The following is a 72,089-nucleotide window of genomic DNA, read 5'->3' on the forward strand; positions in this document are numbered from 1 at the left end:
GCCCAACATAAATACCTTGCAATGGTTCTCAACAGCTCCTTAATCCACCCGCAGCACAGAGCCCTCCTCTTTGGCATCTCACAGGCTTCCAGAGTTTTCATGTTAATTGCAGAGATTACTTCCTACATCAGAACAAGGGACATTCTTCTATCCCATACTTAGACGATTTTCTAATAGTGGCAGTGAGTCTGCAGAGTTCAGACTCTGACCCGCCAGTTAGAGATAATTTGTTCTTCTATCTTAATAAAATTGGGGAAAAACATAAACTTAAAAAAGACAAATTTCATACCATCCAGCAGATATATTTTTTGGAGCATACTTCTTGACTCTTTCAAATAGATGTCTTTCCTTCCTTGGGAAAAAGTTCAACCTCTGCTAGACAGGGTTTCATACCTTTTCCTAAGCCATACGACATCTTTCAGCAAGGATATGTCGGTCCTTGGCCTTCTGTCATCTTGTATTCCAGCTGTGATGTGGTCGCAAACTCAGATCCGGGGCACTTTAACTGAGCATCCTAAAAAGCGGGACAAAAGCAGGATCTCGTTGGATCATCCCCTTCGCCTGTCATCTATAGCCAGACTAACTCTCCGGTGGTGGATAAAAAGCAAAAATCTCAATAAAGGGGTTTTGTGTATAACATCTCAAACAGTCAACATAACCACGGATGCAAGCCCCTGGGGTTGAGGAAGCCCACTGCGACTCATTCTTACTCCACGATCAGTGTGACCATCATTCCTTTATGATGTCTTCCAACTTCAAGGAGCTACCAGCAGTTTTTCAGGAGCTGAAAAATGGCATATCTATAGTCTAGAGACAGAATATGAAAATGTATTCCAACAATACAATAGAGTATTTATACCATCAAGAGGGTATAAGATCGAACCCGCTGATGGATTTATCCACCAGAATATTTTCTCTGGCAGATCTCCACTTATTGTCCCTTTCAGCAGTCCACCTAGGACAGACATGGGCAAACTACGGCCCGCGGGCCACATACGGCCCGTTAGGCTTTTTAATCCGGCCCGCCGAACTTGTCCAAATTATAGTAAAAACCTCCTTTTTTTTCCCCTTTCCCTGCAATGCCCACGTTTTCCCAATAGATGGCGCACTCAAAACACATTGACCGTTGTTAATGTGGCGCGTATTTCTCTTTATTTCACTTTAATTTTCACTTCGTTTCACGTCACCATTAAGCCCTTCTGTGAAAATGAGCGGACCAAAGAGAAGGAAAGTGGACAGCGAATGCCGAGTGTTTAATAAGGAGTGGACAACAAAATACTTCTTCACTGAAGTGCGATCAACGGCTGTATGTCTGATATGCCAAGAAGATGTTGCGGTTTTCAAAGAGTACAATATCAGCCTTCACTTTGCCACGAAGCATGCAAACTATGCTAGCAAGCAGTCAACACAAGAAAGGGCGGCTACTGCTCAGAGGTTGGCAGCTAATTTACAGAGTCAACAGAACTTTTTTCACCGACAAACTGCAATTCAAGAGTCAAGTACCAAGGCAAGTTATTTGCTGGCATTCAAATTAGGCGAGTTTTTGAAAGAGTGCATGGTAGAGACAGCAGGTCTCTTGTGTCCGGAGAGCAAAGCCAAGTTTGAAAAAATCAGTTTAGCACGCAGGACAGTGACTCGCCGCGTGGAACTGATTGACGAAGATATAGTCAGCGAGTTAAACAAAAAGGCGGAGTCCTTTAAGTTATATTCACTAGCACTGGATGAAAGTAACGACATAAAAGACACTGCTCAGCTCCTAATTTTTATCCGAGGGATTAACGACAGTTTTGAGATAACGGAGGAGCTTTTGAGCATGGAATCACTGAAAGGGAAAACGCGAGGAGAGGACTTATATGAACAGGTGTCTGCTGTCATCGAGAGAATGAAGCTACCTTGGAGTAAACTTGCCAATGTCACCACGGATGGATCGCCAAATTTAACTGGAAAAAACATCGGGCTGCTGAAAAGAATCCAGGATAAAGTGAAAGAAGAAAACCCTGACCAGGATGTTATTTTACTTCACTGCATCATTCATCAGGAGTCTCTGTGTAAGTCTGTATTGCAGCTTAATCACGTCGTGGATCCAGTTGTAAAACTTGTTAACTTCATACGAGCAAGGGGACTTAATCATCGTCAGTTCATTACGTTCCTGGAAGAAACTAATGCGGATCACCAGGACCTACTTTACCACTCTCGCGTCCGCTGGTTAAGTTTGGGGAAAGTGTTTCAACGAGTCTGGGAGCTCAAAGACGAGATTCGCTCATTTTTTAATTTAATGGGGAAATCCGAAGAATTCCCCGAGCTGAGCGACACAAACTGGCTTTGTGACTTTGCGTTTGCTGTGGACATATTTTCACACATGAATGAGCTGAACGTGAAGCTACAGGGGAAAGATCAGTTTGCGCACGACATGTACACAAATGTGAGAGCCTTCAAATCCAAGCTGGTTTTATTCTCCAGGCAAATGTCAAACAAATCTTTCGCACATTTCCCCACACTAGCCGTGCAGAAAGAGGCCGCCCGAAATGCGAAGAAATACTGCAAATCACTGGACGATCTGCACAGAGAATTTTGCCGTCGGTTCTGTGATTTTGAAAAAATTGACAAGTCACTTCAACTGGTGTCCTGTCCCCTGTCACAAGACCCCGAATCAGCACCGCAGGAGCTGCAATTGGAACTGATCGATCTTCAGTCTGACTCCGTCTCAAAGGAGAAGTTCAAGTCTCTTAAACTGAATGACTTTTACGCTTCACTTAACGAGACCGCGTTTCCAAACCTCCGGAGGATGGCGCAAAAGATGCTGGTGTTGTTTGGCTCGACCTACGTGTGTGAGCAGACGTTTAGCGTCATGAAAATCAACAAAGCCCATCACAGATCCAAGTTAACTGACCAACACCTCAGATCTGTCCTGAGAATTGCCACAACAAAACTAACTCCAGACTTTGATGCACTGGCAAAAAAGGGAGACCAACAACACTGTTCCCACTGAAATGGTGAGTTTTTCTGCTGTGTTATGAAAAAATGCATATGGAAAGTTTGGAAGTGCGTCTTTTAATTAAGAGCAATGCGCATTTACGCACAGCAGCGGTACAGTAGCTTAATTAACACGCCGCACATCGCTCTTAATTTAAATTTTCAGCTGCAGGTAGGATATTTAATACAGCCTATGTCTGTGTGCTTGGCAACGATACACGTGTACTGTTTGTGCGTGAAGGCGAGGGTGTCCGTGGCGAGTTTGTAGAGCGCGCGGTCAGGACAATCCATCCATGATTTTGCGGAGTTTAACACAAGTAGATATTATTGAGCTTGAGTATTTCGTTGTGTAATAATATGTTTTGAATGTTGAAAGTGATTCCATTTTTCAATAAATGTTGATTTCTTTAACTTTGCACCTTCGATTGAAACTTATTAAAAACAGACGCAATCTTGATAAATCACAGTGCGTATGTTATTTTAATCTATTTACATTTCCTCCTCCCAGTATCTGCGAAATAGTATGTAAATGCCATATCTTGCATATTCCTTGAGACAAATTTATTAACTGATAAGGGCTATTTTTCACATTTGAAAGACAGTTAATAAATTGGGTTGTAGTGTTCTTACTGTGCTATGAGGTTTGCACACACTACATTTAATGCTTTAGTATATCCGGCCCAAACACTCCCTCCAAATGCTCCTGGCCCGGCCCCTCTGTCAAATTTTAGAACCCATTGTGGCCCGCGAGTCAAAAAGTTTGCCCACCCCTGACCTAGGGGAAATGGACGATTAGCTGGCAGATTTTCTAAGCAAAAACAGGTTACTTCAGTCAGAGTGGTCCCTAAACGCAGAGATCTTTCAGATGATAGTATCCAGATGGGGAGCTCCCTCAATAGATTTCAATAGATTGCTACCAGGGGGAACAGGAAAGTCAGGAGATTCTTTTCCCTAGACCCCATGGATTACCCAGCGGCAATAGATGCACTCGCCCAATGCTGGAGTCAGGAACAGGGTTATGCCTTCCCTCCCCTATGTCTGCTACCGAGGATATTAAAGAAAATCAGGAAGGACAGGGCTTCAGTCACTCTAATTCCTCCCTTCTGGCCGAAGAGACCATGGCTTACCTGGTTGAGGTGAATATCCTCAGATCAGCCGTGGATTCTCCTAGTTAAATCAGATCTCCTGTCACAGGGCCCAGTAGTTCACCCCCAACATATTCAAGCTACACCTAACAGCTTGGAAACCGAAAGGTTGATTCTTAGAGAGAGAGAGAGGATTCTCTAAGTCAGTCATTTCTAAATTACTACCTAGCATAAAGTAGGTTATCTCAAATATCTACTTAAGTGTTTGGAGAACATTTAGCAATTCCACAGGTATAGATCAAGATCCCCTAGCCTGACCAGATATCCCTTTAATTTTGGATTTTCTCCACACAGGGCTGAATAAGAAACTTAAATCAAGCATCTTGAAAGTCAAGATCTCAGTTCCTTTTTCTAATTTTATGTTGGCTGAACACCCCTGGGTCAGGACGTTCCTGATAGCTTCTTCTAGATCTTCATTCCCTCCATGGGATCTAAATGTCCTCACCACCATGACAGGTTCTCCTTTTGAGCCCCTAGACTCTTTACCTATTAAAACTCTTACACTCAAAATGACATTCCTAATAGATGTTACCACTGCCCGTAGAGTAAGCCCTCTCTGCCTTCCCTCCATACACTTTAGTGTAAAAACAACGGCAAGTTGAAAAATGACAGAAAACTGGGATAAATAAGTCGCACTTTGTGCAACTCTGAAGTCCATTTGTATGTGTCAGACAAAGTGATGCAGGGGCTTCATAAATATGTCGTCAGACCGGAACATCACATTTTTTAATGTATTTACGCCAGAAAACTGTTGTATTGATCAATCCACCCCAATGATAATGGTGAGATTTTGATTGTGTCATGTTTATTTTACATTACTACAGCTTGTAGTCTAAATTCAGTATTTGCTTTGAAGAAGAAATATGTTTAAAGCTGAACCAAATGTATTTTTATTGGCATAATTTTATATTTTTCTTAATTTCTTTAATTGCAGTTCAAAGCTAATTGTGAATTATACAGCTAAAGTAATGTTGACTCTATAATATGTAAGGAAGTTTAAACACATGCTCAGAAGACAGGAGGGTTCATTGGTCAATAGCATTGCAAAGCCCATGTTCTGTCTGATTACCCACATGACCTGCTCAATATCGGTGCCGGAACCCTCAGTTACCCTGCCTACCTGAATTCTACAACAATTTATTGCAATTCTTGATTTATGTTGCTTATTATCTCTTTGTATTTCAATAAATGTGTTCTTCAACACTTCTTCTTAGCTAGTTTTTAATACACAAGTCCTAGGTTAAAGACAATGCCAAAAATAATTAACAGGTTAAAATCGCTGACTGGTAATACCACTCCTTGTTGAAGTTAAATGTAGCGTATTTTTTATAGAATACATTTCATATAATATCAATTTACAATGTAGCTATGTATTGCAATTTTTTTTTTCCTGTAGTAACTACATGGAAGTGGTGCCAGCCTAGGCCGGTCTTCCCTGGAATGCCCTGTGTCGGGTGTGTATATAACAGATATATGTATAAATATGAAGTATTTAAATATCTACTGAAATATGAGTCTTCCCATGTATTAATCTTTCAGTTTCACATGTATCAGTGCTAGTTAAAAAACAAAAAGAGATTCCATCAAGTTGCTCTTGTGCTGAGTCTGTGATATGGACATTTTGCTACTAAGATGAGTCCAGTTGTTTTTTGACAGAATTTCGGCAATAATGTCTGTGTAATGACAGAATCCTTCCTCCTGGGCACAATCCTGCAAATGACAGGAACAATATTATTATCGCTCTTATAAATATAAAGATATCACAGTGACTTAGAGCATTTACCATTGGAAATGTTCATGTATACTTTACTCATTAATAGTGTGGGAATGTGTCATAGAATATGTAGTAGTTGCACCGGATCCGTCACCATTGAGTAGTTTGATCGCCGCCTTCTCAGTTTTTTTTAGGTAGTGTGAGCAACACTGCAACCATTTCTGCAGCCCTTTCTAGAGGATTGCACTTTACATTTGATGGAGCACGTTCCTAGTTTGTCAGGAAATTCATATCAGCAATTTATTATGCTAGATTATAAATAACTTCTTAGGGTATGTTCACACGCTTAACAAAAAACTGCTGTAAAATACAGAGCTGTTTTCAAGGGAAAACAGCCTCTGATTTTAAGCAGTTTTTTTTATGCATCAAGCATTTTTTGATGCATTTTTTACGACTGTTTTTGAAGCTGCACTTATTTTTTACGGGGTGTTTTTTTACACTCCGTTTTTAAAAACGGCCGCGTAAAAAACACATCGTTGGAACGGAACGCCATTTTTCCCATTGAAGTCAATGGGCAGATGTTTGGAAGCATTCAGCCCCTGTATTTTCACCGTTTTTTTTTCGGGGCGTTTACAGTGAACATACCCTTACAGTCAAGGAACCCATGAACTGAACCCTAACGCTGATGTGAACGAGGCCTCAACATAAAATTACTCCACTTTTTTTTTACACCAGGGTGTGTGTGGAGACTAGAGATGCAACTTTTTTCCCCTCACTTACAACTATTTTTTGTGTTTTTTTAAAAAAAAAGATTAATTTTATAAATGTTACTAACTCCTAGCCAAGCTGTAAGCCACATCCACTTTGCACTCTACTTTTAGATATTGACGTGCATGGTGCAAATGCCATTCAATTTTGGCTCACATGGTTAATAAATATGTTGCACAGCAGATATGACAGTATTTTGGAGTAAAATGCACCAAAAACGGCACAAATACATTGATAAATGTGGGCCATAGTCTGTCATATTTACTTCTCCTTATTGAGCCCTAATAATAAGAAAAAAATTGTATGAAAAAATACTTTATCGCTATACATGGTTTTTCTGTTGGTCTTTGTGTATTATCCGTGTGTGCGGATTTGGAATTAACATGAGTATACTGATAACTTATCACCTTGCATTATGTCTGATTATTTCCCAAACTCAAGGTTAACAATCACATGTATTTGATTTTTGCCTTGTTTCAATGTTAATGTACCCTTCAAGCGACGCAACGTTTGTAATGAACGGCTGCCATGCTGCTCGTACCTTGTAATCTTGTCACAGAGGGCAAATCACTTTTGTATTTTAAGTCTGAATGTCACTTTTCCTTCATACGGATCATGAGGGTTCTCATTTATAATGTTGCTCCCATTAACTTTGCACACAATTTCCATTTCCTTGTTGAACTTAACATTAGAAAGTTTCACCGCCACTAATGGGTTAGTGTAGTTTGGCTGAAAAAAAACAGAAAGTAAATTTTTTTTCGTTTTAGAGAGAAATAAAGAAATCTGAAGAAAATGGTTTTAACTATAGGAACGCAATACCTGAGCCTTCCTTCCATAATATGGGAAGTACTGCATACCAAAGGATCCATGTGGTGGAAAATACTCTACAGGCCCAAGATCATCTTCAACCTAGGTGGGGTAAGCATATATATTGTGATTCCAGAAACTAAAAGTCCTTAAAAATGTAGTAATTGTATAAACTAGGTTGTAAGTAATGTACACAATCATATGATAGTAGTAGGTAGGTAGTATGACTGTTGCTGTAAACAATGGATATGATATTGATTTTGACTAATCCTTTCATTTCTACATTTCTACATGTCCGACTCCATATGACTGGGAAAAGCTAAACCAACGCGTCTGTCTTCTTGACAACATGAAAAAAATCTTCATTTAAAGGAAGACAAAACTCACAACAAAATAAACCCAAATCCCAGAAATGTCTCCCATGATCTCATCCTTTGTTTGATTTTGTTTTGTCTTGTATTGAAATTAAAACGGAGAAATATAGTGTATAAAGAAATATTCTGTTTGTGTCCCAGGAGATCAGCCGTTTCCCCTTCTCAAATATAAATTTTAAAAGCCCCCCTTCCTGCACATGTACTCTGCCTACCAACCCAAAATAGAAGAGATCAGATGGAAGTTAACACTTGGGTTTTCTGCAACATTTATAAAAGGCTTCTTCAGGGACAAGCAAAAAATCCTGCACACTGTAGGTAAGGTTTCCCAATGTATCACTAGAGTATGCTATCACTTACTGATCATCGAAGTCCAACTTGCAGAACCCCCACCGATGCTTAGTTTTCCTGGATTAGAAAAACATGACTGCATTCTTCCAGAAACAGCGTCTCACCTGTCCATGGGTCGTTTCTGGTACTGCATCTTAGCTCCATTGATGTAAATGGGGCTGAGCTGCAATACCACACAGAGCATATGGACAGGTGTGCCACTTTTTTTGTTGTAAAGCAGTCATTTGTTTGTAATCTTGGACAACCCCTTTAAGCACTGTGGCCCATTACACTGTTGTCTTGCATAGTGACCCTACTGGTCACCCACTGTTCAGGTAACTGCAAAAGAACCCGCAGCCACTGGGCACGAGTTAGACCGACAGAATGTAATGGCATATTTGAGTGATATGCCATAGTATTCTGTGATGGTAATACCCCTTTAAGGAAAGTTAGAATATTATGTTCATTCCTCTAAACTTTTTAAGGCTACATTCACACAACAGTGAAAAAAATGGGCATTAAAAACTGATCAACTTTCAGTATTTCATGGCCGTTTTGCATCAGTGTGTCTCTTAATTTTCATCCATTTCCAGTCTGTCTGTCCATTTTTAATGGCCGTTTGACATCCGTTTTGCATTCATTTTTCATGGCCTTTTAAAAAAACCTGTCAGGCTTTTTTTGTCCCAACCCCCTGAAAACACCCAAAGGAAGGTCACATGTTCACCTAGACATTATTTACAGCCCCGCTGAAGATGATACCACACAGCCCCCTGTATAGGATGCCACACAGCCTCCCTGTATATGGTGCCACACACCTCCCTGTATATGATGCCACACAGCCTCCCTGTATATGGTGCCACACACCTCCCTGTATATGATGCCACACACCTCCCTGTATATGATGCCACACACCTCCCTATATATGATGCCACAAAGCCTCCCTGTAGATGATGCCACACACACCTCTCTGGAGAAAGCACCACCCCCCTCCCTGTAGTCATTTTCCAGGACTGTCTCTGTAAATTCTGGACAGTCCCGGAAAATTTGCTACAGTTGACAACTATGTACAATGCCCCCTGTACTAGCGCCACACTACCCTTGTAGTGAGCGCAACAATGTCGAACATTTATTAATAAACTTCCGGCTGAATGCGTCATCGCGTCGCCTTCGCAGGAACCCGAGAAGACTGGAGACCACACCTGAAGAAGTCACTGCATTGGTGAGTGTGTAGGGAATTCAGTGTCATCGCGCCACTGATAGCCATCAAGGAAACCAATAGTTCCCTTGCCTCTTGAATCCCCATGTCACAGATCCGTTTTTAACGGTTGTTACATGTATTGACGGCTGTTAAAAACGGATCCATTGACTTCCATGGGGGCCGTCTGACCGTGAAAACAGCCAAAAATAGGACATGTTCTATTTTTTGACGGCCAATATTCACGAGCCATTAAAAAAGCGGCCGTGTGAATACACCCATAGCCGTCAGACGGCCGTTTTTAACTGTTGTGTGAATGTAGCCTAAATTGATTTCACAGCATTATTATGCAAAAACATACAAGTAAACACCTGTAATTGTATAAAACAAAAGTAAGTGTAAATTGAACAAACCGTTGAGGAGCAATGTAGAGTAGGGGCTGTCTTATTGTCAGGGATGAAATTTATGATCTGAAAGTAAAGAAGAGTTAAATAGTGCTACAATTATCTAAATGAATTCCCTTCCATACCTAGGAATGTGCTATCTAGAACTGTACCTAGGAGGGGGCTGTCGAGGCATGTGCCCCGGATGCTGGGTACCAGGGGAGCTGCAAACAAGTCACTTTGCCTTGGCCAGTGAAGGAAAGTCTAGCTACCTCTCTGATCTAGAGACTTTTTTATGGACAAATTGTAAATACAAAATTATCCCCTTAAGGATGCAGACTAGTTTGGGCTTTAACCCCTTAATGACCGCCGATAGGCCTTTTCACGGCGGTCATTAGTGGGCTTTATTCTGATGCAATAGCCTTTTCACAGCGCTGTATAAGAATAAATAAACAGAGCAGGGAGCCGTTAAATCTTAAAATATTAGTATCGATCTCACCCGTTTAACCCCTCAGATGCGGCGCTCAATAGCGAGCTCCGAATCTGAGTGGTTTTGGAGAGAGGGAGGGAGCTCCCTCTCATCCCACCGACACCCGGCAATAAGATTGCCGAGTGTCTGTGTCTCCGATGGCAGCCGGGGGCCTAATAAAGGCCCCAGGTCTGCCTGTAGTAAATGCCTGCTAGGTCATGCCTCTGGCCAAGGCCCTAGCAGATGTCTGTCCGTTTTACACGGACAGGCATAATACACTGCAATACAAAAGTATTGCAGTGTAATATGCGATCATCCAATCGCTTTTATAATAAAGTCCCCTAGTGGAACTAGTAAACAAAAAGTTTAATAAAGGTAATAAAAAAAAATGTGAAAAAAAATCAAAAACCCAGTTTTTCCCCTTACAAAGTGCTTTACTATTAAAAAAACCCAAAATAAAGCAAAAAAGTTACACATCCGTAATGATCCCGACTATAAAGCTATTGCATTATTTAACCCGCACGGGGAACGCCGTAAAAAATAAAATGAAAAACTATGGAAAAATTGCTGGTTTCTGTGAATCCTGACTTAAAAAAAAATGTGATAAAAAGTGATCAAAAAGTCGCATCTACTCCAAAATGATACCAATAAAAACTACAAGTCGTGCCGCAAAAAAAAAGCCCTCATACAACCGCATCGTCGAAAAAATAAAAAAGTTATGGCTCTTCAAATATGGAGACACAAAAACAAATAATTTTGAAAAAAAAGTGTTTTTACTGTGTAAGTAGTAAAACAAACAAAATCTATACAAATTTGGTGTCGTTGCAATCGTAACAACCCGTTGAATAAAGTTATTGTGTTATTTATACCACAAGGTAAACTGCGTAGATTTAGGGTGCAAAAAAGAGTGGCAAAATGTCCGATTTTTTTCTATCCCCCCCCCCGAAAAAGTTAATAAAAGTTAATCAATAAATAATATGTACCCCAAAATGGTGCTATTAAAAAACACAACTTGTCCCGCAAAAAATAAGACCTTATATAGCTATGTCGATGCAAAAATAAAAAGTTATAGCTCTTCAAAGTGCCGATGGAAAAACGTAAAAAATGGCTTGGTCATTAGGGCCCAGAATGCAAGCAGGGGGAAGGGGTTAAAGGCATTCTCCAACGAGACCAACAACAACAACAGTGGTTTGAAAATGTGAAATAAAGCAACTTACTAATATACTGTTATTTTTAAAATTGCACGGATCATCCGACTGCAGCTGCGGTCACATGATCCCAGAAGTTTGTAGGCTTACCGTTAAGTTGTGACACTTCACAATCTCGAGTTGGAGGGAGATTCTTTCACCTCCCTGTATGTCGGCACGTGACCAGTGATGTGATGATAAAGCTTCCTATCTGGCGCACTTCATTAGCTAAGCCAGCCCCTTCATCACGTCACTGGTGACATGCCGACACACAGGGAGGGGGAAGAAGCTCCCTGCTACACACAACTTACCTGGAAGCCTCTGAATTTTGAGCAATTTCTGCGGTTTTAAAAATAACATTATATTAGTAAGTTTCTTTATTTCACATTTTGACACCACTTCATGGTTTTTTTGTCGTTGGACAACCCAGATACAGCAATTTTTCATATATTTTTTTTAATTTTTGCATTTTTTTAACTTTCTTTTGAAGTAGCCAGATGAGAGCTTGTAGCGGAATTGTTTTTTTTTTTATTGATTTCTATGGGAAAAAACGCAGGAATTCAGAGTCCATAGTTGACATGCTGCATAAATAAAATTACGCACTGCAGGTCAACTTCTGGATGGAATTTTTCCGCAGCGTATAGATGACATTTGTTAAATTACACCCACTTTGCTGCTACTGTATTTAGCTGTGTATTTTCTGTCCGCAATTCCGAACGGAAAATACGCAGCTATTCTGTTACATGTGGACAAGCCCTAAGTCCACATTAGTTTTGGACTAGGCCTTAGAGCTGATGACAAAACAATGTATGAGGCACCATCTATACTCCATGTATCATTGATTTAGATGAAACAGTCATTTTGTTGTATGAACGAGTTTTTATTAGTATGTGGGATTTTTTTTTATACCAGGAACGAGCAAAACAAGCTTAATTCACTATTGATCGTGCGTGATAATTCCGTCTCAAATTAAGCCAAAAACTGGCGCATTAGCCACACAACACATTTATGAAATGTTTTAGTTACTTTTGCGACTCACTAGACAAGTGTTTAGAAATAGAGATATGTCAAAGTGAATGGTAATTTGCGCCAGATTTTTTCTGGTGTGCGCCATAATTTTAATGCAAATTAATGGTATAAATTAAACCACCGCAGAGGTGGCATAATGAAGAGAAATGTGCCATAATGTTAACCCCTTCCCGTCGTAAACCATTTTCAGATTTTCATAGTGCCATTTATTGTGCCATATAATGTACTATGAAACGGGAAAAAAATTATTTGTGGGGTAGAAAATGAAAAAAAAACAGTGATCCCTCCATTGTTTTTTGCGCTTCGTTTTAACGGAATTCACTGTGCAATTAAAACAACATGTTACCTTTATTCTGTGGGTCAATACGATTACTGGGATACCAAATATATATAGTTTTGTGTCGCCAAAGTCTGAGAGCCATAACTTTTTTATTTTTCCGTCGATTAAGTGGTATGCGGGCTTATTTTTTGCTGGATAAGCTGCGAGGTTTTGATCACTTTTTATTCCATTTTTTTGTGGGAGTTGTGGTGACCAAAAAATAGCGATTCTGGCGTAAATGTTTTTTTTTGCGACATACACCGTGTGGCTTAAATAATGAGATATTGTAAATATTTCAGACTTTTACGGATGCAGCGATACCAATTATGTTTATTTTCTTTATTTTTTTACAATGCTTTAGGGGGAAAATGGGAAAAAAAAACCTTTATCTTACTAATTTTTACTTTTTTTTATTAGTCATCCTAGGGGATTTCAACCAGTGATCACTTGCACTATGTACTGCAATACTAAGGTATTGCAGTATATCGTCTTTCTGACAGGCTTCTATTAAGCCCTGACAGGGGCATGGCTTAATAGAAGCACAAAGATGGCAGACCTGGGGGCCTTCGTTAGGCCCCCAGGCTGCCATAGAAACCATTGCCGCCCCACGATTGCATTGTGGGGGGCACAATGAGCTGCTAGAGGTGGTCACCCCCTCTTTCTAAGGATTTAAATGCAGAGGTCGCTATTGACTGCGGCATTTAATGGGTTAAACGAGCGGGATCGCACTCGAGCGTGATCTTGCTCGTTACTGTGAAGTGTCGGCTGTAACATAGAGCCGACACCCGCATCGTATGGAGCGGCCTGACTCCGTGAGCCCCCTCCATACCTCCCCTACCTGGCTATGACGTAGCCATATGTCAAATGTCGGGAAGGGGTTAAATTTGGTGCATCTGCAGCTTAATTTATCTAGTTTTATGCTGTTTTGGTTTTAGACAGTATGGATATGTGCACACGAGAACTGGCTTTTACGTCTGAAAAGACAGACTGTTTTCAGGAGAAAACAGCTGCGTCGTTTCAGACATAAAAGCTCCTCCTCACATTTTGCGAGGCGTCTTTGACGGCCCAACATTTGAGCTGTTCTTCATTGACTTCAATGAAGAATGGCTCAAATTACGTTTCAAAGAAGTGTCCTGCAATTCTTTGACAAGGCAGTCGTTTTACGACGCGTAAATGACAGGTCGTCGGCACAGTACGTCGGCAAACTACGACGCGTAAATGACAGGTCGTCGGCACAGTACGTCGGCAAACCCATTCAAATGAATGGGCAGATGTTTGGCGACATATTGGAGGTGTATTTTCAGGCGTAAATCGAGGCATAATACGCCTAGTTTACGCCTGAAAATAGGTCGTGTGAACCCAGCCTATTAGTAAATCTGCCACCCTGTGTTATGCCTATTGCAGGGTCTGAGGGTGTAAGACATGACACAGAGATTCAAAAAGCACCAGAGATTCATGCACGGGGCCGCCTTAGGCCTACACTAGGCATAACACAGTGTCAGTTTTGCATGGAGTGTTCCTTTAAGGACTTATTCACACAGTGCAATTTTGATACCAGATTTCTTCATGTATTTTTTAAACCAAGACCAGAAACGGAACCTAAACAGAAAAAAATAAATAAAGGCCTTAGGCCCTGTTCACACTGAGTTTTTTGCAGGCAGAAAATTCTGCCTGGAAAAATCAGCTCCGGTTTTTTTTTTTTAAGTGGTTTTGCACCACAGGCATTTTATTGTTCAATATTTTTATTCATTTTTCAATAAAACAAATGAAAAACAAAAAAAAATGTGGAAAAAACAGTCACCTCAACGACCAACATGTCATCTTAGCGACACAAATAAGATAGCATAGTGACAAAAAGTAAGGATGCATTACTATGACAGAGAAGAGAACCAATACATCGTCATAAGCAAATCCACATTTCAAGCATGTAAATCTCGTAGTATGATTCATTATATCTTCATGAACATCAATAAGCTGGAAATACATGAAAAAATAAGTATATGCGTAACTTTTCTGTAAATAAAATTATAATGTAATAGTAGAAAAGGAAAGGAAGGGGAGAAGAGAAAGGGAGGCAGAAGGAGGTTACAATTAAATGGATAAGTAATGTTTCCATGGAGCCGAAGTTTTTTCAAATTGATCCTGTTTATCTAGGAGTTGACTGTGAAGTTGATCATTGATTATTACCCATGACATTTTATTTTTAACTAATTCCATAGGGATCTTGATTGTGGGCCAAGATCTAGCAATAGCCAGTTTGGCTGCCAACAGAACATATCGAATCAATCTTTTGAGGTGTCCTGACATCAGGGGCAATGAGCCATTAAGTAAGGCAATAGAAATATCTTTATTAAATACAGATGTGAAGCTGTTAGCTAAGGTGTTGGCAAGGAGGCTACAGCAGGTGATCCCAGGAATCATTCACCCAGATCAGAACGGTTTTATTCCGGGTCGAAGTACTAGTAATTGTCTGCATAGACTGTACACTAATATGCAAATGGGAAAGGGGGAGCTCCGCTCCATCCTGTCTTTAGACGCTATCAAGGCGTTTGACAGGGTGGAGTGGCGGTTCCTATGGAGAGTAATGACAAGGTTTGGCATAGGGGATACATTTATAAATTGGGTTAAAATAATGTATTCTGCCCCATTGGCCAGGGTAAATGTAAATGGTGAACTATCTGAACCAATTATGTTTTCTCGGGGAACACGGCAGGGCTGCCCCCTCTCTCCGCTTCTATTTGCTATTTTTATAGAACCATTAGCCATGTTGATTAGGGGCGATAAAGAGATTAAGGGAAGGGGATAAAATGGTTCTGTATGCTGATGATATTTTATTATGCTTGAAAGAAACCCCAACTTCCGTTCATAGAACGATGCAGGTACTGGAGACCTATGGTAGATTTTCGGGTCTTAGAATCAATTGGTCCAAATCATTTCTTCTCCCATTGGATCAGGAACAGGACTCCCCTTTTGGAGATCTTACTATCCTAAGATTGGGCCAGGTATTTGAATATCTGGGTATAACCGTCTCAGGAGTTGTTGAGAGATTTAGTGCCTTGAATACGCTACCAGTGATCAAGAAGGTCAGATCAAAAATAGCGGTATCGCAGAAACTTCCCTTATCCAGGGCTGATAGGATTGGTCTGGTTAAAATGGTGGTGCTTCCACAGGTCTTATATGTACTGACCGCAACACCAGTGTGGATAGACAACAATACATTTAAGATGTTGGAATCTTTAATGAATTGATTTGGGGAAGAAAACGTGTTAGGATGAAACAGGTTTATTTGGGCAAGAATACGTCTGAAGGGCGATTATCCTTTCCTTACTTCCGGGGGTACCTTGTGGCCGCCGGATTGATTCTTCTGATTCAATGGGAGAAGGACCCAACCCTCAGGAGGTTGCTTGATTCAGTGGGAAAGAAAGCTGGGAATATTTTTGAGTTATTGGAGACAGGCCTACTGGAGATGGAACCACTGAATAAATGGCCCCTGAGTCTGATGTTGTCCCGTTCATGGCGAGCACTGAGAGAGATGTTAGGTTTTAAAGGAATTCTCAAGTTTACTCCAATTTGGGTAATTATAATTTTAGAGAATTTGGGACAATTCCGGATATAAATTTCTGGAAAAATAGAGGGATTATTTTTATCTCACAGATTATTATGGATAAACAAATAGTCACTTTTGATAACTTGAAAGAATGGTATCGTATTGAAGAGAAGTATTTATTTCGATATTACCAGATTCAGCACGCATGTAAGCAAATTGATGTAGCACGGATTCAATTGGAATCTCACATGATAATTGACTATTTATTAGTAGTTTCACAAAGGAAAAAAATCACTTTCACATATTTACCGCTCTATTATGAGCACATTTGGAAAGCAAATTCACTTTAGAGCACAAGCCAAATGGGAAAGAGATCTAGGACCAAAGGATGAATCTCACTGGGATCATTGTTATTGGAGTATTAGCACGGTCTCTCTCAGTGCCACCCATAGGATGGTTCAATTCAATATAACGCATAGATTGTATTATACGCCTATATCCCTACAGTCAATGAATTTGAAGGCAAACTCTTTCTGCCTACGTTGCCAACACCCCCAGGCGGCCTTTTTGCATTTAATTTGGGCTTGCCCTGGAATAGCCCAATTTTGGAGGGAGATCTGCTCGGAGATCAGCGGTTCTTATGGACTGGTTGTCCCATTAGAGGTTGAGTACCTGATTTTGGGCAATTTAAGCGATTTGCAGATGTCAAAGGACAAAAGAGCTTTATTGCGGAAATTGCTCTTCTTGGCCCGTCTTCTGATTGCTAGACTGTGGGGGTCTAGCTCTCACCCAACACTGCAAAACTGGCTGGGTTTGGTTGGTAAAATTAAGAAATATGAAAAGGTATGGTATGGCAATGCCAACAACATCGCTAAATGGGAACGTACCTGGCTATAGGCTAGGGTAAGTTCTCAGAGTAACAAGTAAGATGGAGTTAAAAGGCATATTTTTATTTATTATGAGTTTTTTTTTCCTTTTTTTATTTTTTTTTATTTTCCTTCATTTCCCTCCCCCCTCCCTCCGACCTCCTCTCCCACAGTATCATCCACTTCTCTTCAGAACGCCCAGCTTCTGCCAGATCACGCTGTGACGTCACTCACAGGTCCTGCATCGTGTCAGACGAGCGAGGACACATCGGCACCAGAGGCTACAGTTGATTCTGCAGCAGCATCAGCGTTTGCAGGTAAGTAGCTACATCGACTTACCTGCTAACGCCGATGCTGCTGCAGAATCAACTGAAGCCTCTGGTGCCGATGTGTCCTCGCTCGTCTGACACGATGCAGGACCTGTGAGTGACGTCACAGCGTGATCTGGCAGAAGCTGGGCGTTCTGAAGAGAAGTGGATGATACTTCTCATCAGAACGCCCAGCTAGTAAAAGTATTAAAAACGCCCCGATGTACGCACATAATACACGCCCACTTGGACTTTTACTTTTAAACACACCCACTTGGACTTTTGCAAGCCTCATTTGCATAACTACAAAAATGGTCATAACTTGGCCAAAAATGCTCGTTTTTTAAAAATAAAAACGTTACTGTAATCTACATTGCAGCGCCTATCTGCTGCAATAGCAGATAGGGGTTGCAAAATCTGGTGACAGAGCCTCTTTAAGGCAGGGTCATTCCACCGAGAAGCTACGCACCAATTCCTAAAGTCAGGACAATACTCCTCAACAGGTCTCTTACCCTGACGTAAGGTCACCAGCTGACTCTCAGCAAAGGCAGTCCTGTCAGTCTCGTCATAAATGAGTCCGAGAGTAGAAAAGAAAAGATCAACGGAGGAAAGTTCAGGGGCGTCAGGAGCCAAGGAGAAGGCCCATTCTTGGGGCCCTTCCTGGAGCCAGGACATAATTATACCCAGGCTCTCAGAACCTGAGGAGTGGGGCTTTAAACGAAAATAGAGCCTACAACTCTCCCGAAAGGAGAGAAAAGTCTTCCGGTCCCCTGAGAACCGGTCAGGCAACTTGAGGTGGGGTTCAAGAGGTGAGGTGAGGGGCACTACCATGGTAGCATCAGGCTGGTTGACCCTCTGAGCCAGGGCCTGGACCTGTAGGGAGAGACCCTGCATTTGCTGAACCAGGGTCTCAAGGGGGTCCATAGTAGTGTGAGGGACCAGGGTAGAGTAGGTATATGGGCTTGTGATTATGTAATGATGGGGGTAAGGAAACAGACAAGTTAGCCCTAATCTACCCGCCACTCAGTCCCTGCCTACTTGCAACGACCCGCCCTAGGCGACGGGGTACAACTGGGCGACGGTCCCTACGCTCAATAAGTGCACGACAGACAAACAGACAAGGGTACACAGAAGCAAGGGAAAAGGGGCAGTTGAACGAGAGGTGAACGAGTCGAGTCAAACCAGGAGTGTACGAGGTACCAAACGCAGAGCAGGAGAGTAGTCAGTAAGCCAGGGTCAATATGAAGCAGGGTCAAATGGTACAAGAAGCTGCAGCAGGGCCAGGAAACAAAACGAGAAGAATCACAAGCAAGGAGGAACAGGAAAGGCAGGTATAAATAGACAGAGCGCGGGAGCTAGCTCCGTCTGGCCAGGCTATGATAGGCTCTCCCACTCCTAAGCCTGCCATCCTGAGTGGTGGAAGATGGAGTCAGTCTCACAGACATAGAAGCAGGTGCAGACTGATTACCTATGGGTGTGGATACAGAAGCTGTGCCTGGCAGATCCTTAACAAATAGTCTATGTGTGACGTCTATGGGATACGATAAACAGATGCCTAATAGTGGCTTCTGTAACCCATAGACCATAATGGTATCAGTTTAACGGATACATCTGGAAATCTCATGACCTCAGTTTATGACTTTAACGGATACGTTTAACGGATACCATTACAGTCTATGGTGACGGGTGCCACTGTTAGTGTGTATACATCCAACATAGGCCATTTGATGTGATGTGAAGATAGGCCTTATGTAAAACATGTGTCTATATGTGCTGCATAAATCAAGTTCAAGCTCATATTTGGTTTTCAAAATGGTTTATAGTTTTAAGTTCATTGGTAAATCAACACATTCATTGATTACTGGGAAAGTACTTAAACTCCAAGAAAGTGTGTGTCTAATGTGAATAACACAGTAAAAGCCCGAATTCAGACGACTGTAGTATATGTTCCTGTGACGGCCGTTAATACAACGGTCGTCACATGGACGCATGTATTTCAATTGGGCCGTTCAAGAATAGAACATGTTCTATTTTCTTCCGTTTTCACGGATTCCTCGATAGACTCAAGTCCATGGGGATCCGTGAAAACGGGACCCGCACAGGTGCAACTCGGACGTGAAAAACTGCTGTTTTTTACTTTCGAGTTTGCACTCGTTCGTGTGAATCTGGCCTAACAGTGAAGGAAATGAATGACCGGTTAACATTGACATTTTTAGTTCTGGTAAACTTACCCTGTTGATTTTTATGAAGAGACAGGGCTGTCCTGATGAAAAGCCAAATGTGTGATCCTTATCATAGGAGCAATTTCCAAGCATATCGGTAGTGAACTGACAGGCATATTTAGTACGTCCGCTACCCGTCAGTGTTGATTTTACATCACTGGCGTTATTACATTTCTTGTTCCCCATTTCGTGCTGGTTGGTTTTGTTGTACACTGTAATGTATTATGACAATAATTGAGATATAGAATATTTCTATACCACATAAATTACCCATGTATACAAATGCTATAATTTTTATACTTTTTTTTAAATACTTGTGTTTTAATATGTGGGCTGACAAATAGGATGTGGTTGCTGGTTGTTATAAATAATATTAGAGCCTTTGCCTGCTGCATTATCCCCTTTATCTGAATTACTACAGGATTTTCTTTTGCCATCACGCTGACACCTGTGCCCGGGGCATAAGACCCACCAGCCCCCCTCTCCCCCAGCTTGGTCCCTGAAAGTTTCAGAACTATGACATTTTTATGTCCTGCCAAGACTGTATGTATGTTTGTGTTAAGGGTTTAAAGGGAACCTGTTAGAAACTCCTTGCTGCCGTCTCATGCCAGGATAGAGTAGTGGCTGACACGCAGATTTCAAAAGTCTGACCTTTATGTGGGATAGTTATGTGATTTTGGAGAACATACATTTTAAATGTGGCAGCGCGTTGCGAGCACTAGGCGAAAGGAGTCTGGCATATTCATGACCTACAGCTCCATCCGTCCAGACGCCGATGATTGACAGCTTTCGCCTTATTACTGTGCATAGGGAGAAAGTTGTCAATAAGTGGCCATTGGGTGGGGCAAGCGTCAGTTCACGAAAACGCCGTACTCCTTCCTACCGGCGCTCGCATCGTGCTGAAACATTTAGGGTTTGTTCACACATGGCGGATACGCTGCAAAAAGCACACAGCGTAGCCTCCTTGGTCACAGCAGGGAATTCCGGCCCAAAAAACTGTTTTCGGCCAGAATGTCCACTGCGGAAAACTGCACGTTTAAAAAAAAATGTTTCATACTTAAAGAGGCTCTGTCACCAGATTTTCAAACCCCTATCTACTATTGCAGCAGATCGGCGCTGCAATGTAGATAACAGTAACGTTTTTTTTTTTCAAAAACGAGCATTTTTGGCCAAGTTATGACCATTTTTATATTTATGCAAATGAGCCTTTCTTAAATACAACTGGGCGTGTTTAAAGTTATGTCCAAGCGGGCGTGTATTGTGTGTGTACATCTGGGCGTTTTTACTTGTTTTACTAGCTGGGCGTTGTGAATGGAAGTGTATGATGCTGACGAATCAGCATCATCCACTTCTAGTCACAATGCCCAGCTTCTGGCAGTGCACAGACACACAGCGTGTACTCGCGAGATCACGCTGTGACGTCACTCACTTCCTCCCACAGGAACTTCATCGCGTCGGATGAGCGAGGACACTCTGTGTGTCTGAACTGCCAGAAGCTGGGTGGTGACAATGAGAAGTGGATGATGCTGATTCGTCAGCATCATACACTTCTATTCACAACGCCCAGCTCGTTGAAAAAAACTAAACGTTACTGTTATCTACATTGCAGCGCCGATCTGCTTCAATAGTAGATAGGGGTTTGAAAATCTGGTGACAGAGCCTCTTTAACTGTAGCCTTGGCGACGCGCCCCTCAGCCACCCTGCAGCTCGGCTTCCTGGGATGACGTTTCATCCCATGTGATCACTGTAGCCTGTGATTGGCTGCAGCGGTCACATGAGATGAAAAGTCATCTCAGGAGGCTGACCTGGATGAAGAAGCACAGAGTTCTGGGTAAGTATAAGATTTATTTTTTTCTGAGTTGCGATTTTTGCATTGGAATACGTAGCAGCTTTTCCGCCACAAAAATTGCAACATCTGCTATGAATTCAATGGGGAAAACTTGCAACAAAAAAGCAGCGATTACACAAATACAATTGACATGCTGCAGATTAAAAAAATGCACAGCAGGTCAATTTCTTAACGGTTTCTCCGCTTATAAGTTATGCAGCGTGTGAATGAGATTTGTTCAAATCTCATCCACTCTGCTGCTACTGTGTTGTGCTGCGGATTTTCCGCAATGAAATCTGCAGTATTTACGCTATGTCAGAACCTAGTCCTTAGGCCCCATGCATACGACCGTGCCTGTAATCATGGTCCGTGATTACAGGCACAGACGGCTGCGGAGAGTCATCCGTATTTGTCGGTCCGTAAAATAAAAAAATAGGACATGTCCTATTGTTTTGCGGAAGGCTTCAACGGCACGGACATCTTCCCGTAAATATACGGGAAGGTGTCCGTTGGCAATAGAAATGAATGGGTCCGTAATTACGGACCGTATTTACGGTCCATAATTAGGGATGAAATCTACAGTCATGTACATGGGGCCTTAATCTGTAAATTCTCACAGACCACCGAAATCAGCGTTTCTGTCACTACTTAATGGTGTCCGTAGCAAGAGCAGCATGAAGTTGCTGACAGCTTCCCTATAAGTTCCATCCACTGCCAAAATAGTACATAGCAATAATGTTGCATTAATAAAGGCATACCTGAAAGATAATTGCATAGACTTTTCACTATTCCTTCGTAAGACTTTTTATCTGAAATGTTGTAAATCAATTCAATTCCACCGTCTCCATACACATCTGGCCTTATTGTCACACCTGTCAAGCACAAATGTACATTTAAGATCTTACTTGGAAATATTTTCATTTTATTGCATCATAAAAATATATTTTCTATGAAAATGTATTATTAATTTTCATTTCTCCACTACAGTTGGTGAAAGAACGAGTAGTAGGAGCAGTTATTTCGGTAGAATCTTAGACATATCTGACCCCTAGTTCGGTCTTATTCACACGCTGCTTGAAAAACACTAAATGTCTGAATGGACCCATTGAATTGCATAGGTCCGTGAGACGTCCGTTGTTTTAACGTGCGTAACATGGACGTGAAATACTCTCGTGTGAATAAGGCCTTAGTATAAGGGCTTGTTCACATGGCTTATTTTCTGGCAGAAAAATACAAAGCTGATTTCAAGAGAAATCAGCCTCTGAAAACCAGGTGTTTTTAGTGCAGAATTTCAAAGCATTTTTCGCATTGTCAATAGGAAATTTAAAAATTCAGCTTCAAAATGCCTCGAGAAGTGACATGCCCTTCTATTTTCGAGGCGTGTTTTTTTAAACAGTGGCATAAAATTAAATATTGCATGAACTATATAATCATATCATTTACATAGCTTTTTACCATTTACCATAGCGCTTATAAATTGTATTTCGGTCTATAATACGAGCATTTTTTTTTAAAAATAAGCAGTGTGAACATGCTCTTAGACTGTCTACAGTTTGATCCCCATTAAGGTATGTGATATGGTTCCATAGTGCAGAATGCATAGTTCAATGTGGGGTGCCAATGCGGATATATGCTACAATTTTTGTTATGCGGATTCCATAATTTTTTTTTGCGTATACCACTCTTTTATTATAGGAAGGTATAAATGGCCCCTTTGGTATGAATTATCTTCCTATGTGCCATCCATGTGATACAGATCCCATATACGGTCATGTGCAGGTGTCTAGATTTTGGAATGTGAATGAGTTTAACTGAACAATTTTTGATCCAATTAGATGCAATTTAAATCTGCAATAATTGTATACGGTACTTGAAATGTAAAAAATAAGTGTTTTTAATTAACCAGTGTCAGATCATTTCATCGCATGTACCAGACATTGTAGCGTTTACTGCCAGCATAGACCTAATTGTACATGTATGGTTCACATTTTATGCTTTACACCACTTTCACACGGTAGTATTCTTGTCATTATTTTGCATCAGTATTTGGAAGCCAAAGCTAGGAATTGAAAAAAACTGAAAAAGTATAATGGAAGAATTTGCACTTCTTCTGTGCTTTGGACCCGCTCCTGGTTTTGGCTTCCAAATACTGATGCAAAATACTGCCATGTGAAAGTGGTCTTACACTCTATCTATCTATCTATCTATCTATCTATCTATCTATCTATCTATCTATCTATCTATCTATCTATCTATCTATCTATCTATCTATCTATCTATCTATCTATCTATCATCTATCTATCTATCTTTCTATCTATCTATCTATCTATCTATCTATCTATCTATCTATCTATCTATCTATCTATCTATCTATCTATCTATCTATCTATCTATCTATCTATCTATCTATCTATCTATCTATCTATCTATCTATCTATCTATCTATCTAGATGATGGATAGATAGATAGATAGATAGATAGATAGAGATATGTGCGTTTTAGCAAACCATCATGCAAGGCAATAGATCAAAAGAGACAAAAAATAATTATTTATCACTAGTGCGAACGATCCTCTTAGATTCCATTTTAAGTGGCATACAGAAATATAATTAAGTGCTCCGATATTAGGTTACATAATTGTCATTCCTTCAATGTTCTGTAGTCATAATCCGGTTCAACAGAATATCCCAAGCACATTATATACAGTGGAGGAAATAAGTATTTGATCCCTTGCTGATTTTGTAAGTTTGCCCACTATCAAAGTCATGAACAGTCTAGAATTTTTAGGCTAGGTTACTTTTACCAGTGAGAGATAGATTATAGAAAAAAAAAAAAAAAGAAAATCACATAGTCAAAATTCTATATATTTATTTGCATTGTGCACAGAGAAATAAGTATTTGATCCCCTACCAACCATTAAGAGTTCAGCCTCCTCCAGACCAGTTACACGCTCCAAATCAACTTGGTGCCTGCATTAATGACAGCTGTCTTACATGGTCACCTGTATAAAAGACTCCTGTCCACAGACTCAATTAATCAGTCTGACTCTAACCTCTACAACATGGGCAAGACCAAAGAGCTTTCTAAGGATGTCAGGGACAAGATCATAGACCTGCACAAGGCTGGAATGGGCTACAAAACCATAAGTAAGACGCTGGGTGAGAAGGAGACAACTGTTGGTGCAATAGTAAGAGAATGGAAGACATACAAAATGACTGTCAATCGACATTGATCTGGGGCTCCATGCAAAATCTCACCTCGTGGGGTATCCTTGATCCTGAGGAAGGTGAGAGCTCAGCCAAAAACTACACGGGGGGAACTTGTTAATGATCTCAAGGCAGCTGGGACCACAGTCACCAAGAAAACCATTGGTAAAACATTACGCCGTAATTCATTAAAATCCTGCAGTGCCCGCAAGGTCCCCCTGCTCAAGAAGGCACATGTACAGGCCCATCTGAAGTTTGCAAATGAACATCTGGATGATTCTGAGAGTGATTGGGAGAAGGTGCTGTGGTCAGATGAGACTAAAATTGAGCTCTTTGGCATTAACTCAACTCGCCGTTTTTGGAGGAAGAGAAATGCTGCCTATGACCCAAAGAACACCGTCCCCACTGTCAAGCATGGAGGTGGAAACATTATGTTTTGGGAGTGTTTCTCTGCTAAGGGCACAGGACTACTTCACCGCATCAATGGGAGAATGGATGGAGCCATGTACCGTCAAATCCTGAGTGACAACCTCCTTCCCTCCACCAGGACATTAAAAATGGCTCGTGGCTGGGTCTTCCAGCACGACAATGACCCAAAACATACAGCCAAGGCAACAAAGGAGTGGCTCAAAAATAAGCACATTAAGGTCATGGAGTGGCATAGCCAGTCTCCAGACCTTAATCCCATCGAAAACTTATGGAGGGAGCTGAAGATCCGAGTTGCCGAGCGACAGCCTCGAAATCTTAATGATTTACAGATGATCTGCAAAGAGGAGTGGGCCAAAATTCCATCTAACATGTGTGCAAACCTCATCATCAACTACAAAACAACGTCTGACTGCTGTACTTGCCAACAAGGGTTTTGCCACCAAGTATTAAGTCTTGTTTGCCAAAGGGATCAAATACTTATTTCTCTGTGCACAATGCAAATAAATATATATAATTTTGACAATGTGATTTTCTTTTTTTTTTTTTATATAATCTATCTCTCACTGGTAAAATTAACCTACCCTAAAAATTTTGGACTGTTCATGTCTTTGACAGTGGGCAAACTTACAAAATCAGCAAGGGATCAAATACTTATTTCCTTCACTGTACTAGTGATTAATGCATGGTTAAAATTACCTGGCGACTGCAGTAGATCTTGATAATCTGGTTCGTAAGGACTGATTGTTTTCATCAGAGAGTAGATGGAGAGTGCAAAAAGTCCAATCATCACAATGTAAAAAGCCACATAGTAAAGACTTATATACACTGTAAAGAGAAACATCATACATTTATTTTGTATATATATTTTCTGTATGATCCATCACTAAACAACTGCTGTAATACTTTACTAAACAACAAAAAGACAATTATTTGTAAAATTTAATATTGCGTTCACTTATTTTCTTGTAATTATATATTTTATCTCTTTTAGTAATATCTATATATGCCTTTAAATGTATTTACAGTTAGGACATTTTTTAATTCTGAGTATCCCTTAAATGAATCAATTTTATAAAAGTGATGACAATTTCATACATGGTTGTCAAAATCCATGGTATTCTAATGTGGCTTACTAAGTTATCATTGACGTCACGTAGCATTAGGGCATGGCCACACGTAGTGAATTTCTTCCGCAACTGTCCGCTTCAATGCCGCACAGAATCTGCGTTGCAGATTCTGTTGCGGATCTGCCCAAAATGGGCAATAAATTGATGCGGACTAGCCGCTGCGTATTGAGGGGAAAGTACTTCCCTTCTCTCTATCAGTGCAGGATAGATAGAAGGGACAGCACTTTCCCTAGTGAAAGTAAACGAATTTCATACTTACCGGCCATTGTCTTGGTGACGCGTCCCTCTTTCGGCATCCAGCCCGACCTCCCTGGATGACGCGGCAGTCCATGTGACCGCTGCAGCCTGTGATTGGCTGCAGTCGTCACTTAGACTGAAACGTCATCCTGGGAAACCGGACTGGAGGAAGAAGTAGGGAGTTCTCGGTAAGTATGAACTTCTTTTTTTTTTTACAGGTTGCTGTATATTGTGATCGGTAGTCACTGTCCAGGGTGCAGAAACAGTTACTGCCGATCGCTTAACTCTTTCAGCACCCTGGACAGTGACTATTTACTGACGTCACCTAGCAATGCTCCCGTAATTATGGGTGCACACACATAGTCACCCGTAATTACGGGTGCACACACGTAGTCACCCGTAATTATGGGTGCACACACGTAGTCACCCGTAATTACGGGAGCCCCATTGACTTCCTCAGTCTGGCTGTAGACCTGGAAATACACATAGGTCCAGCCAGAATGAAGAAATGTCATGTTAAAAAACCAATACGCTCTGCAGCACACATAACATGTACATTACATCTGCGGACTTCATTGCATAATTTTGAATCTCCATTGAAGTCAATGGAGAAATTCCGCAATGAGTCCGCAACCAGTCCGCCACATGTCCGCAACAACCATTGTATGCTGCGGACACCAAATTCCGCACCGCAGCCTATGCTCCGCAGCGGAATTGTCCGCAACGTGCAAACGAACCCAACCACAGAGCAGTGAGTATCCGCAGCGGAATTCCAGAGCAAATCCGCTACGTGTGGCCTTGCCCTTAAACTGCCAAATATATTTCACAATTAAAAGAGACAAATGTCAAACTTTTCTAATAAATTCATGAATAATTCAGATGATTTTACTTGGTTGGGTCTGATCATCTTGCTACCATAGAAAGAAACATTTTTGTCATGAGTGTCCATTACTGGTCGTATGGGACAAATAATCTTTAGTGGACCAATGAACTTCTCTAGGACAAAGTGTTACGCTAATGACTTCCATTTTTTCTCATAATATTTTAATGGATCCTGAGGTTTATTTAATAATTTTCTTTATTTCATGTCCATGTAGTCTTATGAATGCATTTCCTCACATGAAGGAACATCCATTCAAAATCCAGGACTTTTTAAAGTTGTCTTGACCTATCCCAGGGCTCCCTTCATAACACTGTACATTGCTGCAATCCCTGTAGGATCAGATATAGGTTCCATAATTATGTACATAGTAGATTAGGTGTTATCACAATACAGAAAGCTGCTAGTTATAGCTTCCAAGTGTGACCTTGAAATTAAAAAGGGATTTTAACCAGGTTATTTCACTTTCATGTTTTAGGCCCCATGCACACGAACGTGCTTTTGCGGCCCAATTCCCCCGGGAGAATTGCAGCCCCATTCAATTCTATGGGCTCATGCACACGACCATGGTTGCCACGGTCCAGGCTCATTAAATATAATGGACGCGGCCATGTGCACGGCCGCGATTTGCAGGCGGCTCGCGGGTGACACTCTGCAGCCGGCCGACCCGAAAATCACGGCCGTGCACATGGCTACGGTCGTGTGCATGAGGTCTTACTCAAAGGAAATGTCAAAGATGGTAGATATTAGGTGGCCATGACTCAAGAGCTCATGACGTGACCAAAGCATTATCTTCTGCGTCTAATCTCAAACTCATACTTTCCACATTTGCCTCTTAGGAATATCGTTCCAGTGTGATTATTTTTCCACTAATTTTATATAGTTATTTTTATAATACAAGCTATTTGGCACCTGATACCATAACTGACCTGCGTCTTATAGTTTCTGTCTATGCCTAAAATGTCAAATAGATGTCTTATTCATCCAAATAGTAGCCTGAGAGAACATTGTCCTAGAATTGTTATAGAATTTTATGTAAGAATAACTTGTTAGCATTAGCTGTCATAACTGTATGCATTGTTATAAATAGAAAGCATTTGCCGTGAAAAATTTCATAGCAAAAAGGATATAGAAAAAACATGTAAATGCGGGCAAATTTTTTATGCGTTTGTCTCTATGGGATGACTGACACCTTATATCCGAAAAAAAAAAATATATATAATAAGCTCTTGAGTATCATAAATAACATTCCCCTTCCAATAAATTAGCCCTTCAGTTCTCCTGTCATTGCATGTGCACCAAATGGAAAATGGTTAGAGGTCTCCTATTTTATTTTTAACACCAAAGTTTACTGATACTGTACTTGTTTCCATGGAAATGTTTTCTCTTTTTGTATGTGTATAAGTGACATAACAATTAATATAATTTATATTTGTCATATGTTTTAGCAGAACATACCCCATTTGATTAAGGTTCTACCCAACAGCTCTCCTGTGTCAGGGTTCCATACAAAGCGGCCAAAGTTTTCCATTCGCTCACTACATGTCCTCTTTTCATTAAACGTCGCCATTTCTGATGACCAGGATTGAACCCCTTCTGCAGCACACCAAATCCAAGACAAAGGCGGCCCCTAGCCAGTCTCTCACTCTCTTTTATAGAAACTTCTGAAGGTTGTTTAGATGTCATTAAGTTCTACCATCAAATCAGATCAAATATTCTTCCTGCATTAGCATTGTTATCTTCTTGCTGCTGATATCACACAGTAAAGAATCTGTGGATATCACATGCCCTCCATTCTCACCTACACGATCCATTAACCAGCATTAGCATTTTCTTGCCTTGTGTAAGTGCACCTTGATTAGTTTATTTACCTTGATAAGGACATTAGAATTCATGCATCACGGCTTTATAAACTTTTCTCATTTTATTTAAATTTAGTCTGGCAAAGGCAAGCAATTTTATTTTATTTTTTTCGTGCATGTGAAAAAAATAAAATACTAAGACCTGCCAGCTTCCAGAAACATATACTATGTGGCCATAAGTTTAAGGACACGTGAAAAGCAAATACATATGTATGGCAATGGCTTGCTAGAACAGCCTACACCAGGGGTCAGGAACCTTTTTGGCTAAGAGAGCCGTAAACGCCACATATTTTGAAATATAATTCCACGAGAGCCGTACAATATGTTTAAAGGGCCATTGACAGATCTTTGCCCTGATAGTGGTCCTTTAAATCAGTTTCTTATGCCCACAAGAGATTAATTTAAAGCCCCCAAGAGTGTAATATGGGTGGCAGATGTTTTTTAAGGCCATATTTTTTTTTTTTTTTTGGGGGGGGGCTATATAATGGATTATGTGGGATTATTTTCAGGGGTGAAGTGGGAAGGGGGGGTTGGTGGGACACACTGTATTACACAGCCCCTTTATTGATGCAGCTCACTGCTGCTGACCATGAGGCTGTGTAACAATTTCCATGTTATAATGTTCACATTCAAAGCAGCAGCACAGCCAGGGGTTTCTGGAACGTCCAAGGGAGACACAAGGGAGGAGGCAGATGCCGCTTCACTAGGGGACGCTACGGCTGCTATAGCGGTATTTACGCCACTGCGCATAGGTTTGTACGGCGTAAAACTACAGCTCCCAGCATGGCCGAAACAATGATAAGGATATGCTGGGAGATGCGGTTTCACAAAAAAAAACATACCACCATCATCTCGCTGCAGATCATACAGTGACTACATTACTGATTAGAGGCAGAATAAACATTTACATTAAGTGACTCACCGGTGACGTCTCAGATTCTAGTTCTTTTCTTCTCCCTCCGGTTCAGACATCTATGATGGATTTCTCCCGGCCATGACCCACTTCTGCAGTTTTCCGTTTAGATGTCTTCAGCTTCTCACTTTTAAAACATTTCTGCACCTGTAAACAAAGTTACAATTCTCAACACATCTAAATATAACTGTCTCACACACACACACACACACACACACACACACACACACACACACACACACACACACACACACACACACACACACACACACACCGTGCCCCCTGTAGATAGTGCCCCCTGTAGATAGTGCCCCCTGTAGATAGTGACCTACATAGAAGCCCCTGTAGATAGTGCCCACATATGGACTCCAGAGCTGCAAGGCAATAGTGCTAACCACTGAGCCACCGTGCTGCCCTACATATAGCTTCCCCTATAGTTAGTGCTCCACGTATAGCCCACCTCTGTAGATATTGTCCCACATATAGCCCACCCCTGTAGACTGTGCACTACATATAGCCACCCTGTTGCTAGTGCCCCACAGGTAACCCACCCCTGTATATAGTGTCCCACACATAGCCCACCCCTATAGAAAGTACCCTAAAAAATAGCTCCCCTATAGATAGTGCTCTACATATAGCCCACCCCTGTATAGTGTCTCACATATACTGCCCCACATATAGACCCCCCTGTAGATAGTGGCCCACACCCCCACATATAGACCCCCCTGTAGCTACTGCCCCACATATAGACCCCCCTGTAGCTACTGCCCCACATATAGACCCCCCTATATATAATAGCCCACATAAAGACGACCCCCCCCCCTGTAGATAGACCCCCCCCCCACTATAGATAATGCCATTCACATTTTTCTGAGGAAAAAAATATATAAAGTTGACATACTCACATTCTCCGGTTCCCACGCTGTTCACTGGCGATGCAGACATGCTCTCTTCTGAGCATGTCTGCAGGAGCTGAATGAGCGTCCTTCAATGACGCTGATTGGCGGGGCAGAATGACTTGCCCCGCCAATCAGCACCTTCCAAGCATGGAAGCGGCGCGATGATGTCATCGCGCCGCTAGCCAATCAGTGTCATTGTAAGGCACTGGATGGTCAGGCACGGAACATGCCCGGCCATTCAGCGCTAATACATGTATTTGGCTGCCGCTAGCACCGGGGCCCCCTCCGGTGCTAGCGACACCTACAGGCATGAGAGTGCCTGTGTAAGGCTCGGCGGCGCGGGCCCCACAGTAGCGGTGCTACCCCTGTAGCAGCCATAACGGCTGCTAGCGGCGCCACCGGGCATTTGGGAGGGCGTGTCGGCTGGCGGCACGGGCCCCCTCAAGCCCCGAGCCCCGTAGCAGCCGCTACTGCTGCTACCGCGGTAGTTACGCCACTGGGTAGGAGCCCTGTCTGCGAGCCAGATACGGCCATCAAAAGAGCCATATCTGGCTCGCGAGCCATAGGTTCCCGACCCCTGGCCTACACTATTCTAAGAAGGCTTTCCTCTTCAGTTAAACATGTACAATAAAAACAATCATAGATGGATAGTACATAGGAAATATAAATGGCTGTGGTATACGTCTTTCAAGAGCATTAAAGAGTATCTGTCACTAGTTTAGTAATGCCCACTCTCCTAGCTCATTTAATAGGCGCTGCCACACTGATAATGGTAGTGAAAATAGTGTCCCAAAAAGATTAATATTTTAAAAGTTATGAGCTTTTTTCTATGCAAATGAGCCTATATTTGACAAATGGGTGTCAACACCAGCAATTCTCCTGAGGTGGAGCTACTTCACAGTCTTTGATGCTGTCCTATCAGCATGAAGCTGCTTCACACAGTGTGAGAGACTCAGGCTGGAAGAGAGGGGGATCACTTCAAATAGTCCTATCTCGGGCTGTGGACCACCTACAGCGGTTCTGGTGGCATATGAAAGATGAGATTCTAACCTTTCATATGACAGATCTAGCTGTGAAACAACCGGAGATATCACCAGTTTAAAACACAGTCGAAAATAGAAGCTTAAAGAGGCTCTGTCACCAGATTTTGCAACCCCTATCTGCTATTGCAGCAGATAGGCGCTGCAATGTAGATTACAGTAACGTTTTTATTTTTAAAAAAACGAGCATTTTTGGCCAAGTTATGACCATTTTTGTAATTATGCAAATGAGGCTTGCAAAAGTCCAAGTGGGTGTGTTTAAAAGTAAAAGTCCAAGTGGGCGTGTATTATGTGCGTACATCGGGGCGTTTTTAATACTTTTACTAGCTGGGCGCTCTGAAGAGAAGTAACATCCACTTCTCTTCAGAACGCCCAGCTTCTGACAGTGCAGATCTGTGACGTCACTCACAGGTCCTGCATCGTGACGGCACCAGAGGCTATATAATACACACCCACTTGGACTTTTACTTTTAAACACACCCACTTGGACTTTTGCAAGCCTCATTTGCATAACTACAAATATGGTCATAACTTGGCCAAAAATGCTCGTTTTTTTAAAATAAAAACGTTACTGTAATCTACATTGCAGCGCCTATCTGCTGCAATAGCAGATAGGGGTTGCAAAATCTGGTGACAGAGCCTCTTTTATACTATATGATCACGTTGTGTTGCTGGGCAGGGAAGGGGGAGAAGCTGTATGCTGATGGGACAGCGTCATACAGAAAACATTACACCACCCAGAGTGAAAATAAAGAGTCACCTCCTATTTGGCAAGTATAGCCAAAATTAGCATATTTAGAAAAATTCTCATAATTTTGCAAAAACTTTTTTGAAAAAAAAATATATCACACTGTAGTTATCAGCATCATAGCACATATTAGATTAGTTAGGAGATAGGGCATTAATAAACTAGTGACAGATCCTCTTTAACCCCTTAAGGGCGCAGCCCGGTTTTGACCTTAAATAGGCTCTGTCACCAGATTTTGCAACCCCTATCTGCTATTGCAGCAGATAGGCGCTGCAATGTAGATTACAGTAACGTTTTTATTTTTAAAAAACGAGCATTTTTGGCCAAGTTATGACCATTTTTGTATTTATGCAAATGAGGCTTGCAAAAGTCCAAGTGGGTGTGTTTAAAAGTAAAAGTCCAAGTGGGCGTGTATTATGTGCGTACATCGGGGCGTTTTTAATACTTTTACTAGCTGGGCGCTCTGAAGAGAAGTAACATCCTCTTGTCTTCAGAACGCCCAGCTTCTGACAGTGCAGATCTGTGACGTCACTCACAGGTCCTGCATCGTGACGGCCACATCGGCACCAGAGGCTACAGTTGATTCTGCACCAGCATCAGCGTTTGCAGGTAAGATCGACTTACCTGCAAACGCTGATGCTGCTGCAGAATCAACTGTAGCCTCTGGTGCCGTCACGATGCAGGACCTGTGAGTGACGTCACAGATCTGCACTGTCAGAAGCTGGGCGTTCTGAAGAGAAGTGGATGTTACTTCTCTTCAGAGCGCCCAGCTAGTAAAAGTATTAAAAACGCCCCGATGTACGCACATAATACACGCCCACTTGGACTTTTACTTTTAAACACACCCACTTGGACTTTTGCAAGCCTCATTTGCATAACTACAAAAATGGTCATAACTTGGCCAAAAATGCTCGTTTTTTAAAAATAAAAACGTTACTGTAATCTACATTGCAGCGCCTATCTGCTGCAATAGCAGATAGCGGTTGCAAAATCTGGTGACAGAGCCTCTTTAAGGCTCAGAGCTCATTTTTCAAATCTGACATGTGTCAGTTTATGTGGTAATAACCTCTGAATGCTTTTACCTATCAAAGCGATTCTGAGATTGTTTTCTCGTGACACATTGGGCTTTATGATAGTGGTAAAATTTGGTCGATACATTCAGTGTCTATTTGTGAAAAATAGCAAAATTTACAGTAAATGTAGAAAAATTTACATTTTCCTGAATTTAAATGTTTCTGCTTGTAAGGCTTGTAAAGCAGATCGTAATACCACACAAAAAAGTTACTAATTAACATTTCCCATATGTCTACTCTACTCTAATATTCTTTTATTTTTCTTGGACGTTACAAGGATTAGAACATAAACAGCAATTTCTCATATTTTTAAGAAAATTTCAAAAGCCTTTTTTTTTTTAACCCCTTCCCTCTTTGGCCACTTTTGACCTTCAGGACAGAGCCTCATTTTTTAATTCTGACATGTTCCACTTTATGTGGTAATAACTTCAGAATGCTTTTACCTATCCAAGCGATTCTAAGATTGTTTTCTCGTGACACATTGGACTTTATGTTACTGGCAAAATTTGCTCGATACATTCAGTATTTAATTGTGAAAAACACCAAAATTTAGCGAAAAATTAGCATTTTTGTTAATTTAAATGTATCTGCTTGTAAGACAGATAGTAATACCACACAAAATTGTTGCTAATTAACATCCCCCATATGTCTACTTTAGATTGCCATAATTTTTTGAACATCCTTTTATTTTTCTAGGATATTACAAGGCTTAGAACTTTAGCAGCAATTTCTCGCATTTTCAAGAAAATTTCAAAAGGCTATTCTTACAGTGGCCAGTTCAGTTGTGAAGTGGCTTTTAGGGCCTTATATATTAGAAACCACCGATAAGTCACCCCATTTTAAAAACTTCACCCCCTCAAAGTATTCAAAACAGCATTTAGAAAGTTTCTCAACCCATTAGACGTTTCACAGGAATTAAAGCAAAGTAGAGGGGAAATGTTCAAATTTCTGGTTTTTTTTTGCAGAAATTCATATTTAATCTATTTTTTTTGTAATACAGAAACTTTTACCAGAGAAATGAAACTCAATATCTATTGCCCACATTCTGCAGTTTTTAGAAATATCCCACATGTGGTCCTAGTGCGCTTATGGACTGAAGCACAAGCCTCAGGAGCAAAGGAGCACCTAGAGGATTTTGGGGCCTCCTTTTTATTAAAAAATATTTTAGGCACCATGTCAGGTTTGAAAGGCTCATGTGGTGCCAAAACAGTGGAAATCCCCCAAAAGTGACCCCATTTTGGAAACTACATCCCTTGAGGAAATGATCTAGGGGTATAGTGAGCATTTTAACCCCGCAGGTTTTTTGCAGAAATGATTGGAAGTAGGCCGTGAAAATTAAAATCTTCATTCTTTCAAAGAAAATGTAGGTTTAGCAAATTTTTTCTAATTTCCACAAGGACTAAAGGAGAAAATGCACTACAACATTTGTAAAGCAATTTCTCCCGAGTAAAACAATACCCCACCTGTGGTCATAAACGACTGTTTGGACACATGGCAGGGCTCAGAAGGGAAAGAGCGCCATTTGGCTTTTGGAGCTCAAATTTTTCAGGAATGTTTTGCGGAGTCCATGTCGTATTTGCAAAGCCCCTGAGGGACCAAAACAGTGAAAACGCCAAAAAAGTTACTCCATTTAGGAAACTACACCCCTTGAAGAATCCATCTAGGGGGTAGTGAGCATTTTGAACCCACAGGGGTTTTTATAGATTGTATTAGAATTGGGCAGTGAAGATAAAAAAAAAACAACTTTTTTTACAATGAGACGTAGCTTTAGCTCATAATTTTTCATTTTGTCAACAAATAGAGGAAAAAAAGAACCACAACATTTGTAAATCAACTTCTCTGGAGTACGGAAATACCCCATATGTGGTCATAAACTGCTGTTTGGGCAAATACAAGGATCAGAAGTGAAGGAGCGCCATTTGGCGTTTGGAGCACAGATTTTGCTGGATTGGTTTCATGACACCATGTCGCATTTGCAAAGCCCCTAAGGTACCACTACAGTGGAAACTACCCAAAAGTGACTTCATTTATGAAACTACACCCCTTGAAGAATTAATCTAGGGGTGTAGTGAGCATTTTGACCCCACAGGTGTTTCATAGATTTTATTAGAATTGGGCAGTGAAAATAAATAACAATCCTTTTTCTTTAATAAGACGTAGTTTTAGCTCAAAATGTTCATTTTGTCAACAAATAAAGGAAAAATAGAACCCCAACACTTGTAAAGCAATTTCTCTCGAGTACGGAAATACCCCAAATGTGGTCATAAACTGCTGTTTGGGCACAGAGTAGGGCTCAGAAGGGAGGTAGCGCCATTTGGCTTTTGGAGCGTGGATTTTGCTTGGTAGTGGATTTGTTTAAATATTGCTGGTGTTTCCGTTTATAATGTGGGGGCACATGTAAGCTGGGCAGAGTACATCAGTGGCATAGTCAGGTGGTATTATAATGGGGTAAAAAAAGAATAAAATAATCGATAGATATGTGTTACACTGTGACACAATCCTTTCTGCACAGGCCAGTGTCGCACTGATAAATTTCCTTCCCTATCCCCCTTTTGGTCCACACTCCGCACATTTGCAGTTTGGGGAATTTTGCTGGGAAGTGTTGTCCTGGTATAATACGGACACCCTCGCTTCCAGCAGATATGTTTGGGCCCTCCCCTTCCTGGTTCCCTAACTTTGATAACTCGCCACTTGAAACAGAAGAAATGTTCCCCCTCGTACCTGCACAACTGCATATTTTTTCTTTCCTGACTTATTGGAGCCTTAACTAATTTTATTTTTTCATAGACGTGGTGACATGAGGGCTGTATTTTTGTGAGACAAGCTGTAGTTTTTATTGGTACCATTTTGGGGTACATGCGACTTTTTGATCACTTGTTATCCTTTTCTTTTTGGGAGGCCAGGTGACAAAAAAAAAAAACAGCAATTCTGGCATGCTTTTTTTTTTAGTTCTTTTTATATAGCGTTCACCACGCATCATAAATTACATGTTAACTCTATTCTCCGGGTCAGTAAGATTTTGGCGATCCCTAATTTATAGAACTTTTTTATGTTTTACAACTTTTTGAACAATAAAATAACTTTTGTAAGGAGAATGTATTTTTTCTGTCGCCAAGTTGTGAGAGCCATAACTTTTTAATTTTTTAGTCGATGGAGCTTTATGAGGGCTCGTTTTTTGCGAGACAAGCTGTAGTTTTTATAGGTACCATTTTTGGATACATGCAACTTTTTGATCACTTTTTATTTGAATTTTTGGAAGACAAAGTGACCAAAAAAACATTAATTATGTCACTATTTTTTTGTTTTTTTCACGGCGTTCTCTGTGCGGGATAAATAACATAATATTTTTATAGTTCAGGTCATTACGGTCGCAGCGATACCAAATATGTATGGCTTTATTCTTTTTTTCAATAATAAATGACTTGATAAGGGAAATAGGGCGACTGTGTTTTATGTTATTACTTTAAAATTTTATTGTATTTTTTACAACTTTTATTTTTACTTATTTGCAAACTTTTTTTTAGTCCGCCTAGGGGACTTGAAGCTCCAACTGTTTGTTTGATGTTCTAATACATTGCACTACCTAATCAGACAGGAAGCCATTGTTAGGCCTCCAGTTGCCATAGTAGCAGTCGCCAGCCTTGCCATCGCATGGCAGGCTGCCGATTTGCTACATACCGCTAAGATGCAGCGATTGCATTGGATCGCTGCATTGAAGGGGTTAATGGCAGGAATCGGAGCTAGCTCCATACATTGGACATACAGTGGACACCCACTGCTGATGTCGCCTAGTGCATTTTGGGGCCTCTTTTTTTATTAGAATATTTTTTAGGCAGCATGCCAGGATTGAAGAGGTGTTGTGGTACCAAAACAGTGGGAATCCCCTAAAAGTGACCCCATTTTGGAAACTACACTCCTCAAGGAATTCATTTATGGTTGTTGTTGCCATTTTGACCCCACAGTTTTTTCACAGCACGTATTTGAACTTGGCTGTGAAATGTAAAAAAATGAATTTTATTCCAGTAAGATGTCATTTTTGAACAAAATTTATTTATTTAAATATTTTTTTTATTTGAGTTTCAAAAACACTCATAGACAAACAATATATATGTACAATATATTCAGTTTGACTGGACATAATACACAGCTACACCCCACATTAAAGTGTCATATCAAAGGATTATACAATGCAGTATAAAAATAGTGGTATGTATTTACCCTAAAAATACCATCCAATGCCCCCCCCCCCACCCCCAATGCAAATGGATCTCAGGCGCACATCCAGATCTTATATGTCAGAGCCAAAAGATTCATTCCAAATTTATAAAGACCCACCTTCCCCAATTTCATTGTTTCAACCTTCCCAATGTACCTGCCACATTTTCCCTGTGATACCATGAAGTTTGCCCAAAGGATGTCATCAATTCTACAATATCACTGGTTTGAAAATGTTTACAGATATATATCTTCCATTTTTTTTTAAATTGTGCGGTTTGCGTTTCTGCCACCCTCTCCGTTTCCAGTCTATCCATAAAAATATATCTCTTCATTTGTACCAAAACTTCATGAATGTTCGGTATTTGTGATGTAAGCCAATGTGTAAGTACACACCTCTTGGCTACCAATAACAAGGCATGTTATTTTCACAGGGAACAAAATACCCCATTTTGTTGCCCAATTTCTCCTGAGTGCAGCAATACCCCATTTGTGGGGATAAATTGCCGTTTGGGTCCACGGGAGGGCTCAGAAGGGAAGGAGCGCTTTGTGTTCTTTAGAGTGCAGATTTTGCTGGAACGGTTTTCGGGTGCCATGTCGCATTTGCAGAGTCCCAGAGGTATCAGAGCAATGGAAACCCACCAGAAGTGACCCCATTTTGGAAACTACACCCCTCAAGGAATTCATTTATGGCTGTTGTTACCATTTTGTTGCCCAATTTCTCCTGAGTGCAGCAATACCCCATTTGTGGGGATAAATTGCCTTTTGGGTCTACGGGAGGGCTCAGAAGGGAAGGAGCGCTTTGTGTTCTTTGGAGTCCAGATTTTGCTGGAATGGTTTTCGGGTGCCATGTTGCATTTGCAGAGTCCCAGAGGTATCAGAGCAAAGGAAACCCACCAGAAGTGACCCCATTTTGGAAACTACACCCCTCAAGGAATTCATTTATGGCTGTTGTTACCATTTTGTTGCCCAATTTCTCCTGAGTGCAGCAATACCCCATTTGTGGGGATAAATTGCCTTTTGGGTCCACGGGAGGGCTCAGAAGGGAAGGAGCGCTTTGTGTTCTTTGGAGTCCAGATTTTGCTGGAGTGGTTTTCGGGTGCCATGTTGCATTTGCAGAGTCCCAGAGGTATCAGAGCAAAGGAAACCCACCAGAAGTGACCCCATTTTTGAAACTACACCCCTCAAGGAATTCATTTATGGCTGGTGTTATCATTTTGTTGCCCAATTTCTCCTGAGTTCAGCAATACCCCATTTGTGGTGATAAATTGCTGTTTGGGCCCATGGGAGGACTCAGAATGGAAGGGCCACCATTTGGCCTACTGGAGCTTTTCTGGTGCTGTCATGTATGCAGAAACCCTGAGGTACCAGTACATTTGATACCCCCAGAGAAGTGACCCCATTTTAAAAACGACACCCCTTAAGGAGTTCATCTAGATGTGTAGTGAGCATTTTGACCCCACAGTTATTGTGTAAAAGGTAATGCGCAGCAGATGTGCAGAGTGAGGTTTGCAATTTTCTACACATATATGCCATTTCATTATCTGATATATTGTGCCCAGCATGTGCCACCGGAGACATACACCCTATAAATTGTAATGTGGGTTCTCCCGGGTACGGAAATACCCTACATGTGGCTGTTATCTGCTGCCTGGGCACACAGCAGGGCTCAGAAGGGAAGGACCACCATTTGGCCTACTGGAGCTTTTCTGGTGCTATGTCATGTATTCAGAACCCCTGAGGTACCAGTACAGTTGAAACCCCCGAGAAGTGACCCTATTTTAAGAACTATGCCCCTTAAGGCATTCATTTAGAGGTGTAGTGAGCATTTTGACCCCACAGTTATTGTGTAAAAGGTAATGCGCAGCAGATGGTGCAGAGTGAGGTTTTCAATTTTATATACATATATGCCCTTTCAGTGTCCAATATATTGTGCCCAGCATGTGCCACCGGAGATATACACCCCATAAATTGTAATTTGGGTTCTCCCGAGTATGGCAATGCTCTACATGTGGCTGTTATCTGCTGCCTGGGCACACGGCAGGGCTCAAAAGGTAAAGATGAGGGGGATAAGCTGTGCGGAGTGCATCAGGGTAAATTAAAAATCAAGGGACGTATGGTAAATTTTAAAACAATCTTTTATACAGAGCCCTGGTTTTTCGGGACACGTGTCGCATTGATGTGTTGTGTCTTTCCTTATCCCCCTCTTATAGCAGACTCTGCACCTCTTTTGACTCTTTCCCTTCCCACCAGTTTGGGGAACTTCTCCTGGAAAGTGTTGCCCTGGTACTTTGCGTGTGGCCTGGCTTCCAGAAGTACTGGGGGCCCCCCCTTCCTGGTCCCTAAAAATTAGTTTCTTGATAACCACCTCTTGAAATTCCAGGAAAGTTCCCCTTTGGCCTGAACATCAACGTAGCACGTACGCATTGTACAATGGCAGCTGTATGATGTACACGGCCAGCTTCTTATACCACACCCTCGATTTCTGCATGGCGCTCAGTGGCGTAACTACCGCTATAGCAGCCGTAGCGGCTGCTACGGGGCCCGTGGCATGAGGGGGCCCGTGTCGCCCGCCGGCATGGGCCCCCACCATGGCCGGAGGCTCCGCTAGCAGCCGCTATGGCTGCTACAGCGCGACGCCACTAAACACTACGGCAGAACAGGGAGGTATCTCCCCGCTCTGCCATTAAACAAAAGACATGTATCCCCTATCCACAGGACAGGGGATACATGTGTGATCGCTGGCAGCGATAGGGAGAACGGGGGACTGAAAGTCCCCTGAAGTTCTCCATCACAAACCTCGGACTTCCGGGGTGTGTGTCGGCAGCTCCGTATAAATGAATGGAGCGCCGGTCGCGCTAGTGCGCATGCGTGACCAGCGCTCCTTTCATTTTTATTTAGCTGCGCAGACGCCGGAAGTCAGAGGTTAGTCATGGAGAACATTGGGGGACTTTCAGTCCCCCGTTCTCCCTATCGCTGCCAGTGCTCACACATGTATTCCCTATCCTGTGGATAGGGGATACATGTCTTTTGTCTCTTCACACTGTAGGTCGCATTTTTTTGGGGGGTTGGGGATGCTGTATAGCGTTCCCTACAGGGGGGGGGGCAGTATGGCATTCCCTACAGGGGGGGCTGTAAGGCGTTCCCTACAGGGGGGGCTGTATGGCGTTCCCTACAGGGCGGGGGGCAGTATGGCGTTCCCTACAGGGGGGGCTGTATGGCGTTCCCTACAGGGGGGGCTGAATGGAGTTCCCTACAGGGGGGGCTGTATGGCGTTCCCTACAGGGGGGGCCTGTATGGCGTTCCCTACAGGGGGGGGCTGTAAGGCGTTCACTACAGGGGAGGGGCTGTATGGCATTCCCTACAGACCCCCCTGTAGGGAACGCCATACAGACCCCCATTAGATATCTACAGAGGGGGCTGTATAGCGCTATCTACAGGGGGGGGCTGTATGGCGTTATCTACAGAGGGGGCTGTATGGCGTTATCTACAGGGTGGACTGTATGGCGTTATCTATAGGGGGGTCCTTAATGGCGCTATCCACAGGGGGACTGTATGGCGCTATCTACAGAGGGGGCTGTATGGCGTTATCTACAGGGGGGCTGTAATAAAGGCACTATCTACAAGGGGGGGTGGTTGTGTGACACCCAGGGGAGGGGGGGCCCCAGTCAAAAGTTTGCTATGGGGCCCAGTCTTTCCTAGTTACGCCCCTGATGGCGCTGTAGGGTTTCAGGTCTTGATCTGACAAGTCCACCCCTCCCATGTACCTATTGTAGTCCAGAATGTAGTCTGGTTTGGGGGTGTCTGTACTGGTACCTCGTACAGGTACATGGGTACTGGTGCGGCCATGTATTGTTGTCAATACAAGGACATCTCTCTTGTCCTTGTACTTGACACACAATATGTTGCTGCTAGAATGTGCCCTGCTCTCACCCCTTCTGAGTGTTTGCCCAAGCAGTGTCTTAGGGAGGCCTCTCAGATTTTTTCTGCATGCCACAGTACTTCTGGAAGTGAGGCACTTGAACAGTGGGACGCTGGTATAAAAATTATCCAGGTAGAGGTGGTAACCCTGGTCCAGAAGTGGGTGCACCAAATCCCACACAATTTTAGCGTTTACTCCCAGTAAGGGGGGCATTCTGGGGGCTGAATACAAGTGTCCTTCCCTTCATATATCCTAAATGAGTAGTATACCCTGATGCACTTTCTTATACATCTTCACGCCATACCTTGCCCTCTTACTCGGCAGGTACTGGCGAAATTGAAGCCTCCCTGCTTGGGCAAACTGGGCACTGAAACGGTCTAATAGGGTTCTGAGTTTATATAAACGGTCAAAACTGGTGTCATCTCGGGGGTGGGCAGTGCTCATTATCAGTATAATGTAGAAAGCGAAGTATTGCCTCATAACGCATCCTGGACATGGCCATATGGTACATCGGGGTGTGGTATAAGATCTCTGCGCTCCAGTAGTTCCTAATGGATGGCTTTTTCAGAGGCCCCATGTTTAAGAGCAGTCCCCAGAACTTGCCCAATTCTGCTGCGTCTACAGGAGTCCACCTGTGGAATTGGGCATTAAAATGATGTGGGGTTCTTTGTTATATACTGTTGGGCATATAAATTTGTCTGGGACACCATAAGCTCTATAAACACATCAGTGAAAAAGAACTTGAAAAAGTCCATCTCACTGAGCCCTGCCCTGTTAAATTTGATCCCTGGGCTGTCAGTGTACTCAGGTATTTGGAGTTCATAATTGCCTGGTGTGGGCGTCTAAATCGGGTCACTTCACTCTGTTGTATTAATTGTTGCGGGTTCACATCTCTCAGGCATTTCAACTATAGTGGTGGTCCTGGGGCGTCTCCTAGGGGGTCCCTTCTCTTCATCACTGGATGAGGAGGTCGACAAATAAAACAGAGTCTCACCATCCGACAAGTCTGTGTCAGGGGCAAGAAATGAATACGCCTCTTCGGCAGTAAATGTAAGGGGGGATTCACACGAGCGTGTATTCGGTCCGTGCGGGCCGCGTGGTTTTCACGCGGCACGCATGGACCAATACAAGTCTATGGGGCAGTACAGACAGTCCGTGCTTTTTGCGCAGCGTTTGTCTGCTGCGCAAAATGCGCGACAGGTTCAATAACTCTGCGTATTTCGCGCATCACGCACCCATTGAAGTCAATGGGTGCGTGAAAATCACGCGCACCACACGGAAGCACTTCCGTGGGACGAGCGTGATTCGCGCAACAGCAGTGAAAAGGATGAATGAAAACCGAAAAGCACCACGTGCTTTTCTGTTTCCGAACATCCAAACGGAGTGTCTTTGCGTACCGAACTTCACCGGGTTCGGCCAAACTCGTTTTGGCCGATCCCGGCAAAAAAATTATCGGTACGCGACGTCAGGAGATAGTCACTGTCCATGGTGCTGAAAGAGTTAAACTGTTTCAGCACCATGGACAGTGACTTGCGATCCCAAAATACATTAACCTGTAAAAAAAACCCGAAGTTCTAACTTACCGATTACTCCTGTCTCCTTCCTGCAGTCCGACCTCCCGGGATGACACTTCAGTTCAAGTGACAGCTCCAGCCAATCACAGGCCAAGCACAGGCTGCAGCCAATCACAGGCTGCAGCGGTCACTTGGACTGCTGCGTCATCCAGGGAGGTGGGGCCCGATGTCAAGAGAGGCGCGTCACCAAGGACGCGTCACCAAGGACGCGTCACCAAGGCAACGGCCGGGAAGTTCTCGGTAAGTAGGAACTTTATCTTTTTTTTGTACAGGTTTTTCGCTGTTGTGTTCGGCATTCACTGTCGAGGGTGCTGAAAGATTTAGCTCTTTCAGCACCTTGGACAGTGACGGGCGTTGACAAGCCTCATCTCTATGATGCCGGCTGCGCGAAAATCACGCAGCCGCGCATCAGACACGCATGACACACGCAGCTGTCAAATGGTTTTTGCGCTCGCAAAACGCTGCGTTGTTTGCGCGCGCAAAAACGCAACGTTCGTGTGAATCTCCCCTTAGTTGTGACATGTTTGTTGTGCTTAGACACGTACAAAATGTATGTACAGCAAAAAATATAAAAAATAAATTCCCTAACTGGGAGCAATAGGCTGCTACCTAAACTAGCACAAAAGCGTGTGTTTTTTTTTGTTGTTAGAGAACAAGTGGACTTCCCTGAAACTAAAACTAACTATGGTGAGGGTTCCTAACACTAAACCTAACTAGATTTTATGTGAACTTCCCTAACGCTAAACCTAACTTCGGCAATGATTCCCTGACACTAAACCGATCTAGATTATTCTGAGCTTTCCTGACACTAAACCTAACTAGATTATTCCGAACTTCCCTGATGATAAACCTAACTACAGTGATGGGTGATGGGTGCCTGACGCTAATCCTAACTAGATTTTATGTGAACTTCCCTGACGCTAAACCTAACTACTGTTATGGACCCCTAACGCTAAACCTAACTACGGTGACGGATTCCTGAAGGTAAGCTTCATGATGCTATACCTAACTATGCTTTTTGACGATTCCCTGACACTAACTAACCCTAATACTAAACTAACCAGTTAAATTGTCAAAATTGGTTAAACTAAAAAAAAAATCTTTTTTTTTAAGTTTTACATTTTTTTTGTTTTATATAGAAAAAAAGGAAAAATTAATCCTCAGGGACCAAGAAATTTGGGCCTCAAGACTGAGAAGTCATCAGTGATAGGAGATCACTGACCAAAAACGTGGTGGGAACACAAGGAGGAAGGGAACAGGAGTGGGTAGTGGATGGGGAAGTGGGAAACAAAAAAAAGTGCTTTTTGTAACTTTTTCACTTCTCTCTCTATGCTCACAACTGCTCTGGACGCCTCACTAACTCCAAAAGAGATGTTCAGGGCGTTTGCAGCAGCATGTGATGTCAGGGAGAGGAAGTGAAGAGACCTATTGGTCAGTTAGTCACTGAATAGATAATAGCGGCGATCGCCGAGGCGGGACCATCGCGACAGGTCCCGGCACATTGAGCTGTGATAGCCTGCTGTCGGAAACAGCATCCATCGCAGCTCATGAACGCGCTCGTCGCAAGCGCCGCTGTATTGAATACAGGATGTATTATTCGGTCATGGAGCGCGAACAATACAGTTACCATGACCTAATAGTACGTCCAGGAGTGGGAAGGGGTTAAAGTGTAGCTAAATGTTCGACAAACTTCTGACATGTCATAGTGACATGTCAGAGGTTTGTATTGGTGGGGGTCCGAGCACGGAGACCCCCACCAGTCGCTAGAACGAAGCAGCTGAAGTGTTCAGGTGAGCGCTCAGCTGCTTCGTTTCTGTTTGGTTTTTACGGAAAGCCAATGTATCGGAGTACGGGCTCATAGACTTTCTATTGAGTCCGTACACGATACATTTATTTCTGGAAAAAGCCGAACAGACATGAAGCAGCTGAGCACTCACACGAACACTTCAGCTGCTTCATTCTAGTGATTGGTGGGGATCTCCGTGCTCGTACCCCCACCAATCCAAACTTCTGGCATGTCACTATGACATGTCAGAAGTTTGTCGAACGTTTAGCTACACTATAAGGATTCGCTCTCATTTGGTTTTGCACTTCTTCTCAAATGCCAAATGGTGCTCCTTACCTTCTGAGCCCTGCCGTGTATCCAAATAGCTGTTTATGACCACATATGGAGTATTTCCCTATTCTGAAGAAGTTGCTTTACAATTGTTGGGGTGTTTTTTCTCCTTTATTTGTTGAGAATATGAAAAATGTTGAACTACAGCTACGTCTTATTGGAAAAAAAAATAATTTTAATTTTCACTGCCCATTTCTAATAAAATCTATGAGAAACCTGTGGGGTCAAAATGCTCACTACACCCCTAATTGAATTCCTCAATGGATGTAGTTTTCCAAATAGAGTCACTTTTGGGTAGTTTCTACTGTACTCGTACCCTAGGGGCTTTGCAAAAGCAACATGGTGCAGAGAAACCAGTCCAGCAAATCCTGTGCTCCAAAAGCCAAGTGGCGCGCCTTCCCTTCTGAACCCTGATATGTGCCCAGACAGTAGTTTTTTTTTTGTTTTTTTTTACCACATATGGGTTTTTTCCATACTCTGGAGAAGTTGCTTTACAAATCTCGTGGTGCTTTTTCTTCTTTATTTGATGAGAAAATGAAACATTCTGAGCTAAATCTATGTAATTTTTCATTTTCACTGCTGAATTCAAATAAAATCTTTGGAACGCCTGTGGGGTCAAAATGCTCACTACACCCCTAGATGAATTCCTTGAGGGATGTAGTTTCCAAAATGGGGTCTTTTTTGAGGAGTTTCCTTTTTTTTTGGTACCACAAGACCTTTTCTAACCTGACATGGGGCCTAAAATATAATCTAATAAAAAGGAGGAACCAAAATCCACTAGGTGCTCCTTTAAAATCTTCAGAATCCGGGCAATAAATATTGAGTTGCGTTTCTCTGGTAAAACCTCCTGTCTTTCAGAAAAAATTGATTCAAATTGAATTTCTGCAAAAAAAATATAAAAAAATGTACTTTTCACCTCCACTTTGCTTCAATTCCTATGAAACGCTTAAGGGGTTAAGAAACGTTCTAAATGCTGTTTTAAATACTTTGGGGGTGCAGTTTTTAAAATGGGGTGATTTATGGGGGTTTCCCAAAATATAGGCCCCTAAAGGTACTTCAGAACTGAACTAGACCTTATAAAAATAAGCTTTTGAATTTTTCTTTAAAATGTGAGAAATTGCTGCTAATCTTATAAGCCTTGTAACGTCCTAGAAAAATAAAATGATGTTCACACAATGATGCCAACATAAAGTAGACATATTGGAAATGTTAACTAGCAACAATTTTGTGTGGTATTACTATCTGTCTTACAAGCAGATACATTCAAATATAGAAAAATTCAAATTTTTGACATTTTTCTCAAAATGTTGTGTTTTTCTTAAATAAGCTTTTACCCCTGACATAAAGTACAATTTGTCATGAGAAAACAATCTCAGAATCGGTTGACTAGGTGAAAGCATTCCAAAGTTATTACCACATAAAGTGACACGTCAGATTTTAAAAATGGGGCTCTCTCATTTAGCCCAAAAGTGGCTTCGATGGGAAAGGGTTAAGCAGAGCCAGTTTACAGTAGTTAACTGAACGCAAGTCAGTAATGAGTTATAGTAGTCAACAGTAATGGAATAAAGGACACATCACAATGAAAAAAAATTTCTAAGACAGTAAGACTGGGGTGGTAAGATAGGAGCTTTGCTGACAGATTGGGTGAGTTACATAATGGAGGAAGCAGAATGAGCTCAGTTTCGGGAAGCTTGAGCCTGCAGTCTGGAGAAGGGAGGACAACGGTTAGATGACATACACTCACTCACTCACTCACTGGAGAGCAGGGGATTTTCACAATAAGAAGTGTAAGCTTGTATGTCATCAGCCTTAACATAATACTGAAAAACAACTTGCTGGTAGTGTTCCCACTGGGCTGCGTTAAGTGAAAACAGAAGGGAGCTAGTACAGGACCCTGAGAAACCCTGGCAGGGAAACTAAGAGTAGAGAAGCAGAACCCCTAAAAGACACAGTCACAGGTTCTATATAAGACCAATCCAGCCAGACCTCTGGACCATATATTGCTGAAAGAATATTGTGCACTGCTTAAGTATGGATTTACATATTTAAGATAGAGAGGATTTAGAAGGACATTACAGGATTACAGAAACACCTAATATGAACAGCAATGTAGGGAATGGTAGGATTTGCTTTCTCCTTTAATAACGGCTTATCAATAATTATTACTGTAGTTACACCACTTAAAACACAATAATCTATATTCATAAGCAAAACAAGTGTATGTTCACTTAATACATGTACACTACTGTATATAACAAAATGTATCTATGATGAAATAAATGTAATAAGCACATGCATTTACATTTATCGATATGAATGCTGATGTAATCCTGCGCTAAAAAATATTCTATATAATTTTGTACATTCTTTATTATTTTTTTAATAAAATAGTTCTCTACTATGCGCTGACTTTAAATACTGATAAAACTTGGTGATCATAGTTCACATTGCAGCATGTTTTCTGACCAATACTTTTTTAGCACTTTACATTCTGTGCATGAAAAGTTACGCTTGAACAGAGATAATAACAATTGATCCTTACATACAATGCTCACAGTCGATTCGATGTTAAACAAAAAAATCTAATCATTGGTGAAAATGACAGAAAAAGCAAAGGCATTGGGAACAGAACGGGTTGGTTGCACACTTATTAGACAGTGGTTAGACAGTGGTTAGACAGTTACATAGTTACATAGTTAGTACGGCTGAAAAAAGACACATGTCCATCAAGTTCAACCAAGGAATGGGAAAAGGGAAGGGAAAAATGTCTACACATAGGAGCTAATATTTTTTCATTTTAGAAAATTATCTAAGCCTTTTTTTAAAGCCATCTACTGTCCCTGCTGTGACCAGCTCCTGCGGTAGGCTATTCCATAGATTCACAGTTCTCACAGTAAAGAAGGCTTGTCGCCTCTGCAGGTTGAACCTTTTTTTCTCCAGACGGAGGGAGTGCCCCCTTGTTTTTTGAGGGGTTTTACATGGAACAGGATTTCACCATATTTTTTGTATGTGCCATTAATATATTTATATAAATTAATCATGTCCCCCCTTAGTCGTCTTTTTTCAAGGCTAAATAGGTTTAATTCTTTTAATCTTTCCTCATAACTTAGATCCTCCAAGCTTATTAGCTTCAGCTCCAGGGCATCCTCTCTATCAACTGGAGCCCAGAACTGAACTGCATAGTCTAGATGAGGCCTCACTAATGCTTTGTAAAGTTGCAATATTACATCCCTGTTGCGCGAGTCCATGCCTCTTTTAATACACGACAATATCCTGCTGGCCTTTGAAGCAGCTGATTGACAATTCATGCTGTTATTTAGTTTATGATTTACAAGTGCACCCATATCCTTCTCAACAAGTGAATCCCCCAGTGTAGCTCCCCCGAGGACATATGATGCATGCAGGTTGTTGTTACCCAGATGCATAACTTTACATTTATCTACATTAAACTTCATTTGCCAACTGGATGCCCAAACACTTAGTTTGTTTAAATCCGCTTGCAATTCACGAACATCTTCCATAGACTGAACTATATTACATAGCTTGGTGTTATCTGCAAAAAATAGAAATAGTGCTATTAATCCCATCCTCTATATCAGGGGTCTCAAACTCGACCGGGTAAGTGGGCCGCATATAGAAAAAATGGGAAGTTGACAGGCCGCATTACTTTCAAATTTGATACAATACAAAATTATTATTAATCAGTTATTTGAACTACAATAACACTATATTATTATAATAATAATAATAACACTATATTACTATAATAATAATACTACATTACTATAATAATACCGCTAGGTTTAAAATTTGAGATATTTCTCCACGCGCTTATTTCAACAATCCAGTTTTCCAGTTTAAGTGTCGCTAAATGCAGTCCGGCGGCTCAGTTAGCAGCGTTTGGCAGACACACGTGTCAAGATTGGGCAGCCCCTTTTTAGATAGTGTCACAGAGCCCTCGGTGGATGCTGCCGCAGTGCCTTCGGTGGATGCTGCCGCAGTGCCCTCTGTGGATGCTGCCGCTGTGCCCTCTGTGGATGCTGCCGCTGTGCCCTCTGTGGATGCTGCCACAGAATCCTCTGTAGATGCTGCCACAGTGCCCTCTGTAGATGCTGCCACAGTGCCCTCTGTAGATGCTGCCACAGAATCCTCTGTAGATGCTGCCACAGTGCCCTCTGTAGATGCTGCCACAGTGCCCTCTGTAGATGATGCAACACACCCCTAGATAAGGCCACAGTGCCCTCCGCAGATGCTACCACAGTGATGTCAGGGTCTTGCCCAGAGCTGGAGTCCCGGAGTAGAACCGCTTCTAGCACTCGAACTACAGTAGATTTGTGACTGCAGCTCTGGATTTGTTTGGAGTATGGGACCTGATGTTACAGTACAGTTGTGACTGCAGCACTGGATGTGACTGGAGTATAGGACATGATGTTACAGTAGAGTTATGACTGCAGCTCTGGATGTGGCTGGAGTATAAGACATGATGTTACAGTAGAGTTGTGACTGCAGCTCTGGATGTGACTGGAGTATAGCACATTATATAATAGTAGAGTTGTGACTGGAGCTCTGGATTTGTTTGTAGTATAAGACAAGATGTTTGCATCTGCATCTACTGATCTTACAGTAGAGTTGTGAGTGTAGCTGTGGATGTCTCTGGAGTATAGTACATGATGTTACAGTAGAGTTGTGAGTGCAGCTCTGGATGTGACTGGAGTATAACATGTTACAGTAGAGTGGTGACTGCAGCTCTGGATGTGACTGGAGTAAAGTACATGATATAATAGTAGAGTTGTGAGTGTAGTTGTGGATGTCTCTGGAGTATAGTACATGATGTTACAGTAGAGTTGTGAGTGCAGCTCTGGATGTGACTGGAGTATAACATGTTACAGTAGAGTGGTGACTGCAGCTCTGGATGTGACTGGAGTAAAGTACATGATATAATAGTAGAGCTGTGAGTGCAGCCAGGGATTCCAGCTCTGCTCCTGACATCACTGTCCATATATGGACAGAGATGTCAGGGGCAACCCCAGAGCTGGAGTCACGGGCAGAGCGCTAGTAGGCTCTTCCTGGGACTCCAGCTGTGCTCCTGACATCACTGGGACTCCTGCTCTGGGGAAGCCCCTGACATCATTGTCGATGTATGGACAGCGATGCCAGAGGCTTCCCCAGAGCAGAGCCTATACTAGCGCTCTGCACGGGACTCTGGCTCTGGGGAAGCCCCAGACATCGTGTGTCAGGGATTTCCACAGAGTCCCGGAGCAGAGCCGATACTAGCGCTCTGCCCGGGACTCCTCTCTGGGGAAGACCCTGACACACTGTCCATATATGGGCAGCGATATCAGGGAATTCCACCGAGTCCCGGAGCAGAGCCGATACTAGTGCTCTGCCCGGGACTTCGCTCTGGGGAAGACCCTGACACACTGTCCATATATGGGCAGCGATGTCAGGGAATTCCACAGAGTCCCAGAGCAGAGCCTGTACTAGCGCTCTGCCCGGGACTCCGGCTCTGGGGAAGCCCCAGACATCGCTGTTCATATGTGGACAGCGATGTCAGGGAATTCCAGAATCTCGGAGCAGAGCCGATACTAGCCGATACTAGCTGCCCGCGTGCTTGAGACCCCTGCTCTATATAATTAATAAATAAGTTGAATAATAGTGGTACCAGCACGGAACCCTGGGGTACACCACTTATAACCGGAGACCATTCAGAGTAGGAATCATTGACCACAACTCTCTGGATACGGTCCTTGAGCCAATTCTCAATCCAATTACAAACTGTACTTTCTAAACCTATAGTCCTTAATTTACCCATTAGACGTCTAAAAGGGACAGTGTCAAATTCCTTTACAAAGTCCAAAAACGGTATATCCACAGCGGCCCTCTGTCTAGGCTTCTGCTCACCTCTTCATAAAAACAGATCAGGTTAGTTTGACAACTTCTGTCCTTAGTAAAACCGTGCTGGCTGTCACTTATAATAATATTTTTTGTCACATAATCCTGTATATAGTCCCTCAATAGCCCCTCAAATGTTTTCCCCACGATGGATGTTAAGCTTACTGGTCTATAATTACCCGGCGAAGACCTAGAGCCCTTTTTGAAAATAGGCACCACATTTGCCCTGCGCCAGTCCCTTGGCACTATACCAGTCACTAGAAAATCTCTGAATATTATGAAAAGGGGGACAGAAATAACTGAACTAAGCTCTTTAAGAATTCTAGGGTGTATGCCATCTGGTCCCGAGGCCTTGTGCACATTTATTTTATTTTATTTCGCTTGAACCATATCTACATTCATACAATTCAGTATATCAACTGATATATTAAAAGCACTGGCACCAGCTAAATCAGCTGCTCTTTCTTCTGTTGTATATACAGAGCTAAAGAACCCATTTAGTAACTCTGCCTTCCCTTGATCCCCTGTGACCAACTCCCCATTACCACTATCTAGGGGTCCTACATGTTCAGACCTTGGCTTTTTTGCATTTATATACTTGAAGAATTTTTTGGGATTTGTTTTACTATCCTTGGCCACCTGCCTTTAATTTTGTATTTTTGCTAATTTTATTACATTTTTAAAGATTTTATTACGCTCTTTATAATTTAAAAAGGCTACAGCTGTACCCTCAGATTTGTATTTTTTAAATGCCCTTTTTTTGTCATGTATTGCCCTTTTTACAGAAGATGTAAGCCATGTGGGATTTAATTTTAGTCGTTTATACTTGTTACCTATAGGAATAAATTTTGCAGTATAATTACCCAAAGTAGATTTAAAAATCTCCCATTTATCATTTGTCCCATTATTTAACATGAGTTCTTCCCAGTCTATATCCTGAATTGCAGCCCTCATCCTGGGGAAATTGGCTGTCTTAAAATTAAATGTTTTTGCCCTCCCAGCCTGTGTTTGTTTTTTACAGTATAGGTAAAATTTAACTATATTGTGATCACTGTTACCAAGGTTTTCACGAACATTGACATTCCCAACGAGATCTGCATTATTAGAAATGACCAGATCCAACAGAGCTTCACCTCTAGTCGGGTCTTCCACAAACTATCCCATAAAATTTTCCTGCAACAGGTTGAGGAAATGTCTCCCCTTTGCAGTTGAAGCAGAACCATGACACCAATTAATATCCCGGTAATTAAAATATCCCATTATCACTACAGTACCCGCCTGTGCAGCCCGCTCCATCTGTTTATATAGCTGACCTTCCATCTCCTCAGTTATATTGGGGGTCTATAGATTACACCAAAAGTAATTTTTTCAGTGATTACCTCCCTTTCTAGTTCCACCCACAAGGTTTCAACCTCCTCATAGTCTTCACCCACTATTGTCTCTTTCATACTCGCCTTCATATCACTTCTCACATACAGACATACACCACCACCTTTCCTATTCGCCCTGTCCTTCCGAAACAGTGTAAAACCCTGTATATTTACAGCCCAGTCATGTGAAGAGTCTAGCCATGTTTCAGCAACACCAACTATATCTATATTTTCTACCAGTATCAAGGCCTCCAGCTCCCCCATTTTGCTTGCTAGACTTCTGGCATTTGTGAACATACACTTTAACTTGGCTTTCAGTTTCTCACTTTTATTATCAGAAATGTGATTATTTGACATTATTTGGGCATTTTTATTTACACTGCTGTTTTGTAACAAAAGTATCTCCTTATCCTGTTGTCTAGTCCTCTCCACACTGTCTGTTTCTCCCCCCACCAATATAGTCTGACCCCCTTTAACCTGACTACCCCTTTATTTTCTACAATGACCTCCCTCCTCAGCCCTAGTTTAAATACTCCACAACCCCAGCTAGAATTCTCTCCCCCAGCACAGCGGACCCCCTTCCATTTAGGTGCAAATCATCTGCAGAATACAGTTTGTACCCCAATGAAAAGTCAGCCCAGTGCTCTAGGAACCCAAAGCCTTCTCCTCTACAACAAGACTTAAGCCATTCATTTAACTCCCCGAGCTCACGCTGTCTTTCCCGTGATGCGCATGGCACAGGCAGTATTCCTGAGAATACAACCTTGGAGGTCCTTCCCTTCAGCTTGTAGCCTAGTTCTTTAAAATTATTCTTAAAGGGAATGTGTTGCCAGAAAAACATGTATTTTTTAAAAAAATTAAACATTTAGTGTGTGGGTGATTAAACATTGTTCAAATTTTTTTTTTTTTTTTCGCGAGTCAGGAAATATTATAAATTATTTCTAATTTATAATACTACCCATTTTTGGTCACTAGATGGAGCTAGTTCCCAAAATTGCAGCATTGCAACATTGGGTTAAAAGCCCTCGCTCTAGTGAGCTCTCAGCTTCCCCCCCTCCTTTATCCTGGCTAGTGCCGGGATAAACGAGGGGTTTGAACGGTGTAACCTCCTACACTGTGTGTCGCCAATTTTTGAGCTAACACACAGCGTAGTAGGTTTACATACAGTAGTAAACACACAAACATGAACATACATTGAAAGCTCTTACCTGCTCCTGCCGCCGCGGCTCCCTCCGGCCCGTCCGCTCCGTTTGCTGCCGCTGGTCCAAGTGCACAAATCCGGAAGCCGCGACCGGAAGTAGTAATATTACTGTCCGGCCGCGACTTCCGGTCCACAGGAAAATGGCGCCGGACGGCGCCAATTTCGAATTGGACTGTGTGGGAGCGGCGCATGCGCAGTTCCCACACAGACGCCGTACACGGAAGTCAATGGGACGGGAGCCGTTCACAGTCCCTATGGGACTGTGGCTGCCGTATTCCATGTCTGTATGTGTCGTTAATCGACACAGACAGAAATGGAACAAAAAATGGCAGCCTCCATAGGGAAGAAAAAGTGTAAAAATAAGAAAAAGTAAAACACAAACACACAAATGAATATAAACGTTTTTAATAAAGCACTAACATCTTTAACATATAAAAAAATAATTTGTGATGACACTGTTCCTTTAAGGCTCCTCCACCTACCATTTATTCTGTCGTTGGTACCTACATGGACCACAACAGCTGGATCATCACCAGCCCCTCCCAGCAATTTGTCCACCCGTTCCACCACATGCCGTACCCTAGCACCAGGGAGACAGCAAACCATTCGGTTGAGGCGGTCTTGGCGACAAATTATTTTATCCGTCTTCCTGATTATAGAATCCCCTACAACTATAAATTGTCTTGGCTTACCTGCATTACCATCCCACCGGCTACTAGCTGGGCTGTTGTCCCGGCTGTTAGGGAGATCAGTATCCACTAGGGCTGCCATTTCTGAGACAGACACCCTCGCATCATTACCCAACTTGGTAATTTTGCTTGGAGTGTCAGAAACAGGATTGGCCTTCCTTTTCTTGGACCCCTTTCTACTGCCCCTAACTACATTAACCCAGCTACTTGCCTGATCCTGCTCACCCATGTCTTCACCCTCCAGTTCTAACCCACTAACTGCATGCTCCGTGAGCAGCAAGCTCAGGTCAAGATTGTCTATCTTCCTCAATGTTGCATTCTGCTCCTCCAGATCTCTAATGCGAGCTTCCAGGTGACCAACATGCTCACATCTGCCACAGAGGTATTCACCCTGGAACTCCGGCTCCAGTCGTGCATACATATGGCAAATTGTGCACTGAAGAAAACCTCCAATCTTGCTGTCCATTATCCTAGTTACAAAAAAACAGTGAACAATTGTTAAAGTAAAAGAAAAGAAGAGTACTTACAGGGGCTTTAACTCCTCTTTTTAACTCCGGTTTTGTAACTCCACTTGATATACAAACCACTTGTTTAACAAGCCCACCAGAGCAGGCTCTCCAGAGTCCTGAGGGATAATTTATACCACCTGGGACCAGTTAACCCCTCCGCCTAGTCATCTGCTCAGCAGGAAGTAAGCTGCAAAGAAAAAATGGTTTTAAATTGTGTCAGTTTTGCAAACTTCTTTTAGCAAGTACTCAATTCATATATCACATACAATAGCCCCCACTTTGTCACACACAACACAGTAAGTTAATCCGGTTTTGTAAGTCCACTTGATATACAAACCACTTGTTTAACAAGCCCACCAGAGCAGGCTCTGCAGAGTCCTGAGGGCTAATTTATACCACCTGGGACCAGTTAACCCCTCCCCCTAGTCAGCTGCTCAGCAGGAAGTAAGCTGCAAAGAAAAAATGGTTTTAAATTGTGTCAGTTTTGCAAACTCCACTTGATATACAAACCACTTGTTTAACAAGCCTTGCAGCACCCAGGACAGGTTTATATACAACCAGGGACAACATCTGCAGGGAATTTGTATGTTCTTCCTGTATTTTTATGGGTTTCCCTAGATCTCCCACATTTCAAAATATACTGATAGGTTAATTGGCCTCCTATGAAACAGTTTGTCTCTTTCTGGAAAATTAGATTGTGAGCCCTATTAGGGGAAAGGACTAACATGATTGGTGATAAGATCTGTACAGCGCTGTGGTGGGGGGGTCACCTTTGGTCGGTTGCCACTGTTTTGGTCCCTACAGGGCAACATGGCACTGAAAGCTATTCCAGCAAAATCTGCGCTCCAAAATCCAAATGAAGCTCCTTCTGTCCTGAGCCATGCTGTGGGTCCAAACAGCAGTTTATTACCACATATGAGGTTTTTCCGTAATCGGGAGAAATTGCTTTACAAGTGTCGTGGTGCTCTCTCTTCTTTATTCGTTGTAAAAATTGAAAATTTGTATGTATTTTCAGAAAAAAAATAGATTTTAATTTTCACACACTAATTCAAATAAATGTAGCAAAAAACCTGTGTGCTCAAAATTCTAACTATACCTCTAGAAAATTCCTTGAGGGGTGTAGTTTCCAAATGGGGTCACTTTTGGGGGGTTTCCACTGTTTTGGTTCCCCCAGTGCATTGCAAATGCGACATGGCACTGAAAACTATTCCAGCAAAATCTGCGCTCCAAAATCCAAATGATACTCCTTCTCTTCTGAGCCCTGCCATCGGTCCAAACAGCAGTTTATGAGGTATTGCCGTAATCAAGCGAAGTTGCGTTACATATGTTGGGGTGCTTTTTCTCCTTTATTCCTTATAAAAAATTGACAATTTCTACGTTTTTTTCAGACAAAAATTAGATTTTAATTTTCACACACTAATTCAAATAAATTTAACAAAAAAAACTGTCTGGTCAAAATTCTAACTATACACATAAAAATATTCCTTGAGGGGTGTAATTTCCAAAATGGGGTCACTTTTGGAGAGTTTCCACTGTTTTGGCACCACAAGACTTCTTAAAACCTGATATGGTGCCTAGAATATATTCTAAAAAAAAGTAGGACCCAAAATCCACTCGGTGCTCCTTTGCTTCTGAGGCCCGTGTTTCAGTCCATTTGCCCACTAGGGCCGCGTGTGGGATATTTCTGAAAACTGCAGAATCTGGGCAATAAATATTGAGTTTCATTTGTCATGTAAAAGCTTCTGTGTTACAGAATTTTTTTTGTTAGAAATGAATTTTGGCAAAAAAAATTTAAATTTCTAAATTCACCTCAACTTTGCTTTAGTTCATGTGAAACGGTTAAAACACTTCCTGAATGCTGTTTTGAATACTTTGAGGGGTGCAGTTTTCAAAATGGGGTGATTTATGGAGACTTTAACCCCTTTAGGACGCAGCCTGTTTTGGCCTTGTGGCACAGCCGATTTTTTCAAATCTGACATGTGTCACTTTATGTGGTAATAACTCCGGAATGCCTTTACCTATCCAAGCGATTCTGAGATTGTTTTCTCATGACATATTGTACTTTATGATAGTGGAAATATTTTGTCGATAAATTCAATATTTATTCGTGAAAAACACCAACATTTTGAGAAAACTAGGAAAAATTTGCATTTTTCTACATTTGAATGTATCTGCTTGTAAAACAGATAGTAATACCACACAAAATAGTTACTAATTAACATCCCCCATATGTCTACTTTATATTTGCATCATATTTTGAACATTCTTTTATTTTTCTAGGACGTTACAAGGCTTAGAACTTTAGCAGCAATTTCTCACACTTTCAAGAAAATTTCAAAAGGCTATTTTTACAGGGGCCAGTTCAGTTCTGAAGTGGTTTTGAGGGCCTTATATATTAGAATCCCCCAATAAATCACCCCATTTTAAAAACTGCACCCCTCAAAGTATTCAAAACAGCATTCAGAAAGTTTCTTAACCCTTTAGGCGTTTCACAGGAAATAAAGCAAAGTAGAGGGGAAATTTATATACAACCCCCAAATGAACATCTTGAGGAAAATTGCTGCTGATCTCCAACCTATATTTAACAAAGACAATAAACTGAAGGAAATATTCCCAGATTTACCACTCCTTGCATACAAACAGCCACCAAACCTAAGGAATCTCCTGGTCAGAAGTGCCCTCTCACCACCATCAGAGACTGGCACTTTTCCTTGCAACAGTAGAAAATGCAAGACCTGTACCAACATCTGGTCATCAAACACCATCCAGATACCAAACACGCAGCAGGACTATAAAATCACTGGCACGTTCTCCTGTACATCCTCCAATGTAGTGTACATGATCCTGTGTACAAGGTGCATCAATAAAGGAATCTACATTGGAGAAACAATACAAAAACTACAAACCAGGATGAATCTTCACAGACATACAATAAAACAGGAGGTGGATACACCCGTGGGAAAACACTTCTCTGGACCAGACCACAGTTTGGCAGATTTAAAGGTACTCATTCTGAAGGGTCATTTTAAAAACAACAGAGAAAGAAAAATTTGGGAATTCAAGATGATGATAAAATTCCAGTCATTGACACAAGGCCTCAATCTAACACCAGGATTTATGAGCCACTACATGGACACACGTCACGTCCCCCATCAGACTGACTCCAGATGCCTTAACTCCTAAGTCATCACCCCTATAACCTCAGTTTTATTGCCCCGGCTTATCTTAATGATGTATCACCTCATGTACTAATTGTCTTTGTGTAACATCTAAATGTTGTGCTTTTTTCTAAGTCATTCATTTGTAAACTGCCTGAAGAAGGGGCCTCTGTGCTCTGAAAGCTTGCATATAGAACTTTTATGGTTAGCCAATAAAGGTATCATACCTATTATACTTTTGTCTTTTTTGACACAAAAGTATTTAACATTTCATATTGTTTCTGGCTAACACGGTACTACACAATTTTTTACTGTACTTCTTTTTTTTGCCGAAATTCATCTGTAATAAAAAAAATTGTGTAACACAGAAGGTTTTACCAGAGAAATACAACACAATATTTATTGCCCAGGTCCTGCAGTTTTAAGGAATATCCCACATGTGGCCCTAGTGCCCTAATGGACCGAAACACTGGCCTCAGAAGCAAAGGAGCACCTAGTGGATTTTGGGGCCTGCTTTTAGATTATATTTTAGGCACCATGTCAGGTTTGAAGAGGTCTTGTGGTGCCAAAACAGTGGAAACTCCCCAAAAGTGACCCCATTTTGGAAACTAGACCCCTCAAGGAATTTATCTAGGGGTATAGTTAGCACTTTGACCCCACAGGTATTTTGCTATATTTATTGGAGTTAGTCTGTGAAAATGAAAATCTACTTTTTTTCCTGAAATAACATAGACATTTTTAATATTTACAAGGAATAAAGAAGAAAATGCACCCCAACATTTGTAAAGCATCTTCTCCCGATTACGGAAATACCCCATATGTGGTAATAAACTGCTGTTTGGACCCACGGCAGCACTCAGAAGGGAGGGAGCGCCATTTGGATTTTGGAGCGCAGATTTTGCTGGATTGGTTTTTCGTGCCATGTCGCGATTGCAACGCCCTGGAGGGAACAAAATAGTGGAAACACCCCAAAAGTGACCCCATTTGGGAAACTACACCCCTCCAGGAATTTTTCTAGGGGTAGAGTAAGCATTTATACTACACAGGTCTTTTGCAGAATTTAGTAGAATTAGGCCGTGAAAATAAATATAAACATTTTTGTCCACTAAAATGTTGAATTTTTTCATTTTCACAAGGGATAAAGGAGAAAAAGTCGCCCTAAATTTGTAACGCAATCTCTCCCGAGTATGACAATACCCGACATGTGGTTATAATTTATTTTTTTAATAGAAATGAATTAACCTTTGCAGGACTGATCCTTTTTTGCTTTTCCATTTTAGTTTTTCACTCCCCGCCTTCCAAACGGCATAACTTTTTTATTTTTCCATGAATTGAGCGGTGTGAGGGCTTATTTTTGGCAGGACGAGCTGTAGTTTTTATTGGTAACATTTTTTGGTACATGCAACTTTTTGATCACTTTTTATTACATTTTATTTAGAGCTTTGGTGGCCAAAAACAGTGATTTTGGCGTTTTCAATTCTCTATTTCTTACGGCGTTCATAATGCACTATAAATGAAATTTTTACTTTATTCTGCGGGTCCATACGATTACGGCGATACCATATGTATATAGTTTTTTTTATGTTTTGCAGCGTTTGCACAATAAAATCACTTTTTTATAAAATAATTTATTTTCTGTGGCACCATATTCTGAGAGCCGTAACTTTTTTATTTTTCAGTCAAAAAAGCGGTGTAAGGGCTTTTTTCTTGCGGGACGAGTTGTCGTTTTTATTGGTACTATTTTCGGGTACATTTCGTCATTTTGATCACTTTTTATTCTATATTTTGGGAGGGGTGGTGACCAAAAAATAGTGATTCTGGCATTGTCTTTAGTTTGTTTTTTTTGCGGCGTTCACCGTGCGGTAAAAATAACATTACAGTTTTAGAGATTGGGTCGTTACGAAAGCGGTGATACCAAATATATGTACTGTTTTTTAACGGTTTCATTTTTTCCCTATAATAAGAGACTTATTATAGGAAAAAATATCTTTTCTTTTTACACTTTTGTAAAACATTTTTATTAACTTTTTTTTAATTTTTTCTTTACTTTTGACACTTTCTTTTTTTACCTGCAGCACTGATCGCTGCTAGAACACATTACACTACCTAGGTAGTGTAACGTATACCAACTGTCAGTGTGACGTCACAGTCACTCTGACAGTTAGTCTACGAGGACCAGCAGATGCTGATCCTAATAGGCTTGCATAAATGGCAGACCCGGAGGCCGTTGTCTGGCCCCCGGGTGCCATCTCAAGCATCAGCAGAATTGCATGGGGGCTGCTGATGTGCTACAAACCTCCTACATGCGGAGATCGCAATTGAGCCCCGCATGTAACGGGTTAATTGCCGAAATCAGCGGCAATGAGCCGCTGATCGGCAGCAGTGGAGTGTCAGCTGTCAGGGACAGCTGACCTCCCGGTTCCCGATGCACACTGTCGCCAACACTGTCACATCGACAGTGTGCATCATGAAGGGCAGTGACGTCCTGTCACTCTGACAGGAAGTCTATCAGGAGACGAACATTGGTAAATGACAACAACGCTCAGGCAATCCAGGGTGCTCATAGGCTAATATGGGACACAGCAGAGTGAAGCGGAAGTGAGCGCTGGCGTCTCACAGATCCATGGCTGCGGCCATCAGGAGGTGAGTAATCCTGACGGCCCGCGGACATGAGTGTTAGAGAAAACAGCTGACCTATTTCTTTCCGAGGTCAAATGCCAAGTAGATAAAATAGCTATATACGAGAAAATTGAAGCAGTCAATACTGATGTGATGGAGCAATATAATAAGATGTGGCGGCCTTGGCTGCTCTCCTCCCACTCTTCTGATTTATTATATTATATCACCCTTTAGAGCGACCTTAGGAGTCTTTCTGGAGATACAGTATTATATCTCTTTTGTACTTTTTTTCCCACCTTATACTGATGTAAGATATTACTAACTGTGACCTCCTACATTTCTAATCAGCTTTTCTCAGAAAGCCAAGTGAACAGTGTACAGACCCATAGACTTTCTGAGAAAAGCCGATCAGAAATGAAGCGGCACATCCCTCACCCGAGCGCTTCTACCTCTTCAGTTTAGTAACCAGTGGGGGTCTCAGTGCTCCAACCCCCACCGATCAAAACGTCTGACATGCCACTGTGACATGTCAAAAGCTTTTTAAAAGTTTAGTTACCCTTTAATCGCTCGACTCTTTAAAAATGTACTTATATTGCATTACTTATGAGTATGCATCACTATCTATAGTATCAGTACTATTGTAAGATGTTATCTATACAGTACATAACATATATAATGGTATAAACTATGATGCACAAACAATGTTTTTCTACTTACCAGCTTTCTGTACTTAAAGAGGCTCTGTCACCAGATTTTGCAACCCCTATCTCCTATTGCAGCAGATCGGCGCTGCAATGTAAATAAGAGTAACGTTTTGTTTTTTTAAAAACTAGCATTTTTGGCCAAGTTATGACCATTTTTATATTTATGTAAATGAGGCTTTCTAAAGTACAACTGGGCGTGTTTATAGTAAAAGTACAACTGGGCGTGTATTATGTGCGTACATCTGGGCGTTTTTACTTCTTTTACTAGCTGGACGTTGTGAATGGGAGTGTATGATGCTGACGAATCAGCATCATCCACTTCTTTTCGTTAACACCCAGCTTCTGGCAGTGCACAGACACAGCGTGTTCTCGAGAGATCACGCTGTGACGTCACTCACTTCCTGCCCCAGGTCCTGCATCGCGTCGGACGAGCGAGGACACATCGGCACCAGAGGCTACATTTGATTCTGCAGCAGCATCGGCGTTTGCAGGTAAGTCAATGTAGCTACTTACCTGCAAACGCTGATGCTGCTGCAGAATCAACTGTAGACTCTGGTGCCGATGTGTCCTCGCTCGTCCGACACGATGCAGGACCTGGGGCAGGAAGTGAGTGACATCACAGCGTGATCTCTCGAGAACACGCTGTGTCTGTGCACTGCCAGAAGCTGGGTGTTAACGAAGAGAAGTGGATGATGCTGATTCGTCAGCATCATACACTCCCATTCACAACGCCCAGCTAGTAAAAGAAGTAAAAACGCCAAGATATACGCACATAATACAGGCCCAGTGTTATGGCCGGAAGGAGGGGAAGGGGACAAGTGAGCCCTAATCTACCCACCGCCCTGTCCCTGCCTACTTACAACGACCCACCCTAGGCGACGGGGTACAACTGGGCGGCGGTCCCTACGCTGACTAAGTGCAAGGGAATACAAACAGGGAACAAGCAAGGGAAGGGGCAGTAGCCCACGGAACACCGTGAGGAAACAAGAGTGGTGAACGAGCCAGTCAGAATCAGGATGTCACGAAGTATACGAACGCAGAGCAAGGAGCAGGAAGCAAGCCGTGGGCAGAGCGAAGCAGGATAAGCGGAAGCTGTAGCAAGGCTGAAGCAAGGCAGAAGCAGGCTGGAGCAAGGCTGTAGCAGGGCCAGGAAAACAGGAAGAATCACAAGCAATGAGGAAGAGAATACGGCAGGTATAAATGGACAGGGGGCGGAGCTAACTCTGACTGACCAGGCCGCGATAGGCTCTCCCACTCCTGAGCCTGCCACCCTGATTGGTGGGAGCCTAGGTCAGTCTAAGTGGTCCGGCCTCAGGTGTCGATTGATTAATCCTGGGAGTATCCACAGACGTAGTGCCTGGCAGATCCTTTACACCCAGTTGTACTTTTACTTTAAACACGCCCAGTTGTACTTTAGAAAGCTTCATTTACATAAATATAAAAATGGTCATAACTTGGCCAAAAATGCTTGTTTTTTTAAAAAAAAACACGTTACTCTTATCTACATTGCAGCGCCGATCTGCTGCAATAGGAGATAGGGGTTGCAAAATCTGGTGACAGAGCCTCTTTAAGGGGGTTTTACACAGGACGATTATCGGGCAGACGAGCGTTAATAAAACGCTCGTTGCCGATAATTGCCCTGTGTAAACAGGGGAACGATCAGCAGATGACCGAGCCAACGCTCGATCATCTGCTGGTCGTATCGTTTTAAAAAAGTAAAAGATTATCGTTGTCGTCAGCACATCTCCCTGCAGGGAGACGCGCTGCTGACATGATAATAATGGATGGAGACGAGTGATCGAAGTAACGACCTCTTGTTCCCATCCATAGCACCGTGTGATAGGAGCAAGCGAGCGTCGATCAACAATGTCTCGTTGATCGTCGCTCGCTGCAACAGACGCTTATCAGCCAGTGTAAAAGTGCCTTAAAGAGACTCTGTCACCACATTATAAGTGCCCTATCTCCTACATAATCTGATCGGCGCTGGAATGTAGATAACAGCAGTGGTTTTTATTTTGAAAAACAATCATTTTTGAGCAAGTTATGAGCAATTTTAGATTTAGTTTCTTAATGCCCAACTGGGCGTGTTTTTACTTTTGACCAAGTGGGTGTTGTAAAGAAGTGTATGAGGCTGACCAATCTGTGACCAATCAGTGTCATACACTTCTCATTGTTCCAGCCCAGCATGATCCACAGCACAGTGAGATTGTGCAGTGAAAGAAGCTGGGCTGGAACAATGAGAAGTGTATGTCACTGATTGGTCACTGATTGGTCAGCCTCATACACTTCTTTAACAGGTTCCCGACCGCTGGCCGTAAATATACGGCCAGCGGTCAGGGTCTCTAAAGTCCGGCGTATAGTATATATACGGCCGCACTTCAGAGACTGTGCACGCGCGATCGCGTGCACACAGCTCTATGCCCTGGCTGTTGCTAACAGCCATGGGCACTGGGCAGAATGTCAGGGGTCAATCTTTTGGCCCCTGAACATGTGATCGCTGTGACAACCAATCACAGCGATCACATGCATTTCTGCATAGAAAACAGTGTGCACGCGATCGCGTGCACACAGCCCTGTGCCCTCGCTGTTACCAACAGCTCTGGGCACTGGGCAGAGTATCAGGGACCAATCTGATGGTCCCTGAACATGTGGTCGCTGTGACAACCAATCACAGCGATCACATGCATTCCTGCTTATAAAACAGTGTGCACGCAATCGCGTGCACACAGCCCTGTGCCCACACTGTTACCAACAGCTCTGGGCACTGGGCAGTGTATCAGGGACCAATCTGATGGTCCCTGATCATGTGGTCGCTGTGAAAACCTATCACAGCGACCACATTTGTTTTATTTTGACTTTTCTGGCAGTAAATCTCCTGCCTCTTTTCTTCTCCTCAAACATTGTTTCAGTTTGAGGAGAAGAAGAGACTCGGGAGAATTGCTGCCAGAAGATTACAGTGAAAAAAAATACAGTTACACTAAAACATTCTCTGTATAGATAGATTTCTATCTATCTATACAATCTATCTATCCATCTATCTTTTTTTCTATCTATCTACCTTTCTTTCTTTTATTCTATTAGAATAGGCAGGTAGGGAGTATATAATTATATATATATCCACATATATATAATATATATAGCAATAGCGGTTTATTTTTTTGTTAGCGGTAGTGTAGATATATATAGCAGTTAGTTTGTGTGTTTTATAAAAAAATAAATCAAAAAAAAAATTTGTTTTGTTAGTGTTAGTGTTAGTTACGTTATGGCGAGGAAGTTGTTTAGCGCCGAGGAGGCATACGCCATGCTGTGGTCTGAGTCGGAGACCGCATCAGAGATGGCGTCCGAGATGGAACCTGTTTTAGGTAGTGACGATGACAGCGTCACTTCAGGTTCATCTTCAGGGGTCGTTGTCCCTGATGCAGTCGAAACTGCAGAACATGAAAGCGCAGGGCCAAGTAGCGCTGTAGCACGGGACAGCCTGGTCCCTCCAGTCCAGGCTCTTGTATGGGCACCTGCCCCATCTTTTGGGCCTAGAATCCACGGATTTACGGCCACTCCTGGCATAACCGTGGACAATACAAATTTTGTCCAAATGGATTACTTCCATTTATTTATAACGGACGACATCCTAAATCAGATTGTCCACGAAACAAATTTATATGCCACGCAATATATAAGGCAGAAACCTTCATCCACCCATGCCAGAGATTGGACGCCCACCAATTTGCAGGAATTAAAAAATTTTTTGGGGCTCACCCTAAATATGGGTATTGTCAAAAAGCCCTCCATTAGGTCTTACTGGTCAACAAGACCCGCCCAAGCCACCCCAGTATATTCTGCAGTAATGCCCAGGTCTCGTTATGAGACAATAATGAGGTTCCTCCACTTCAATGACAACGCACAGGCCCCCCCAAGTACCGATGCAAACCGGGATCGGTTGTTCAAAATAAGACCGCTAATAAATTCCCTGAATAATTTATTTCTGCAACTCTACACCCCTGAGCAGAATGTAAGTGTGGACGAATCCCTCCTCAACTTTCATGGCAGACTTAGCTTTCGCCAATATCTACCTTCCAAAAGGGCAAGATATGGCGTTAAGCTCTACAAATTGTGTGAAAGCGGGTCAGGATATACCACCGCCTTCAGGATTTATGAAGGGCGGGACCGCACAATAAATGTTCCTGGATGCCCCCCTGATCTTTCCACCAGCAGTAAGATTGTGTGGGAGATAATGCAGCCTCTGCTTCACAAGGGGTACCACCTGTACTGTGATAATTTTTATTCGAGTGTGCCCCTGTTTAGGCATTTGCATGCTGCAAGGACTGGGGCATGTGGTACCATGCGCAAAAACCGAATTGGTTTTCCACAGCAATTAGTGGGGAAGCGCATGGTAAAGGGGGACTCCTGTGCTTATGCATCTGAAGAATTGCTGGCGGTCAAGTTCAGGGATCGCAAAGATGTGTATGTGCTAAGCACGATTCATACCGCAGGAACAGTGGCAGTGAGGGAAAGAGGGGCAACATCGGACAAGCACAAACCAGTGAGCGTGTCCGAATATAACAAGTACATGGGGGGGGGGGGGATTTAAGCGACCAGGTTTTACAGCCCTATTTAGTAAAACGCAAAACTAAAACCTGGTACAAAAAGGTGGCCATTTATTTGTTACAGGTGGCCATCCACAACTCATTTGTGCTCTATAAAAAAAACAGAGGCAGAGACACATACCTGGATTTCCAGGAAAAACTTATTGAAGGCCTCATTTTTGATGTTCAGGACACCCGAGAATGCCCCCAGTCTGAGGATGTCACGCGACTGACTGAAAGACACTTCATCAGTCGGATTCCCCCAACAGCAACCAGAAGCAACCCCCAGAAAAAGTGCCGCGCCTGCAGAAAAGACGGGCACCGCAAAGATTCCCGATATTTCTGTCCCTCATGTCCCTCGCAACCAGGCCTGTGCATTGAGCCATGTTTTAAAAAATACCACACTGTTCTGAATTATTAGATTTTAGTTAATTTGTTGAAAATATATTTGCCCTACATTACGTTTTTATTTTTCCCCTGATTTTACTCCAAGGGTGAGGGAGGGAATGGGTGGGGGGTGGATGTCATGTTTGATGTTTTCTAAAGTTCATCTGCTGGAGAGCTCCATTTGCATTAACCTGCAATTTCTTATTTTAGAAAACCCCAAAAAATAAATTCCCATTATACCCCTAGATGAATATTTTGAGATTTCTGCTTCAAGAGCAGATATTTTGGAAGTGTTATAGAAACTCTGTTGAGTTTTGTAAAACCAGCTTTGAAAAAAAGCGATTTGTGAAATAATCTTCTTCTATCCTCCGCCCTCCTACATCTCTATGTGATAAATAAGGCCACATATTTGGTATCCCCGTGCACGGGAGAAGTGGCAGAATGTGAACGGAGATTAATTTTGACCGTGGTCTATGCTGTGTGTGAAAAATGCTGGTATAAACTGACGCATTTGCTAAAAAATTGCTAATTTTATTTTGATCCATCTTATTCAAGAAACTTTCAGAAGAAAACTGGACTGTCTAAAAATATGATAAACCCCTTGAAGGAAACCTTGTGGGGTCTACTTGTGTGAATGAAGTCATTTATGGGGTGTTTCTAATGTTTCAGCAGCATTACGCCCCCCAGAAAACAGTATGCGGCTATAAAATCAAGTGCAGAATTCCTGGACCGAAAAGGCCAAAAAGCCTCCTTTTATGCCAAGCCCTGGCACATGCCCGCACAGCGAATAAGGCACACATATTTGGTATCCCCATGCACGGGAGAAGTGGAAGAACGTGAAAGGAGATGAATTTTGGCCGTGGTCTATACCGTGTGTGAAAAATACTAGCCTAAACTGACGCATTTGCTAAAAAAGTGCTGATTTTATTTTGTTCCATCTTATTCAAGAAACTTTCAGAAGAAAACTGGACTTGCTAAAAATATGATAAACCCCTTGAAGGAAACCTTGTGGGGTCTACTTGTGTGAATGAAGTCATTTATGGGGTGTTTCTAATGTTTCAGCAGCATTAGGCCCCCCAGAAAACAGTATGCGGCTCTAAAATCAAATGCAAAATTCCTGGACCGAAAAGGCCAAAAAGCCTCCTTTTATGCCAAGCCCTGGCACATGCCCGCACAGCGAATAACGCACACATATTTGGTATCCCCATGCACGGGAGAAGTGGAAGAACGTGAAAGGAGATTAATTTTGGCCGTGGTCTATACCGTGTGTGAAAAATACTAGCCTAAACTGACGCATTTGCTAAAAAAGTGCTGATTTTATTTTGTTCCATCTTATTCAAGAAACTTTCAGAAGAAAACTGGACTTGCTAAAAATATGATAAACCCCTTGAAGGAAACCTTGTGGGGTCTACTTGTGTGAATGAAGTCATTTATGGGGTGTTTCTAATGTTTCAGCAGCATTAGGCCCCCCAGAAAACAGTATGCGGCTCTAAAATCAAATGCAAAATTCCTGGACCGAAAAGGCCAAAAAGCCTCCTTTTATGCCAAGCCCTGGCACATGCCCGCACAGCGAATAAGGCACACATATTTGGTATCCCCATGCACGGGAGAAGTGGAAGAACGTGAAAGGAGATGAATTTTGGCCGTGGTCTATACCGTGTGTGAAAAATACTAGCCTAAACTGACGCATTTGCTAAAAAAGTGCTGATTTTATTTTGTTCCATCTTATTCAAGAAACTTTCAGAAGAAAACTGGACTTGCTAAAAATATGATAAACCCCTTGAAGGAAACCTTGTGGGGTCTACTTGTGTGAATGAAGTCATTTATGGGGTGTTTCTAATGTTTCAGCAGCATTAGGCCCCCCAGAAAACAGTATGCGGCTCTAAAATCAAATGCAAAATTCCTGGACCGAAAAGGCCAAAAAGCCTCCTTTTATGCCAAGCCCTGGCACATGCCCGCACAGTGAATAAGGCACACATATTTGGTATCCCCATGCACGGGAGAAGTGGAAGAACGTGAAAGGAGATGAATTTTGGCCGTGGTCTATACCGTGTGTGAAAAATACTAGCCTAAACTGACGCATTTGCTAAAAAAGTGCTGATTTTATTTTGTTCCATCTTATTCAAGAAACTTTCAGAAGAAAACTGGACTTGCTAAAAATATGATAAACCCCTTGAAGGAAACCTTGTGGGGTCTACTTGTGTGAATGAAGTCATTTATGGGGTGTTTCTAATGTTTCAGCAGCATTAGGCCCCCCAGAAAACAGTATGCGGCTCTAAAATCAAATGCAAAATTCCTGGACCGAAAAGGCCAAAAAGCCTCCTTTTATGCCAAGCCCTGGCACATGCCCGCACAGCGAATAAGGCACACATATTTGGTATCCCCATGCACGGGAGAAGTGGAAGAACGTGAAAGGACATGAATTTTGGCCATGGTCTATACCGTGTGTGAAAAATACTAGCCTAAACTGACGCATTTGCTAAAAAAGTGCTGATTTTATTTTGTTCCATCTTATTCAAGAAACTTTCAGAAGAAAACTGGACTTGCTAAAAATATGATAAACCCCTTGAAGGAAACCTTGTGGGGTCTACTTGTGTGAATGAAGTCATTTATGGGGTGTTTCTAATGTTTCAGCAGCATTAGGCCCCCCAGAAAACAGTATGCGGCTATAAAACCAAGTGCAGAATTCCTGGACCGAAAAGGCCAAAAAGCCTCCTTTTATGCCAAGCCCTGGCACATGCCCGCACAGTGAATAAGGCTCACATATTTGGTATCCCCATGCACGGGAGAAGTGGAAGAATGTGAAAGGAGATTAATTTTGGCCGTGGTTCATACCGTGTGTGAAAAATGCTAGCATAAACCGACGCAATTGTTAAATTCTTGCATTTTTTTCCAATTTTGCCCACTTTAGAGAAAAAAAAAAAAATGATATATACTGACAAATGCCACTAAAACAAAGCCCTATCTGTCCTTTAAAAAGAGTGTAAAATTCAAAGATGAACTTTATTCACCTGCTGAGTTATAGTCATCTAAAGAAGCGCATAGCAAAATTGTGAAATTTGCTCTGGTCATTTAGCTGTAAAACAGCCTAGTCCTTAACCGGTTAAAACACCCACTTGGTCAAAAGTAAAAACACGCCCAGTTGGGCATTAAGAAACGAAATCTAAAATTGCTCATAACTTGCTCAAAAATGATCGTTTTTCAAAATAAAAACCACTGCTGTTATCTACATTCCAACGCCGATCAGATTATGTAGGAGTTAGAGCACTTATAATGTGGTGACAGAGCCTCATGTCAGACCAGTTGGGTACCTGCTAAACAGTGCAACTAAGGCAACTAAGGCAGCTGTTGTAGCTTTACAGTTACATAAACTTTATCCCTTAAGAGTAGTTTGTGATGTTTACAAGGTAGATCAACTTGCCAGCATAGTACGATAAGAAGGTTGTAGTTGTCCCTGACCGTAGGATTTACAATTATTCAAATATCCCTTTGATCTAATAGAGGTCAAGAACTGTACTCTTGGACTTATCGGATCAACACTGTCATTGACTACTTGAAGCTGCTTGGGGTCATAGTATATCCCATCCAATGATTTCCTTAGCTGTCAATGACATTTTGCTAGAAATATCATGTATTAGAATGAAAGAATAACATTATATAATAAAGTGGGTGTAAATATTGTTAAAGAGATATTATTCCTATTTTACACAACAACAAAGGCAGGTGCTATTACAACATTATGTCAAAGCTTTGAATGCAGCCACATATCCACACCGTATGCAGTCCAGGTTATCATCTTTAAATTTACATTGAACTTTTGTTTTTTATAAAAAAAATGTATTCAGTACAATATAAAATTTTTACAAGAATACATACACTTAGAAAAGGAAGTATTGCAATGTACACTTTAGGCTATGTTCACACTGAGTTTTTTGCAGGCGGAATTTCCGTCTGTAAAATCCGTTCCTTTTTTCCTGAGCGGTTCTTTACAGGAGACGCGTTTTTTTATGCGTTTTTTGACGCGGTTTTGACGTGTTTTTTTAAGACATCCCTCAAGAAGGCTGTACTTCCCAAGAGGGCAAAAACTTCACCCAGCCTTCTCCCAGACGCCATTATAGACATTACTGCTATAGAAAGGAGAAACTGCTACTATGGACCAAAATCCTCAACAGCGCAGCAGTGTGGCCTTACCACAGCCACGAATAAAGGCGAGGCGGCGTGAGATGCACCTCCTCATGAAGGTGGTGATCAACGTTGTGCGTCGGCGTAGGTTGCGTCTGGTAAGTTTTGACCAACACTTTTTCTACACTCTATTAGCAAAATTTAGACAAAGCATTAATTTCTGTTCAGCACTTAATTTTTCACAGGAGGATGAACGAAGGAGAGAACGGCACCGTCGGTACTGGGTACACCCCATAAATGAACTTTGTCGACAGAGGGGACACATTGGACATCTGTACGCAGAACTGCGATGGTGAGTTGTTTTATTTATTCTATTTTGTAGTTGCAACGGTACAAAAATGTTAACAGGTAGAACTATGATCCTGTCCATTTAAGCACTAGATGCTGTGATTTATAGCGTCCACGGCATCCAGTCCATTAGCGGGGTTGTAACTAGCACTGTAGCAACCATATCAGCTGCTACGGGGTACACTGCATGAGGGGGCCGTGCCGTTCTCCAGCACAGGCCCCCCCATGCCACTAGCATCTGATATGGCCACATATTGTGAGGAGTACATGCCACGTGATCTTGCAGCACTTACAGTCCATTTCGATGCCCAGTCCGACCCAGGAGACTTGGTTGTGTGCAGCAGCAGGCTTTCAGTCTGTGGCCAATCTCCCGAACTGCATAGGCGCTGTCGACGGTAAGCATATACGTGTGCAGCAGCCACCGCACTCAGGATCACATTACTTCAATTACAAGAAGTACTTTTCTGTGGTCCTGATGGCGGTGGCTGACTCCTCGTATAAGTTTGTTGCTATTGAAGTCGGTGCCTATGGCAGTACTGGGAACTCCCGGGTGCTACTGACATCGACATTCGGCCAGCGAGTGCTGCTAGATCAGGTGACTCTGCCCCCACCAAGACCTCTTCCGGGTACCATGCATCCATTCCCTTTCGTCATGGTAGGGGATGATGCTTTTCTGCTGATGACCAACCTGCTGCGCCCACACCCACGAAGGGGACTGGATGCCCGGAAGAGAGTCTTCAAAATGAGGCTGAGCCGGGCACGACGCTTCGTGGAGTGCACCTTCGGGATCATGAGTAGTAAGTG

At 42.2% G+C, this 72,089-nt stretch overlaps 2 protein-coding genes across 2 annotated transcripts; one reads left to right on the plus strand and one right to left on the minus strand.

Moving 5' to 3' along the window:
• Positions 1-1,555: 1,555 nt before the first annotated feature.
• Positions 1,556-2,989, plus strand: LOC142741771 (general transcription factor II-I repeat domain-containing protein 2A-like). The gene has a single exon (XM_075851105.1). It carries the CDS (start codon positions 1,556-1,558, stop codon positions 2,987-2,989), a length of 1,434 nt encoding a protein of 477 aa, XP_075707220.1.
• A 4,178-nt stretch (positions 2,990-7,167) lies between these two features.
• On the minus strand, positions 7,168-28,911 carry ATP4B (ATPase H+/K+ transporting subunit beta). Its single transcript, XM_075850297.1, has 7 exons — positions 28,800-28,911; positions 25,794-25,922; positions 22,220-22,333; positions 19,643-19,845; positions 9,717-9,773; positions 7,420-7,509; positions 7,168-7,329 (listed from the first exon to the last, which is right to left on the minus strand). The coding sequence occupies exons 1-7, from the start codon at positions 28,909-28,911 to the stop codon at positions 7,168-7,170; spliced, it is 867 nt and encodes a 288-aa protein (XP_075706412.1).
• Positions 28,912-72,089: the final 43,178 nt, after the last annotated feature.

Source organism: Rhinoderma darwinii, chromosome 2 (genome assembly GCF_050947455.1).
Source record: "Rhinoderma darwinii isolate aRhiDar2 chromosome 2, aRhiDar2.hap1, whole genome shotgun sequence".
Lineage (NCBI taxonomy): Eukaryota > Metazoa > Chordata > Amphibia > Anura > Rhinodermatidae > Rhinoderma > Rhinoderma darwinii.

Coding starts and splice junctions, on each gene's coding strand:
- LOC142741771 (XM_075851105.1), top strand. CDS start 1,556: ATGGTAGAGACAGCAGGTCTCTTGTGTCCGGAGAGCAAAGCCAAGTTT.
- ATP4B (XM_075850297.1), bottom strand. CDS start 28,911: ATGGCGACGTTTAATGAAAAGAGGACATGTAGTGAGCGAATGGAAAAC. Junction 22,334..25,793: donor AGATCTACTGCAGTCGCCAG/GTAATTTTAACC, acceptor TGTGCTTGACAG/GTGTGACAATAAGGCCAGAT. Junction 7,330..7,419: donor ATTATGGAAGGAAGGCTCAG/GTATTGCGTTCC, acceptor GTTTTTTTTCAG/CCAAACTACACTAACCCATT.